This window comes from Pseudoliparis swirei, chromosome 2 (assembly GCF_029220125.1).
Source record: "Pseudoliparis swirei isolate HS2019 ecotype Mariana Trench chromosome 2, NWPU_hadal_v1, whole genome shotgun sequence".
Taxonomy (NCBI): domain Eukaryota; kingdom Metazoa; phylum Chordata; class Actinopteri; order Perciformes; family Liparidae; genus Pseudoliparis; species Pseudoliparis swirei.
In genome coordinates, this window is record NC_079389.1 from 22618645 (window position 1) to 22676144 (window position 57500).

General features: G+C 43.4%; 2 protein-coding genes across 2 annotated transcripts in view; both read right to left on the reverse strand.

The window, feature by feature from the left end:
• kalrna (kalirin RhoGEF kinase a) overlaps nucleotides 1-6428 on the reverse strand; it is a 151787-nt gene extending 145359 nt beyond the window's left edge. The window contains exon 1 of the mRNA XM_056439154.1: nucleotides 6176-6428. Within this exon, the coding sequence (XP_056295129.1) occupies nucleotides 6176-6242 (67 nt within the window). The 5' untranslated portion in view covers nucleotides 6243-6428. The remainder of the gene's footprint in view (nucleotides 1-6175) is intronic.
• Nucleotides 6429-16559: 10131 nt separating this feature from the next.
• Nucleotides 16560-49189, reverse strand: LOC130201170 (aryl hydrocarbon receptor-like). Its single transcript, XM_056425915.1, has 11 exons — nucleotides 48735-49189; nucleotides 38819-39009; nucleotides 28425-28528; nucleotides 27900-27989; nucleotides 26964-27078; nucleotides 26737-26864; nucleotides 24119-24315; nucleotides 23909-24018; nucleotides 22077-22218; nucleotides 20399-21989; nucleotides 16560-19256 (listed from the first exon to the last, which is right to left on the reverse strand). Exons 1-11 carry the CDS (start codon nucleotides 48791-48793, stop codon nucleotides 19188-19190), a joined length of 2796 nt encoding a protein of 931 aa, XP_056281890.1. The 5' UTR covers nucleotides 48794-49189; the 3' UTR covers nucleotides 16560-19187.
• Between the last annotated feature and the right edge of the window lie 8311 nt (nucleotides 49190-57500).

Genomic DNA, 57500 nt, shown 5'->3' on the forward strand with positions numbered 1-57500 from the left:
ATCTCCCGCGTGTCCAGCTCCATGTTCATGACCGGCTCCTCTGAGGCTGCAGCAGCTGCTCTAACCGCCGGCTGACGGATGGAGTGAGGGCCGCTGAGCTCCCAAAGCTGCTTTAAGAAACGACATTTTAATGACGCGATGCGTTCCCAGATGGCGCGGCGTTGGTCCCCGCCGGGCGCACGACACACGGCGCGCTTCCCTTTGACGCCGCGGCGAATGAAAAGCTTCGCCGATGAGCCGGAGAGGAACTTTTTTTTCCTTCCTTTTTCCCGTAACAAGTGTTTCCTGGAAATGTTTCAACGCTCCGAAAATAACTGAGATAAGGGGCTCGTCTTTTATGGAGAACCCCATTCTTAATAGATGGGAGTTGATGCTGAAGAATGACATCAGATGTGCACCGTTAACCCGACGCTTAAAGGCCCGAGTTCAGATGTTAGGGAGGACGACTGCGTGGAGAGAGGAAAGATGCATTAAAAGCTTTTTGTGGCTCCAGAGGGAGCCGCGGTAAGTCTGACAGATGGAGCGTCGGTCAAGGCTGTGTGTGTGTGTGTGTGAAAGATGTTAGCTTCCCAGACCTCTGCAGCTCGCTCTAATCGCCGCTCGAGGCTACGATGGGGCGCCCGGCTACGTTGGGGCGCTCGAGGCTACGTGAGGGCGCTCGAGGCTACGTTGGGGCGCTCGAGGCTACGTGAGGGCTCTCGAGGCTACGTTGGGGCGCTCGAGGCTACGTTGGGGCGCTCGAGGCTACGTGAGGGCTCTCGAGGCTACGTGAGGGCTCTCGAGGCTACGTGAGGTCTCTCGAGGCTACGTTGGGGCGCTCGAGGCTACGTTGGGGCACTCGAGGCTACGTTGGGGCGCTCGAGGCTACGTGAGGGCGCTCGAGGCTACGTGAGGGCGCTCGAGGCTACGTTGGGGCGCTCGAGGCTACGTTGGGGCGCTCGAGGCTACGTGAGGGCTCTCGAGGCTACGTGAGGGCTCTCGAGGCTACGTTGGGGCGCTCGAGGCTACGTTGGGGCGCTCGAGGCTACGTTGGGGCTCTCGAGGCTACGTTGGGGCGCTCGAGGCTACGTGAGGGCTCTCGAGGCTACGTTGGGGCGCTCGAGGTTACGTGAGGGCTCTCGAGGCTACGTTGGGGCGCTCGAGGCTACGTGAGGGCTCTCGAGGCTACGTGAGGGCTCTCGAGGCTACGTTGGGGCGCTCGAGGCTACGTGAGGGCTCTCGAGGCTACGTGAGGGCGCTCGAGGCTACGTGGGGGCTCTCGAGGCTACGTGAGGGCTCTCGAGGCTACGTGAGGGCTCTCGAGGCTACGTGAGGGCTCTCGAGGCTACGTTGGGGCGCCCGGCGCTACGTTGGGGCGCTCGAGGCTAAGTCGGCCGCTCGACGCATTACACAACCCAGTCTCTGGTTGAGCTGTCAACTTTGCATTGTGGGTAATGTAGCTGTGTTGAGATTATGACCAGGCACTTTCTACAAAGCGCCTTGGACTCGCATTCTCCCTCCTGGCCAGCAGGGGGCGGTGGCGGCGAGACTCAGGTGCTAGAAGAAGTCTGATGTCTAAAAATGTCCTTTTTTTCAAAATGACCCGACTTCTCACCTGATTTATTGTGGCGTTAATTCACCTGCTGCTCACCTCCACGCACAGCGAGAGTCAGGACGAAGCAGTGTGTGTGTGTGTGTGTGTGTGTGTGTGTGTGTGTGTGTGTGTGTGTGTGTGTGTGTGTGTGTGTGTGTGTGTGTGTGTGTGTGTGTGTGTGTGTGTGTGTGTGTGTGTGTGTGTGTGTGTGAACCAGAGTTACATCAATGGATTACTGTTCATTCATCCATGTAAAGTCTCAAACACACACACACACGCACACACTGCTTCGTCCTTAAAGCTGCATTCTCTCTCCTGACCACCAGGAGGACGGCGACGACCAGGAGCTGCAACACGCGTCACGATGCAGCAATAATATCAATAACAATATGATTTATGCTCCTGGTTGCAGTAAAGTGATCACGCTGTTCTCTACACACTTTATACACAATATACACACATTGCTGATGTGTTATTAGCCAAAGAAATCAATAAGTGAATATTTTTGGAAAAGCACAAATAGTCACGCGTACAATATAAAAAATGTTTATTGGTAAAAAGAAAATTGGGGGATATTTGCCTCAATTCATGGTTAAAAAAAAAATTCTGGAAAGCATTGTATGAGAAACACGCCGTATGCATTAAATATGAGTAAAGTGACCTTCGCTGTGTGCACTTATGCTACTTCCTGTCTCGCTTGGAGAGGACGAAGCCTCAAAGTCACGGCGTGTAAACTATTCATACTAAATATTTACTGTATCACAAAGAAAGGCTCAAAGTGTCTCAGCTCCACCAGCTGTGTGACTTTATGTATTTTAATAATCGTGCAATGCAACGCGGATCTCGAAAAAAGCTCAAATCAAACGTATTTAACTCGTGTTGATGTCATTTATTACAGTTTGATTCAGGGTTTGTTTTCAATGATCTTTGCCGAGGAAGTCGGATGTCTTTTTATTTTATTTTTGTATGCATCGGAAATGATGAAGACAAAAATATGGAATGGAAATCACACATAATTCACACGTAAGGAAAAGAAGCGGGAGGCCACTCGGCGGGACGCTCATCAGCAGTTTATAAATAGGATCCTTGATTCATCAGACGGAAACAGGAAGTGGCGAACGCACGCTCGAGCAATCAGAGCGCAGAGCCAGCCGAGGGTCGGCGATGTCATTCGAGTCTTTGCGGCGTTAGAAGCAGGTGAAGCCTCATCACAGATGCATGCTGGGAGATCGGATCCGTGCCGATTCGTTTTATTTAAAAATACATATATATTTTTGCCGTTGTTTTTGTTGTTTTTGTTGTATATTCTAATATATGTATTTTTTTATATTCTTATATGCATATAAATATTCCAATATACACATATATATATAAATATTCCAATATAGATATATATACAATATATATATATTTAAAATATTCTAATATATATATAAAATATTCTAATATACATATATATATTTTAAATATTCTAATATAAATATATAAAATATTATAATATATATAAAAATATTGTACTATATATATACATATATGATATATATATATAATATTTATATAAAATAATATTTATATAAAATAATAAGTATGGAAGGCTCATATACACTACCGTTCAAAAGTTTGGGATCACCCAGACAATTTCGTGTTTTCCATGAAAACTCACACTTTTATTTATCAAATGAGTTGCAAAATGTATAGAAAATATAGTCAAGACATTGACAAGGTTAGAAATAATGATTTGAATTTGAAGTATTAATTTTTTTCTTCAAACTTTGCTTTCGTCAAAGAATGCTCCTTTTGCAGCAATTACAGCATTGCAGACCTTTGGCATTCTAGCTGTTCATTTGTTGAGGTAATCTGTTGAAATGTCACCCCACGCTTCCTGAAGCACCTCCACCAGTTGGATTGGCTTGATGGGCACTTCTTGCGGACCATACGGTCAAGCTGCTCCCACAACAGCTCAATGGGGTTGAGATCTGGTGACTGTGCTGGCCACTCCATTACAGACAGCAAGCTGCCTGCTTCTTCCCTCAATAGTTCTTACACAATGTGGAGGTGTGCTTTGGGTCATTGTCCTGTTGGAGGAGGAAATTGGCTCCAATCAAGCGCTGCCCACAGGGTATGGCATGGCGTTGCCAAATGGAGTGATAGCCTTCCTTATTTAAAATCCCTTTGACCTGGTACAAATCTCCCACTTTCCCAGCACCAAAGCAGCCCCAGACCATCACATGACCTCCACCATGCTTGACAGATGGTGTCAGGCACTCTTCCAGCATCTTTTCACCTGTTCTGCCTCACAAATGTTCTTCTGTGTGATCCAAACACCTCAAACTTGGATTCATCTGTCCAGAACACCTTTTTCCAATCTTCCTCTGTCCAATGCCTGTGTTCTTTTGCCCATACCAATCTTTTCTTTTGATTGGCCAGTCTCAGATATGGCTTTTCTTTGCCACTCTGCCTAGAAGGCCAGCATCCCGGAGTCGCCTTCACTGTCGACGTTGACACTGGCGCTTTTGGGTACCATTTAAAGAAGCTGCCAGTTGAGGACCTGTGAGGCGTCTATTTCTCAAACTAGAGACTCTAATGTACTTGTCTTCTTGCTGAGTTGTGCACCGGGCCTCCCACTTCTCTTTCTGCTCTGGTTAGAGCCCGTTTGTGCTGTTCTCTGAAGGGAGTAGTACACACCGCTGGAGGAAATTTTCAGTTTCTTTGCAATTTCTCGCATGGAATAGCCTTCATTTCTAAGAACAAGAATAGACTGGCGAGTTTCACATGAAAGTTCTTTTTTTCTGGCCATTTTGAGAGTCTTATCGAACCCACAAATGTGATGCTCCAGATAATCAAATAGCTCAAAGGAAGGCCAGTTTTATAGCTTATATCTCCAGCATAACTGTTTTCAGCTGTGCTAACATAATTGCACAAGGGTTTTCTAATCATCCATTAGTCTTCTAATCATCCATTAGTCTTCTAAGGCGATTAGCAAACACAATGTACCATTAGAACACTGGAGTGATGATGGAAATGGGCCTCTATACACCTCTGGAGATACTTCATTAGAAACCAGACGTTTCCACCTAGAATAGTCATTTACCACATTAACAATGTATAGAGTGTATTTCTGATTGATTTAATGTTATCTTCATTGAAAAAAACAATGCTTTTCTTTGAAAAATAAGGACATTTCTAAGTGATCCCAAACTTTTGAACGGTAGTGTATATATTATATATATTATATATGTCGATAATTTGTATGTAATATATATAGTGTATATATATAATATATATATATATATACATGTTATTCCAGAATAGGAGAGAGAATGCAGCTTGAACACATGAAGCATAGACTTCTATACAACCAAAGGAGTCGCCCCCTGGTGGTCAGGAGAGAGAATGCAGCTTGAACACATGAAGCATAGACTTCTATACAACCAGAGGAGTCGCCCCCTGGTGGTCAGGAGAGAGAATGCAGCTTGAACACATGAAGCATAGACTTCTATACAACCAGGAGCATCGTACCGTTTATCAACTCATTCACGCGACTCGGGGACACGTCGTAACTCTTCCCACAATGCAACGGGGCACACCTCTGACCAACTGTCAAAAACAAACGACCTACTGAATGAATAATTCACGGCGCTGAGTCGGCGCTGACGGACGATAAGAGACTTTAAAACTATCAAATCATTTAAACGCTCCGCTGACCGGACGATAATCGTTGCGGAAATTATCCTAAAAATAAATATTTAAAAATGAAACATATTTATTTATGAGTGAAGAGTGTGTGAGGTGATCCGATGAAACCATCAGTTTGAGGACCTGATCAATCAATGAGGCCAGCTGCAGCTGTGTGTGATGCCCAATGTACTCCGGACACACACACACACACACACACACACACACACACACACACACACAGAAGCATTATGTCATGCAAACACACACACATACACAGAAGCATTATGTCATGCACACACACACACACACACACACTTTATATCACCTACTTACCATTTTAAGATCAGTTAAATCAGAACTGTCATTAGCTGCTCTTTATCTAAATGCATCTGTGACACACACACACACACACTGTGACACACACACACACACACTGTGACACACACACTGTGACACACACACACACTGTGACACACACACACAGCTTATTAAAGCTCTCCGTACAGTGATCTGAAGCCTCCATGATTTCCTCTTTCTTTTGTAGAGCATCAGACACACGAGCTCACACAGTATTACACGCGCGCGCGCACACACGCACGCGCACATACGACCACACAGTGAATGCATCTTGAACATCAAACAGCGTCACACATGAGAGCGTTTACCGTGATGTTCATGTTTTGGGGGTTTGCTTCCCATACAGCAGCAGGGCACACACGCACACGCACGCGCACACACACGCACACACACACACACACACCAGAGTCCCGGTAGGTTTTCTGCACACATTTCTGCTGCTTACGCGTCTCCTCTCTCCCGGTGACTTCAGCCGGACTCTAGTGTTTCATTGTGTGCGTGTGTGTGCGCGTGCATGTGTGTGTGTTGTGTGTGTGCGTGTGTTTCCGCGCCGCGCGTGCGTCCTACCTGTTTTGTAGAAGGCGTCGGTGTCCGGGTCGCTGGGCGCCTCCTCGGCCGCTTCCGCGGGGTTCATGTCGGATCCGGTTCGATACAATCCACCGACACGAAGCCCGGAACGCAGCCCCTCCGGTCCGGGGGGAGGGTACAATCCTCTCGTCTGTATTTATGTAGTGTTATTCCTCACATGCTGTCTCTCTCTCTCTCCCTCCATCCCCCCCTCGCGCGCTGCTTTCTCCCTGGCTTGGTGTTCCAGGGCTGGCGTCGGCTCCCTCTATTGTTCCCCGTCCAGCCTCTCTCTCTCTCTCTCTGCTGGCTGACAGGGTCTCTCTACCGCCCTCCCTCTCTCTCTCTCCCCCCCCCCGTACCTCCCCTCCCTCTGGCGCTCTCTCTCTCTCTGTCTCTCGCTCGCTCTCTCTTCCAATTCAATTTATTGACAAAATATAATTCGTTGTTGATATTAAAGGGTTTATAAATTATTGTCAAACACAACAACAATGTCAAAATATGATATTATATTATATATACATTTAAAATGAAATATATATTTATTTTTAAATATTATAATATATATATATATTTAAAATATTATAATAAGTATATATATACATATTATATATATACAATATTATAATATGTATATATACACATATATAAAATATTATATTACATATATATTGAAAATATTATAATATATACATATTATTTAAATGTTATAATATGTATATATGTATCTCAAATATTATAATTAGTATTATTTTTAAATATTATAACATATATATATATATTTAAAATGTTATAATAAGTATATATATATACATATAATATATATAATATGTATATATATACAATATTATATTACATATATATTTAAAATATTATAATATATACATATTCTTTTAATATTATAATATGTATATATGTATATAAAATATTATAATAAGTATGTATAATATAATATATATAGACAGTATATATATATATAAAATATAATATGTATATATATATATATACATATTATAATATATTGTATTATTGTTCAAATAAATCTAAATAAATATACAGCATGTTTTATGGATATTTAATACATTAATATTCTATATTGGAGAACCACATATATTTTTGAATGCAAATTAAATACGCATCAAATATAATTTTTTGTATTTTCTCATTTAATGAAGAACTTGAGTGAAAGATATACCGTTTTTATAGTACATGTGAGCATGTGCTGCATTATATACCAAATTGTGATATTGAGTTATGTAGGAATCATCGCCCGGCCGACACACAGCTGCAGCACTAGATGAGCTGGCTATTCCCATGAGTACCTGAAGGCACCACGCCGTCATTCCAGAACTACCACAGGACACGCCTTCTGTTGCTCCTCCTCTAAAAGTTATTCAACAACAACATTTCCATGCACTTCTACACCTCCATCACGGAGTCATCCTCTGCTCCTCCATCAGCGTCTGGTACTCTAGCGTATTGTATTGTCCCCTTCAACCCTCCTCTTCCTCCTCCTCCTCTGGTGTACCTGCAGGTGTGAGCCTCTCCCTCCTCTCCTCCTCTCCCTGAACACATCACCTCCTGGATCCTCTGGCTGTGCGCTGCTGCCCCCTGGCGGCCAGCTCTGCACACGGCTCACTCCTCAACCTTGACAGCTCCCGTTGAAGCCCCGCCCACTTCTAGTGGCTGGGCGGGGCTTCGCTGAGGCAATAAAGATCCTCGCGCTCTTTCCTCTGAGGGGCTGAAGCTGTGCACGAGTCGTTGTTTATGGTTTTTAATCTTCTCCCATGTTGGATGTTGGAGGACTCCAGGAGGTCATGACCCCTCATGTGGAACATGTGATCCCTCTCTCTCACCTCTCTCTTTTCTCTCTCTTCTTTCTCTCTTCCCACTCTTCCCTCTCTCTTCCCACTCTCTCCCTTCTCTCTTCTCTCTCTCTTCCCTCTCTCTTTTCTCTCTCTTCTTTCTCTCTTCCCACTCTCACCTCTCTCTTCCCACTCTCCCTTCTCTCTTCTCTCTCTCCTCTCTCTCTCTCTCTCTTCTCTCTTCCCACTCTCACCTCTCTCTTCCCACTCTCTTCCCACTCTCTTTTCTCTCTCTTCCCCTCTCCTCCTCCCTCTCTCTCTTCCCCTCTCCCTCTCTCTTCTCTCTCTCTCATCCTCCCTTCTCTCTTCTCTCTGATCTCTCTCTTTTCTCTCTTCTCTCTCTTCCCACTCTCACCTCTCTCTTCCCACTCTCTTCCCACTCTCTTTTCTCTCTCTTCTTTCTCTCTTCCCTCTCTCTTCCCTCTCTCTTCTTTCTCTCTTCCCTCTCTCTTCCCACTCTCACCTCTCTCTCACCTCTCTCTCCCTTCTCTCTCTCTTCCCATTCTCACCTCTCTCTTCCCACTCTCACCTCTCTCTTCCCTCTCTCTCCCTTCTCTCTTCTCTCTCTCTTCCCACTCTTCTCTCTCTCTTCCCACTCTCACCTCTCTCTTCCCACTCTCACCTCTCTCTTCCATCTCTCTCCCTTCTCTCTTCTCTCTCTCTTCCCTCTCTCTTATCTTAAGTGGTAGTGTTGGTTCTGGCGCCCCCTGTGGACTAAAGTGGTAGTGTCCATGTGAGACTGGGGGACCATCTTCTCTCTGGTGGTCTGTTTACTGATGGAGGACCACAAAGGACCAGGTCTACACTGAGGACCACAAAGGACCAGGTCTACACTGAGGACCACAAAGGACCAGGTCTACACTGAGGACCAGGTCTACACTGAGGACCAGGTCTACACTGAGGACCACAAAGGACCAGGACTACACTGAGGACCAGGTCTACACTGAGGACCACAAAGGACCAGGACTACACTGAGGACCAGGTCTACACTGAGGACCACAAAGGACCAGGTCTACACTGAGGACCACAAAGGACCAGGACTACAGAGGACCAGGTCTACACTGAGGACCACAAAGGACCAGGACTACAGAGGACCAGGTCTACACTGAGGACCACGAAGGACCAGGACTACACGGAGGTCTATAGAGGACCAGGTCTACAGAGGACCAGGACTACAGAGGACCAGGACTACACTGAGGTCTCTAGTGGACCAGGACTACACGGAGGTCTATAGAGGACCAGGTCTATAGAGGACCAGGTCTACAGAGGACCAGGTCTACACTGAGGACCACGAAGGACCAGGACTACACGGAGGTCTATAGAGGACCAGGTCTACAGAGGACCAGGTCTACACTGAGGACTACAGAGGACCGGGTCTACAGAGGACCAGGTCTACACTGAGGACTACAGAGGACCAGGTCTACAGAGGACCAGGACTACACTGAGGTCTACAGAGGACCAGGACTACACTGAGGTCTCTAGTGGACCAGGACTACACTGAGGTCTACAGAGGACCAGGTCTACAGAGGACCAGGACTACACTGAGGTCTCTAGTGGACCAGGACTACACTGAGGTCTCTAGTGGACCAGGACTACACTGAGGACTACAGAGGACCAGGTCTACAGAGGACCAGGACTACACTGAGGTCTACAGAGGACCAGGTCTACACTGAGGACTACAGAGGACCAGGACTACACTGAGGACTACAGAGGACCAGGTCTACACTGAGGACTACAGAGGACCAGGTCTACACTGAGGTCTACAGAGGACCAGGACTACACTGAGGACTACAGAGGACCAGGTCTACACTGAGGACTACAGAGGACCAGGTCTACACTGAGGACTACAGAGGACCAGGACTACACTGAGGACTACAGAGGACCAGGTCTACACTGAGGACTACAGAGGACCAGGTCTACACTGAGGTCTACAGAGGACCAGGTCTACAGAGGACCAGGACTACACTGAGGTCTCTAGTGGACCAGGACTACACTGAGGTCTACAGAGGACCAGGTCTACACTGAGGACTACAGAGGACCAGGTCTACAGAGGACCAGGTCTACACTGAGGACTACAGAGGACCATTAAGTCGTTATAATTAAATCACATTTATATAAAATGAGAGAAGTCGTGTTCTCACGACCGGCTTTGAGGTCGTAAACATTCCTGGTGTTTGGAACACACACACACACACACACACACACACACACACACACACACACACACACAGGTGTTTTTACTTACTTACCTCTTCAACCTTCAGTTAGTTTCGTTGCACCTGTTTTTCGTGAGCTCATGTGGTTCCCTTCCCGACAGAGCCCCGCCCCTTCCCGGCAAAGCCCCGCCCCTTTCCTGCGACCGCAGCAGAGGTCTGGTGGAGGTCTCAGTGAACCACCTGAGGGTCTGCAGGGTCCTCAACCCTCCCATCACAGGACCGGACTATGAACAAGGCGAGGGTATTCAAGTGCTTCCATGAGAAACATCAGAAGAAAACAAATTATAAAAGAACATTTTTAATTTTAATTTGTTTTTGATTTCTTTTATATTCTTCTGTTAAAATGTTTTTGTTTTTTTGTATTACATTTTATTTTACATTTGTTTATTTCTTTAGTTTTTTAGGAATAAAACATTTGTAATTTTTTTTAATACAAAAAGAAAAAGAACAAAATGGTATTGCTTTTTTTATTCATTTTTTAGTATTTATTAGAATTAGAATAAAATGTATTTACATTTTATAATTTTTAGATAATTAGATGTTTAAAAAATTTAATTTGAATTTTTGTATCTTTCTTTTGTATGTAAAAGATGTCTCCACTAAGTCTCTCCAGATGTCTCCACTAAGTCTCTCCAGATGTTTCCATTAAGTCTCTCCAGATGTTTCCACTAAGTCTCTCCAGATGTCTCCACTAAGTCTCTCCAGATGTTTCCACTAAGTCTCTCCAGATGTCACCACTACATCCAGATGTTTCCACTACGTCTCTCCAGATGTTTCCACTACGTCTCCCCAGATGTTTCCAGAGTGGGTCCTGGTTCCTCCAGATCCAGGGTCCTGCTGTCACGTGTCCTGCCTGTGATGGAGAGTCCTGGTCGGCCGCCTGGCTCTCCCGGTGATCTCTGGCTCCCCCCGGTGGAACCGAGCGGAATGACAGTCTGATGAACCGGAGTAAAGCGGTTCCTCGCCTCACAACAGCAAAACTATAAGTATAAAATTCTTCAACAAGTCTTATTCACTCGTATCCTCACTAGGCTTCCGAAAAATTATGATATAAAATGCGCCGGCGTAAAAAAAAGGACGATATTTAGAAGTTTAAATCACGCAGTTTTAATGTGGTAATGATTTATTGATGTTCAAAATGCTTCACATAGCACCTTTACAGGTCAGGACCCCCCCCCCCCCTCACACACACACACACACACACACAACCCCCTCGCCCCACCCGCAGAGGCAGACGCACGATTGTTCGTATCGTAAACTCTTGCCAGATGTTTTATGTGTGTTTTTTCCACTTCACTTCTGTGATCGAAAAAACTCCTTTTAGTCAAAAATAATAATAAGAATGCATTTAAAACAAGCGGTCAAAGGTCAAAGCCCCCCCCCCCCCCTTCGCCCCGTTAGCTCGTTGAAGCTAACGGTGGCTAACCCAGAGACAGGAAGCAAACCTCTCAGCATGTATGGCACCACTCTTCCGGCCATCATGGAGTCCAGTGTTTCGTGATGAGAGTAATATTTCCAATTTTAAAAAATTAAACAAAAATAAAAACAAATCAGGAGATTGATAAGCATGTGTTTAAAAAAAAAGTGCTCGAAACGGTGCGACGTAAAACTATGTTCAGACCTGTGTTCACCAAGAGCCCGGTCGCTCTGAACAGTTACACATCTTTTCTTTTTCCTTCTTCTTTCACATAAGTCACATCAATCATTTTAAATACAGCAAACGTTTCTCTGCCCGGTAGCAAAAGAGAGAGAGAGAGAGGGGCGTGCGTCACATCTGGACATAAAACATGGAACAGTAATATTAATACCGACAGTTATGACATTATTTGAACAATTAAAATGGAAAATCTCTTTTCAGCCTTTGAAATATTTTTTCCTTTCCAGTCGATTCGTTATTTACAAGAAACATTCAGATCTGTGTCCGTCAGCCTGGGAACTCACATCGGGTTATTTTATTTATTATATACATAAGAATATATATATGTATATAAACATACATATGTATATATATGTATGTATATACAGTGCATCTGGAAAGTATTCACAGCGCTTCACTTTTTCCACATTTTGTTATGTTACAGCCTTATTCCAAAATGGATTAAATTCATTATTTTCCTCAACATTCTACACACAAAAACCCATAATGACAAAGTGAAAACTGTTTTTTGCAAATCTGTTAAAAATAAAGAACGAAAACATAACATGTACATAAGTATTCACAGCCTTTGCCATGACACTCAGGTGCATCCTGTTTCCACTGATCATCCTTGAGATGTTTGATTGGAGTCCACCTGTGATAAATTCAGTTGATTGGACACGATTGAGAAAGACACACACCTGTCTATATACGGTATCACAGTTGACAGTGCATATCAGAGCATAAACCAAGCCATGAAGGTCAAGGAATTATCTATAGACCTCCGAGACAGAATTGTATCGAGGCACAGATCTGGCGAAGGGTACAGAAAGATTTCTGCAGCATTGAAAGTCCCAATGAGCACAGTGGCCTCCATCATCCGGAAATGGAAGAAGTTTGGAACCAGCAGGACTCTTCCTAGAGCCGCCCAGCCAGACTGAGCGATCGGGGGAGAAGGGCCTTAGTCAGGGAGGTGACCAGGAACCCGATGGTCACTGACAGAGCTCCACGTTGTTCTATGAAGAGAGGAGAACCTTCCAGAAGGACAACCATCTCTGCAGCACTCCACAAATCAGGCCTGTTGGGTAGAGTGGCCAGACGGAAGCCACTCCTCAGTAAAAAGCACATGAAAGCCCGCCTAGAGTTTGCAATGAAGCACCTGAAGGACTCTCAGACCATGAGAAACCAAATGCTCTTGTCTGATGAAACAAAGATTGAACTCTTTGGCCTGAATGCCAAGCGTCATGTCTGGAGGAAACCAGGCACTGCTCCTCACCTGGCCAACACCATCCCTACAGTGAAGCACGGTGGGGGCAGCATCATGCTGTGGGGATGTGTTTCAGCGGGAGGAACTGGGAGACTAGTCAGGATTGAGGGAAAGATGAATGCAGCAATGTACAGAGACATCCTGGAGGAAAACATGCTCCAAAGCGCTCTGGACCTCAGACTGGGGCGACGGTTCATCTTCCAACAGGACAACGACCCGAAGCACACAGCCCAGTAACAAAGGAGTGGCTTCGGGACGACTCTGTGAAGGTCCTGGAGTGGCCCAGCCAGAGCCCTGACTTGAACCCCATTGAACATCTCTGGAGAGATCTGAACATGGCTGTGCACCGACGCTCCCCATCCAACCTTTAGAGGTTCTGCAAAGAAGAATGGGAGAAACTGCCCAGAAACAGGTGTGCCACGCTTGTGGAATCAGACCCAAGAAGACTTGAGGCTGTAATTGCTGCCAAAGGTGCTTCAACAAAGTATTGAGCAAAGGCTGTGAATACTTATGTACATGTTATGTTTTCCTTCTTTATTTTTAATAAATGTGCAAAAATTTGCAAAAAAAGTTTTCACTTTGTCATTATGGGTTGTTGTGTGTAGAATGTTGAGGAAAATAATGAATTTAATCAATTTTGGAATAAGGCTGTAACATAACAAAATGTGGAAAAAATGAAGCGCTGTGAATACTTTCCGGATGCACTGTATATATAAATATATTTATATGAACAGTTTCCAGAACAAATGAAAAATAATACCCCCCCCCCCCCCCCCTCTGGGTGAACCAAGACCCCAACGGAACAAGCAGAGAGAGAACTAGGCCAACTCGCCGGTTGCATTGTGGTGTAGTTCATGAATCCTCTCTGGTGAGGCAGCAGACCCCTCCTGCTTCCTAAGGGGGACCAGACCCCTCCTGCTTCCTGAGGGGGACCAGACCCCTCCTGCTTCCTAAGGGGGACCAGACCCCTCCTGCTTCCTGAGGGGGACCAGACCCCTCCTGCTTCCTAAGGGGGACCAGACCCCTCCTGCTTCCTAAGGGGGACCAGACCCCTCCTGGAATAAATATATAAATGCTTAAATAAATGTATGAATAACTAAATAAATCCAAGAATAAATAAATAAAAGCTTAAATAAATAAATGCTTAAATAAATGTATAAATAAATAAATACAGGAATAAATCAATATAAGTTATACCTAAACAAGACATCATTAAATAAATATATTTCTACATTTCTTCATTTATTTATATCTCTATTTATGTCCACACGTATTTCTTCATTTATTTATGTGACATTTAGGTGTCCTTGTATGCAAATATTTAAGCATTTATTTATTTATACATTCATTTAAGAATGTATTTATTTATTCCTGTATTTATTTATTAATATTTATTTAAGCATTTATTTATTCTTGTATTTATTCCTGTATTTATTTATTTATACTTAAGACATTTTAAGTCCTCCATACGACTGCCAGTCAAGGTCGTCCCCGTGCACTCAGCCTGTGGGCAGAGGTGAGGGCACAGCGTTCCCTCTATCTTGTACCTGCTCCACCTGGGACTTGAACCCCCAACTCCACAGCTGGATCCTCTTCAGGCGCTGCTTCATGGTCTGACGAGAGACTAAAGTCATGCTGGATTCCACCTGCTGTTGTTTTCATCTGATTTACCAGCCTTTAAATACACCGAATATGTTGATGTTTCCCAAATTTAATCAAATTCCGCAAAATTGTTATAAATGCAGATTTAATAACAATATTTAATATATCGGCTGCTTATAACTTTATTCCTCTTGTAATATAGACTCACAGAACTCAGGGATGGCCACCCAGTCTAGAAAGGGTTACATGTTGGTGCTGCTTCCACGAGACTTGACGGGGACGAGAGGGCGCCCCCTGGTGGACAAAACCAACTTTTTTGGTTTACTGTATCTTGTTGTATTTAACTTATTTGCGGTGTTATACTTTTACATTATAATCTTTGGGAATTTGCCTAATGTCATGTTTGTATACACACGTACGCACATACAAATAAATAATACAAGAAAAATAGTATTATTTAGTATTTTGTGTAAAGAAATGAGCCCAGCTTTAGTTTTCTCAGTGAGAAAATAGAGAATAAAGGGGGACTGTTTAATAATGTTTGAATTAGTGGGGGTATTAGAGGAGGTGGGGGGTATGGATGTGAGTTCTGGAGACCCAGTTTTTTAGCTGGAGGGGGGTTGCCAGGGTTTGTGTCTTAAAGGAACGTACACACCAAAAGCCACGCGACCGAATCCCATGAAAAGTCAACGTTTTTTTATTCCTGTATTTATTTATACATTTATTTAAGCATTTATTCCTGTATTTATTCATACATTTATTTATTTATTCCTGTATTTATTTATTTACTTATACATTTATTTATTTATTCTTGTATTTATTTCATGGGATTCGGTCATGTCGCTTTTGGTGTGTACGTAGCATTACAGGTGCCGGGGGTAGGGGGGGGCGGGGCATCATCGCAACCGTGACTCGGCCGACGTGCTTAAGATGGACCCTGGTGTCCGAGAGCCGGGTCGTGACTCTTGAACGTGGAATATCTCGCAGCGTCTGCCGCGAGCCAACCAGTGAGCTCTGTAACAAACACAGAAGTACAAACAAATCCCCGAAGCCTTCAACGTGTTCGGGGAGAACGAAGCGGGACAGCTTCACCGTTTCATCGATGAAACTTTAGCTCTTTGTCCTTGAACATGAAGAATGTGCCTTCGCAGTGGAAAAACTAAATAAACTCAAATGTTGGAGGTTTGTGGCTGGAAGTCGTCAGTTGAGACGTGGCTCGGGGCCCCGAGGGGAAGAAGAGGGCTCATTGTGCTGCCTTCAAGAGAATACTGCTGCAGAACGTCAGCGAGTGTGTTTTGGGCAGTAAATAAAGAGTATTATTACATCTCAGTCTACGAGTAGAAAGTTCACAGGCCGCAAATATTCCTCTTTCTGTTCTTCGGAACGGCCGATATGTAATTAAAGCCATAAAGTATTTTAGATTTTTTTGTTCAGTTCTTCAAGGAATTAAAAGCCAATGAGGAATCCTTAACATAAAAAAAATGTGGATGTGTCCTTGGGCAAGGCACTTAACCCCAACATTGCTCCTAGCTGTGTCGCTGTGTGAATTACTTGATTTCCTGTGTGTTAGTTTAATATATTCATATGTTAATATAGATGCATGTGTGACCCCTCAGACTGAAGGGAAAGAGAAGGGCTCCCCCTGGTGGACAGAAACATCTTTTATTTATTATTTTGTGTTGCTGTATTCTGTTTTATTTATTTATTATTTGCTGTTATACTTTCACATTATAATCTTTGGGAATTTGCCTAATGTCATGTCATGTTTGTATACGCACATACAAATAAATAATAAGAAAAATACTGTTTAAAGAAATGAGCCCAAACGCAGTTTTAATCATTGCACACATATTTTATAAAAAGAAAAAGAGCATTTAACAGTAGACAAAAAGCTGGTTATTTGTTCAACATATATTCTGATATAGATTCTATAACTAATTGGCTAAATATAAGTGGATTACAATGATTCTTTTCTTTTTTTACGGGAAAGAAACCCAGAAATATGGCGAGGCACATATTAGCATCAAAACATAAAACATTTGGCTCCTGGGTTTTTTTGGTGGTTTTTTTCATCGACAATATGAAAGTACTAATATCAAAAGGCTTCGTGTTCTTTTCTTTACAGGCGGCCTCAAGGCCACGTTAAGACATTGAGGATCATCCTCGCTCAGATTTCACAATTTTTAAAAGCATTTATTTACTGAAAGCGATCTCTTCCTTTTCTTTTTTACTTAAAAAAAAAGAAGCAAAAAAACAAAAACAAAAAATACAGAGTTATTTCCCACAGTGCAGCAGAAATACGATACAGCTGCCATGTTTCTTTACTCAGGTTAATAATCCAAACCGTTTTTGTTTTTTTGTTTTTTTTGGGCTGTAGTGTGGAAATAACAAAACGCCTGAAGCCACGAACAAAAAGCAGGAACGGGAAACAAAGTAAAATATAATCAGAAAGCATTACCGTCTCTTACCGTCTCCAACGAGACAGGTCAAGTTAAGCATTTTCCCTTGTTTCCATAGTTACGGACTTTTTTTTCCTTTTCTTCGTGAGATGGGAACAAATTTTGACTTTTTCCGAGATTTTCCTCCCGAGTCTTTGAAATGCACTCGAGGATAATAATTTTAAAAAACCTCTTTTAACTTTACAGTAAACATTCTGCATCTCCTGCGGACACGGCTTCCCTTATATTAGTGCAGCTGTCCAGGATTTGCCTTTTCAAAAAAAAAAATATTTTAATACACAAGAAGGCACGGGTACATTTTTACGAAGACACGTTTTTTGGGTGATATTTTGTTTTTTTAAAGCTGCCCGCGAGGAATGAAAGGCACGAGAAACGGTGTACGCTCACGACGCTATCGTATAAATTTATATTTGGGTTTATATTTATATCTATATATTTATATACGTTTTAGGGTGCTCCTGTGGGGGAGCACAGCAGATGGGAGAATGGACCTCAGGTCCGTCTCCTACTCCTCTAAGTGCTCTCATCTAAAGGGTGTAAATAAATGGGATATAAGAAAGTTATAATAATGTATTATTATCTTTAATTTCATTTAGCATACTGTGTTTTTTCTCTCTCCATTTAGATACTTTTAAATTTCAATTCTTTGAACTGAAGAGCACCTGAGGCACCACGGGCTCACCTGAACTTTGAGAGCTCCAAACGAGGGACGACGTGGAGGGATTTATTTTTGGCTCATTTTGCACCAGACTTCCAGTTTGCTGAACGAAGTGAGATTCACCCGAAAGCGACGAGGTCGGCGTTGAAAAAAAGCCTCAACTGCAGATGCTCATTTGCATTTTTTTTTTAAAGAAGAAAAAAAATACGTTATGAACGTCATCGAAAGCGATTAATGCAACAGATCCAAAATATATATATAAATATATAGATCAATATATTTATAAATATATTGATCTATATATCAATATATTTGTAATTATATTGATATATATAATCAATATATCAATATATATATATATAAATAAATATATTGATATATATATAGATCAATATATTAATAAATATATATATATATATATTCATATATATAAATATATTTATATATATATAAATATTTATATATACATATATTCATATATATATAAATATATATATATATAAATAAGTTTGCAGGCAGCAAAGCGAATGCTAGCTACAGTTACGTGTCACGAAACAAGCGTTGTTTCCTGCGGGCGCTTATTCCGTGACACGGTAACTGTTGCCGTTGCATTTTCTATGTAGTTTATACTTTGAGAAATCTCTGCACGGCGTTCTCCACAAAAAGCACATTCATGCTCACGGATAATAAACAGGCGCTCTTTACATTTCAGAGTTTAGAAACAAATACTAACTTTACAAATTAAAATATACAAATTTAATTTTCATCTGTAAATAACGTCACGTTGACGTTTTCACTTTTACAGGATTTATTAACAATTTTGTTTACATTTTTGACGATGACGACATCTTTTAGAAAGGTCCTCATCGAAATTTATATTTATATATTTATATATATATTTAATAAAAACATCACATTCTTAGTTTTTTTCCGTTCTCGTAGTATTTTCGGTGTTTATAAAATCGGGAGATGAATGTGAATTGTCCCCGGACGTGACGACACCTGGCTTCCCTTATAAAAACCTATTTCTTTGGCTATTTGGATTCACTTGACCCTCCTAGCTGGCTCAAGCTCCATCCTGTGGCTTCATATACTTCATTATTAATATCTTGCATCTTCACTCAAAACTGACGAGGCGCAGCTTCTTTGTTTTTTTTAAACAATACAAGACTGGACAGAGAATATAAATGGTACAGAGTGATATATACATATAAAAATAAGTAAAATGAGGGAGGCGTGAGAGTCTGTGGATGAGCGCTGATACAGGCCAACTATTCGGAGTCTAGTCCTCCTCCAGGAAGTAGCCCTGTAGTCAGGTACATGGCCACGTCCCGGGGGGGGGGGCGAACATCCCATTGAGGTCGTCGGGGACTCGTTCGTCCTGCAGAGGAGGAATTGCATCATTAAAAATGTAGAAAATGTTTTTCTTCCTCATAATTAATGATAACTATGACGTACAATGTCATGATTATGAGATACAAAGTAATAAATATGAGATACAAAGTCATAAATAAGAGATACAAAGTCATTAATAAGAGATACAAAGTCATAAATAAGAGATACAAAGTCATAAATATGAGATACAAAGTCATAAATAAGAGATACAAAGTCATTAATAAGAGATACAAAGTCATAAATAAGAGATACAAAGTCATAAATAAGAGATACAAAGTCATAAATATGAGATACAAAGTCATTATTAAGAGATACAAAGTCATTAATAAGAGATACAAAGTTATAAATAAGAGATAGTCATTAATAAGAGATACAAAGTCATAAATATGAGATACAAAGTCATTAATAAGACATACAAAGTCATAAATATGAGATACAAAGTCATTAATAAGACATACAAAGTCATTAATAAGAGATACAAAGTCATAAATATGAGATACAAAGTCATAAATAAGTGATACAAAGTCATAAATATGAGATACAAAGTCATTATTAAGAGATACAAAGTCATTAATAAGAGATACAAAGTTATAAATAAGAGATAGTCATTAATAAGAGATACAAAGTCATAAATATGAGATACAAAGTCATTAATAAGACATACAAAGTCATAAATATGAGATACAAAGTCATTAATAAGACATACAAAGTCATTAATAAGAGATACAAAGTCATAAATATGAGATACAAAGTCATAAATAAGTGATACAAAGTCATAAATATGAGATACAAAGTCATTATTAAGAGATACAAAGTCATTAATAAGAGATACAAAGTTATAAATAAGAGATAGTCATTAATAAGAGATACAAAGTCATAAATATGAGATACAAAGTCATTAATAAGACATACAAAGTCATAAATATGAGATACAAAGTCATTAATAAGACATACAAAGTCATTAATAAGAGATACAAAGTCATAAATATGAGATACAAAGTCATAAATAAGTGATACAAAGTCATAAATATGAGATACAAAGTCATTATTAAGAGATACAAAGTCATAATAAAAAACAAACTTTCCCTTCATTGTGATAATAATAATTTCCCGTGGTGTAATGCTGACCTGAGCCTGTAGGTGGCGCTCCAGGTACTGCTGCATGCTGGGCGGACTGACGCTGGTCTTCTCCTGGTCGATGGCGGCCGAGCTCACCACGGAGGCCCCGTGGCCCCACTTGAAGTAGCAGGAGCCCTGAGGGGGGCTCTGGTCCAGGGAGGCGTCGGCCCCCCTCAGGCCCGAGGAGCCGGAGAGCGCCAGCACGTCGCCCCCTGCTGGGCTGGAGGAGAAGTGCTGGTCGAACATGCAGCTGCTGTGAGCGGCCGCCTGGCCGCACGACAGCCCCCCCTGCTGCTGCGCGTGGTGGTTCGGTCCGGCGCCCCCGCCTGGCCAGATGCCGGCGGGCGGGGGCGCGTGGCCTCCGGGAGTTTGGCCGCCGCACGCCGCCGCCACCTCGTGTCCGCTGTGCGCGGCGGCGTGCGGCGGCCTCTGCTGCCACTGCTGCGCCTGTTGGCCGTGCGTCTGGAACGCGGCGCCGCCTTGAAGGCACGGCGCGGCGAAGGGGGCGGGGATATTGGGCGCGCCGAGAGCGCCGAAGGCCTCGCACGGAATCAGCGGCGGCAGGACGTCCATCGCCACGTTGTCCGGCGCGACCGCGGGAGGCGGGAAACTGTTCTGCGGGAGCCGTCCGGGCCGCGTCTGGGCGTGGCCGCTCGGCGCCCGCCCGCAGGACGGGTAGGGGGCCGGGGCGCCGGGCACGGTGAGCTCCGGGAGCTCAATCGACGGGCTGAAGATGTCGCGCAGCTGCAGCTGGTGGACGGCGGCGGCGGCGGGCGGGTCGGCGTCCGCCGGCGGCGGCGCCATCAGGGGGCCGAGGTGGGTCAGCTTCTGGGTGAACATCGCAGGCGGCGCCGCGGGGGGGGCGGCCATCGCTTCCCGCTGGCGAGCGTAGAGGCCGTTCATCGGAGCAGAGTAGGCGCTCTCGGGGCTCGCCGTCTCGCCGAGCTCCGGCGGGCCGAAGGGCTCCGGCCGGTGGCCGGCGGCGGCGAGGCAGCCGGGCGCCGCGAGGCCCTCGTCGCCCTTCTCCTTGAACAAGACGCTGTCGATGAAGTCGAAGATGTCGTTGGTGAGCACGCTCTCCAGGTCCGACGTGATGGCGCCCGCCGGCTCGCCGTCCTGGCCGAGCCTCTTCAGCGTGTTCTCCCACTCCATCAGCTCGGCGTCGCTCACGTCCAGGTTCTGCAGCGCCGCGCAGAAGTCTCCGTCGCGCGCCATCTTCTCCAGGTCGTTGATCACGGCCATCACCGACTGCTTGGCCTCCTCCTTCACGATGACGGCGTCGCCCGCCGCGCCGCCGCCCTGCCACGAGTCGCCGGACACTCTGATCAGCGCCTGGCTGTCCATGAACACCTGGTCCACGGGCAGCGGGGTGTCCGGCGTCGGCAGGTAGGCCGACTGGTCCTGGGACAGGAAGCAGTCCAGCAGCGAGTGCGGCGTCGCGTTCTTCTTCACATGCTCCACGCTGCTGAACATCTGGTTGAACTGGAACTGGGCCACGTCCACCACGGGCCCGGTGTTGTACAGGACGCCCTCCCCCGTGGTGAAGCTGAAGGGGAGCTGCAGACGCCGCTGGCGCTGGTGCTCCTCGCCCTCGGCATTGCTGGAAGAAGAAGAAGAAGAAAAAAAAGCGTCACGACCCGCTCCCCCGGGGGTCCGATCGGAGCGCCCCGCCGCACCGGCCACTCACACGAGAGCTCTCTGGTAGGCGATGATGAACTCGGGCCGCCCCCCCTTGTAGATCAGCTTGGCGTTGGACTTCACCCACACCCAGCCGCCCGACTTCGTCAGCAGCCGGAACACCGTCAGGCCGGTCTCGCCCGTCTTAATCACTGACGGAGGGACGAGCAAAAACTCATTTATATGGAACACAAACACGTTTGATGCATGTTGTTCAGAACCGAACCCTTAGTAGAACAACAACAAACAACTTACACACATTCAGAACGGGTAAAATACCTGTGGATTATTTTGTGAAATAATTATGCATTTCACTTTTAGTTTGATTGTTGACTTTTAGCGTTTTTGTGTAAATTATTATTATTATTATCTTCTGTATTACATTTTTTCCATTTTTTGTTTATTATTCTTCAATGAATTATTAATTCCGTGGACTTAAAATAATTTGATTTAATGCAACAATAATCTTTTTAATTATTTTCTTTCATCTCTTATTCCAAATAGCATCAGTTTAAATGATTGTTGATTGGCTCCATAAATACATTATTTTAATAATTATATTAGCCTGCAATTCAAACGGGATCATATCAAATGATGATTTACATCGGGTTTACTTAAAGATATAAAAATTTAATAAAATATAATGAAATCTATGCGTGAAAGACTTGAGCTGGATAACTGCGACTAATGTGTTAATAAACCCAAGAGAATATTCAAACTTCTCCTCCATCACCGGTAAAAGAACAACTCTGTTCCTACGCTGTGGTTCTGGCATGAGACCTTTTCTCTTTATCTAGTTTTATTCTCGGCCATAAAGAATAAAAAAGGATGAAAACGTAGCAGATAATACAAAATATCCTCCGTCACAAGTCATAATGACGAGAGGCAAAGGGAAAAGACTCGACGTTTAGAGACGAGACAGCAGCAGGTTAATACCTCTCTCTATTAAAATATATTTATATATATATAAATATATATAAATAAATATAAAGATATACATAAAAAGATATAAATATATATATATATAAATACATATATACATAAATAAATATATAAAGATATATATAAAAATATATATATATAATTATAAATATATATCTAAATAAATATAAAGATATATAAAAAGATATAAATATATATATACAAATATATATAATAAAAAAAATATAAAAATATATTATTAAAAAAAATGTAAATATATATATATATATAAATATATAATAAAAAATATATATAAATATATATATTATTTTTAAGCATAAAAATATATAAATATACAGGACTGTCTCAGAAAATTAGAATATTGTGATGAAGTTCTTTATTTTCTGTAATGCAATTAAAAAAACAAAAATGTCATGCATTCTGGATTCATTACAAATCAACTGAAATATTGCAAGCCTTTTATTCTTTTAATATTGCTGATTATGGTTACAGCTTAAGAAAACTCAAATATCCTATCTCTAAATATTAGAATATCATGAAAAAGTATACTAGTAGGGTATTAAACAAATCACTTGAATTGTCTAATTAACTCGAAACACCTGCAAGGGTTTCCTGAGCCTTGACAAACACTCAGCTGTTATAAATCTTTTTTTTAACTTGGTCTGAGGAAATATTAAAATTTTATGAGATAGGATTTTAGAGTTTTCTTAAGCTGTAAGCCATAATCAGCAATATTTAAAAAAATAAAAGGCTTGCAATATTTCAGTTGATTTGTAATGAATCCAGAATGCATGACATTTTTGTTTTTTAAATTGCATTACAGAAAATAAAGAACTTTATCACAATATTCTAATTTTCTGAGACAGTCCTGTATATAGAGACGGAGGTGAAGCGACGTACTGCGGATGTGGTTGTCGGCGCAATGCATCATGTCGGCGGCGTGGATGAACTGGTAGCCGGAGCCCTTCATGCACAGCTCCATCTCCGAGTAGCCCAGAATGATCTTCCCCCTGGTGGACGGAGAGAGGAACCACCAGGTGGAGTTAGGTGAGCCGTTGAAGTCGAGAGTCTTTACGTTATTTGAAGTCTTTGAACCCTCGCCCCCCCCACCTGCTGTCGACGCCCATCGGCGTGAAGTCCAGCTTGTGCTTGGTCTGGAAGAGCAGCAGCTTGGCTCGGATCTCCACGATGGTGGCCGGCTGCACCGGCACGGCGATGCTGAAGAGCGCCAGCTGAGGCTTGCTGCCGCCGCCGTTGGAGACCTTCTGGCCGTGGAGGTACTTCAGTCGGCCCTGGAACTTCAGAGCCTGGGGGGGGGGGGGGGGGGGGGCGTTACACCAAAGGTATTACAGCACTCTCTATTCATGAAGCCTCTTTGCCACAACAGCAACGTTTAGAACAGCACCGCGGCATCTCCGTCTCACCCAACACACATGCTACAGATGCTACACATGCTACAGATGCTACACAAGCTACACATGCTACAGATCCCACACATGCTAGAGATGCTACACAAGCTACAGATGCTACACATGCTACAGATCCCGCACATGCTACAGATGCTACACATGATACCGATGCTACACATGCTACATATGCTTCACAAGCTACACAAGCTACAGATCCCACACATGCCACAGTTGCTACAGATGCTACACATTCTACACATGCTACCTATGCTACACATACTACATATGCTACAGATGCTAGAGATGATACAGATGCTACACATGCTACATATGCTACACATGCTAGAGATGCTACATATGCTACACATACTACATATGCTACACTTTCTAGATATGCTACACATGCTAGAGATGCTACTCTTGCTAGAGATGCTATACATGCTACATATGCTACACTTTCTACATATACTACACATGCTACAGATGCTACACATGCTACATATGCTACACATGCTAGAGATGCTACATATGCTACACATACTACATATGCTACACTTTCTAGATATGCTACACATGCTAGAGATGCTACTCTTGCTAGAGATGCTATACATGCTACATATGCTACACTTTCTACATATACTACACATGCTAGAGATGCTCCACTCTCAACACATACTACAGATGCTACACATGCTAGAGATGCTAGAGATGCTACTCTTGCTAGAGATGCTATACATGCTACATATGCTACACTTTCTACATATACTACACATGCTAGAGATGCTCCACTCTCAACATATACTACACATGCTAGAGATGCTACACATGCTAGAGATGCTAGAGCTGCGACACATACTACATATGCTACACTTCAAGTTTCAAGTTTCAAGTTTTAATTGTCACATCCCCTTTTATACAAGTATAATCGGTTCGTGAAATTCTTATGTGCAAAACTCCCGACAACAGTAGCAGACTAAAAAAAGAATAAGAATGAGAATAAACTATACAATATCCACACACAAAAAAAGAAGAAAGTATTAACAATATATATATAAAACAATGTAATTGAATATACATCATGGCAATATATATATATAAAACAATGTAATAAAATATACACTTTTTTTGAGACTATATATATATATATGTATATACATACAATATATATATACAATATATATATATATAAACAATGTAATAAAATATACACCATGGCCATAGATATTCACAGAATATGTTCTGGTGTGTAGTGTTAATGAGGGTCTCAGTCCTTGTTCAGCAGCCTGATGGCCTGACTGAAGAAGCTGTCCCTCAGTCTGTTTGTGCGGCACTTGATACTGCGGTATGTATGCGGTATGTATGCGGTATGTATCCTTCCTACATATACTACACATGCTAGAGATGCTAAATATGCTACACTTTCTAGATATGCTACAGATTCTACACAAACTACACATGCTACATATTATATACATGTTTGTCATGCTACATAAGCTACACATGCTACATATTATATACATGTTTGTCATGCTACATAAGCTACACATGATACACATGCTACATATTCTACACATGCTAGAAATGCTACATAAGCTACACATGCTACATATGCTACATATTCTACACATGCATTACACGCAGGTCTTCTGGAATATCGAGAGGCTGTTTTACGAAATTCGATGCAGTGTAAATCTAAAAATATAAATGCAGTTTGATGCATTTTTAACAAAACCCCATCCCACGAGTCATTTAAATCACGCATTATTGTGTGTAATGATGTGTGAAGCTTTTAACTACACACAAAGAACACAGATGAGGGGTCATGTCTGTGGCGGCCATCTTTTGCTACTTGATCCATGTTCCACATGCTGTGATCGCTGCAGGCAGCCGGTTGTACTTCAACACAATGTGGAGCATGTGTAGCATATGTAGCATATGTAGTTACCTTCGCATTGAAAATGCGGAAGGTTATGTTTTGATCGCCGTGTATTTATTTATTTATTTGTATGCGTGTTACTCGCATAACTCAAAAAGTATTAAACCGAATCGCATGAAATTTGGTGGGATCATTGGTTATTATCCGGGGACCATTTGATTAGATTTTGGGATTGATCGGGTCAAAGGTCAAGGTCATGAAAAGGTCAAAATCTTATTTTTACCATGGTCAATTTATATCCAATTGGCATGCAACTAATGCCAAAATGTTCATAATTCAATGCCCAATCTTGTGATATGCGAAGGTATGCGCTCTACCGAGTGCCCGTTCTAGTTGTTTATGAGATGAGTTTTCCCCCCAATTTGCGAGCCGAAGGCACTCACCAGGAAGCCGGAGGAGTTGTCCAGCAGGCAGCGGAAGCGGCACACGAAGCTCCTCTCCAGGAAGGACGAGTTCTCCGGGGGCAGCTGCTCGGGGCTGTACATCACCACGCTGCTGCAGCTCTGCAGGCCTGAGGGCGAACGGGCGGAGGTCAGAACATCGCCGTCTCAACACAGCCCAAACGGCAAAAAACACGGAGGCCGGGCTTCTCTTCATTGCTCCTGCTCACTGTCTCCGGCGGCGGCGTTAGACGACGGGTTGAGGGCGAAGTGAAGCTGCTGGCGGAACAAGGCGCGGTCGTCCGTGTGGATGAGCTCGAACACGCTCTGGTGGACCACGTCGGACTGTCGGAGAGGAGAGAGCAACAGGTTAATACCTCTCTCTATTAAAATATATATATATAAATAAATATTTACAAAATATAAATGTATATATAAAAAGATATAAATATATATATATATATAAATATATAAAAAAGAAATATACAAATTTATAAATATATATAAAAGATATATATATATATATAAATAAAAATATAAAAATATATATACAAATATAGAAATATATATAAAAAGAAATATATATATAAAAAGATATAAATATATATAAAAATATATATATTTTAAAAAAGTTTATATATATATATATACACAAACACACTGCCGTTTAAAAGTTTGGGGCTACTTATGTCCTTATTTTTCAAAGCAATTTATTTTCATTGAAGATAACATTAAATGAATCAGTTAATGTGTAGATGACTAATCTCTGATGTTTAATGAAGTTTCTACAGAGGTGTGTAGAGGCCCATCTCCAGTGTTCTAATGGTACATTGTGTTATCGCCTTAGAAGACTAGCGGAGGGGTAGGAAACCCTTGAAAACCCTTTTTATGTGAGCGCAGCTGAAAACAGTTACGATGTGAGAGAAGCTATAAAACTGGCCTTCCTTTGAACCACAAGAAGAACAACATTAATATTTACAATACAAATCATAATTTATAACATTGTCAATGTCTTGAATATATTTTATATACATTTTGAAATTCATTTGATAAATAAAGGTTTTCATGGAAAACACAAAATTCTCTGGGTGACTCAACATTTTTGATCGGTAGTGTCAATATAAATACATATATATGTATATATATCTTGTATAACTTGGTCTCACCTGATGGAAGCCCAGGTAGTCTTTGACTGTGGCGGAGACGTAAAACACCGACCCGTCCGACGTGACCACGATCACGAACCCGTTCAGTGCCTGCACAGAACAGAGGTTTCCTTAAAGTGTGTATTGACACACACACACACACACACACACACACACGCTCACACTCAAACGACGACTCTAACGGGTGCAAAATCGCTCACTTTAAAAATGTTTTTTTGTTGTTGACACTTTAAATGCTTTTTTTTAAATATCAACTTTTGAATCGGTTAAAAATGAGCACAGACTAACTCTCATTGTCAAAAGACAAAAACAACAACTCTTGAATCTAAATCTGAAGCCCCGGCCACAATCCCCAAAAACAACAACAGCTGCAACAGCTCAAAGGCCTCTTTGTATTGCGCAATCACGGCCCCATCGACTGACAGGTGAGCGTCTGTAAACAAGGCGCGGGGTGTGTGTGTGTGTGTGTGCCTTTGTCTCGTGACAGTTGAGGGTAAATGGACGTCATGTGTCATGTGACCCCACCTGGAGCAGGAGGTCCCCTTCGGAGAAGCCAGAGGCGTCCGCGCTGTTCCCGTTCAGCCCGTTGAGGTCGGGGAACATCCGACTGCTGCTGGAGTTCATCGTGGCTGCAGAGAAGAGAAACATGGGGTTTTTAACTTCTTAATAAATAAATATATATATATATATATACACACACACACATATCTATATATATTTATTATATATATATACATTTTAATAAATAAATCTATAAAAAAGAATATATATATATATATATATATAAAAAACTATAAATGAAAAATATATATAAATATATATATACATATATAAATATATATAATAAATACAGATATATTAAATAAATAAATATAGTTAAATATAAATACATATATAAATGCATATATACATATATATACACATATATAAATGCATATATATACACACACACATATATACACATATATAAATGCATATATATATATACACACATATTTAAATGCATATATATATATATAGACACAAATTACACTAAGTTACTGTAAACTGGTCTGAATAATTTTCTTTCGTACGTAAAATGCTGGTTTAAAATAAATCAATTTAACAAAGTACAGAGCTATAAATCACATTCGAACAGCGTGAACATCTGAAATGAGGATTCATAGCAACTCCACTCAGATGAATTATATGTTTGGTCTTTATCTAAGTTAGGGATGTTTTGTTTGACAGCTACAAAGCTCAGCAGCAAGTTTGGCTCGTCATAAATGTCCTAAATGTCATGAATGTCACCGCTCTGGGTTCAACATGTCACCGCGGTGCGAGGCTCAGTGACCCGGGAACAGATCACATGAGAAAATATCACAAGGAAGCCATGTCATATATATATATATATATATATATATAAATAAATGTGTATAAATATCTTATCTTTATTTGTATATATAAATATCTATATTTTAAATATCTCTATTTATATTTATATATATACATATATATATAAATATGTATATATGTATGAATGTATCTATATATCTATGTATATTTATATCTTTATAAACATAGATGTCTAAATATAGATATTTATATTTATATAAATATCTATATTTATATATATTGTTATATACATATATATGTATTTATATATATATAATTATGTATCTATATATATATAAACATGTATATATATTTATATATATATATAAACATGTATATATATTTATATATATATATATATATGTATAACATACATATATATATATATATTTACAGATATACACACAACCTGTAGCGTGATTGGCTCCTCCAGGACTCACTATTTACATTTGGTGTGTTTCCACGTTGTTGTTGTTTGTTTTACTTCTGGATCTATTTGTTCTTTTACGACACACAAGGAATCAGACGAGGTGAAAGTTGCGTAACAACACACACGCACACACACACACTGGGGTGTTGTGTGTAAGCGATAGCCAACTCGAGCGCTGCTCTTATCTGGACCGCCACCGCAGGAGAATCCCAGGATGTGGCCTCTCCCAGACCGCCGGGCCAGTCACGCAACTTCTCCGAGAGGAGGAGGAGGATGAGAGAGGGTCCCTGAACGCCTCGCCACCTTTCAGCACTTGCACAAACACACCCAGAACCGCACAGTGCATTACACACAGTGTCTGAAACACACACACACACAAGTCCAATCCGCTTCCCTTCCCTCTCTCCATGTTTGACTTCCTTCGGGTCCTCCCCCCGGTGGCTGACCACGGTACTTCACGTTTACGCAACATGGTGTGAATGTGCTCACTAAATGTAGAAAAGAGTCTCTGGACGCTTTTACTGACTTTAAGAGAAATATTCAGATGCAAATAGGCACAGTATTAAAATACTCATTATATTTATATTATTTTGTATGTTTTCGTTGCACTTCATGGAAGTAAAATAGCCCAATATCGTTGTTGGTCTCATCGTAATGAAACTCGTTTTTTGGGGGGGACATTGAAGAAATTCCCACAAACATGAAACACACGCGTGTTCGTTTGACTGAGAGGTGAGAATTAAAAGAAAAGAAGAAGTTCTCTATAAATAAAAAAACTCCTGGTTTTCTAGAAGAAGAAACAAACACAGTGGAGGATTTAAACATCGACTCGTCTTTAGATATCTGATCACTCGCTTTGTGAAATACCCCAACGTACGACCACGGGCTGAGAGAGAGAGGGAGGGGGAGAGAGAGAGGGGGGGAGAGAGAGAAGGGGGGAGAGAGAGAGGGGAAGAGAGAGAGGGGAGGAGAGAGGGAGGGGGGAGAGAGGGGGATGAGAGAGGGGAGGGAGAGAGAGGGAGAGAGGAGGGGGAGAGAGAGAGGGGGGGGGGGTCACTCCTCCAGCTTCCTGGTTGAGGTTAAGTGTGCTGCGGTTCCTTTGATGCAGATTCACTCTGGGCCAAACATGCCTGTCACTCAGGGGGGGGGGGGCTTAAACAGAGGGATCGGACGTCCTTTCATCACGGGGGTAATTAAGTGAAATCTCCAAAAAAAGACGGGGAACAAGTTGCAGCGGAGGGGAAACAAGTCAAAGCCCCGCAGCGCCGAGAAAAGGGAGAGCAACACACACAAAAAAGAGTGATGCAACCGGCTTAAATATCACAATTAAAAATAAAACTGAGACAGAAAAGAGGACAACGGTCTCTACTTGAAAGGGTTCACATGTGTTGTAGAGAGACAGAGAGAGAGAGAGAGAAGAGGGAGAGAAGTGACATCATAGGTTGGAAGCGGGCCAGATTTAAAGCATATGGGGGGGGGGGGGGGGGCCTTATCTTGATTTGAAAACATTTAGTTCCAGCAGATCCTGGACAGAGATCTCCGTTCTCACGCGGCGGGATGTGCAGGAAGAGGGCGGCGCTCCCTCGGCCAATGGGGGAGGGGGGTCGGGAGGGGGGTCGCGGGGTCCGACCTCCCCCATTAGCTCTTTTGATTAATGTCCCTGTTTACGGCCACGACAGGAGGGGAAGGAAACGAGGGAAACGAGGGAGAGAGAGAGAGAAGCTTAGGATGGAAAACAGAGACTTATGGATATATTTTATTATATAATTATTCTTCTTTAAAAAAAAGAGAGAAGGAGGTCAGGTGCTCTCACGATGAGCCGTCGTTAGGATCGGAAGCTGGAGACCCTACAGCAGGGGCGCTCAATACGTCGATCGCGGCGACCTGCCAGTCTTTCTCGGCGTAGTATGGTAGATCGCATGACAGTAAAAAAAATTGGCCCGCCCCCCTGTCACTTTCACTATAGCGCCAAATTACAGCAGCAGCATGTCATTTCTGTCTCTACGTGTCGCGTTAACAGTCCTCTGCCCGCCGTCTCGTGCGCCGCAGAGCTCCGGGACCGGTTTGCGCCCATCGGGACGGAGCAAAGAAAAAGTCACTAGCCCCCCCCCCCCCCCCCCGTCGGTCGATCGCCTTGACTTGGTCACATAATAAGTAGCTCGCATGCTGAAAAAGTGTGAGCACCCCTGCCCTACAGCGTCGGTGCATTGATATCGATATCTCGCGGTAGAAACACAAACTTTTGCCTCCAAGACGTCCAGAAGTTGGAGAAATAAATGCAAATTGCAAAAAAACACAAATTTACAAACCGTGGTTTTAAAATATTCTAATTCTTTCTCGAACCCTGATCATAATCAAGGGCTTTAAATAAATGAGATAATGAGTCTTCTGCCTCTCTATCCCCCCCCCCCCCCTACATCCCCTAACCCAAACTTCTGAGTGGGGAAAGACAGACGATTTAGTTTTGGGCCTCGTAAACAAACACCGGCGTTTCTGGAAGACTCTAAATGTCACAGAAAGCCTCGGTGGGCGAACCAGGGGAAGAAAGAAAAGAAGGAGGTGAAGAAGGAGGAGGAAAAGGAGGAGAAGAAGAAGTAAAAGAAGACGGAGCAGAAGAAGAACAAGGAGAAGAAAAAGAAGGATAAGGAGAAGAAGAAGGAGAAGGAGAAGAAAAAGAAGGATAAGGAGAAGACAAAGGAGAAGTAATAGAAGTAGAAGTAGAGGAAGAAGAAGAAGAAGAAGAAGAAAACAAATATATAACCCCCAAAAAAGTATTTTAGTCCCGAGAGAGAAAAGCGAGCGCTTGTGGTTTAAAAAAAAGAAAAGAAAAGCTGGAGAGACGGAGAACAAACCTTCCAGGGAACGGAAAATTGCGAGGGGAAAAGAGGGAAAAGGGGGAGAGCGGGGGGAAGAGGGGGAGGGGAAAATGAAAACATGATTAAATCTGTCTCCCGGCGGTCGCTTGCATTCTCACGATATCCTGAAAGGAGAGTCGGGGAGCCGAGCGCCGGCGGCCCTTAAGAAGTGAAAGAGCCCGACTCGACGGAGTCAGCGCCGAGGAGACGCCCCCCCCACCCCCCTGCCCCCCCCGTCCTGTTCCCCCCGTTCTGTTCCCTGTCACGAAGCGGACCGTGAGGTTTGTGTGCGTTCAGATATCCCAGATACCAAAATAACAGCACATGAAACGAGGGCCGACCGCATCCACCGGGGCGCGGGGCGCTTTTCGATGCTTTTGCAGCGAGAAGACTTTGGGGAATCTCTCCCGTAGAGCGGCGAGGCCGAGCCACCGGGGCGCTGCAAGAGAAGAAGAACAGAAGAACAGAAGAAAAGGAGTCTGCCGTTTAAGACACGAAGAGCTCTCGTTATTATCGGGTCTTTAGATCTTACTCCCTTGAAATCGCCGACGTTTGTTCTTTTCACATCATGATTTACGAGATCATTATCTCGACTCCCAGGCGAGTCCCCGCCTGAGCGCCCGTCCCCCGGCCGGCTCCTCTGGGCCGGGATGACCTCCGGGATGACCTGCGCTAAGGGGGAGCGTGAAGGGAGCGTTGCATTGTGGGTCTCCTACTTCGACGGGCTTCCACGCTGGAATGAGAGTCGTCGCTATATCCGATACGTCCTTTAGCTTTTGCATCGATCCGATAACACGGGATCTGTTGACGCTGCGCAGGAACAACAACAACAACAACGACGTGTCCGTACGCCCCGGCCTGGTCGCCACTGAGCATGTGCAAGCTGCTGCTGCACACGCCTAAACACGCTCCGGCTCCTATTATTAAGTTTGGATGTCTGGATTTTAAATTTTATGCAACACACAATCTCGCAGGAACAACAACAACAACAACAACACGTTTGTGCATCCTATTTTTAAATTTTTATGTGTTGATTTTAAGTGTATGCATCGATTCTGATAACACACGCTATGCAGAACCAACAACAACAATAACAACATGCTAAACACGCTCGTGAACCCTATTTTTCTCCCCCGGCGATGTTACAAAATGAGAGCTAGTTAAGGCTAGCGCTAAGCATCCAAACAACGCGGCTAACGGCAGATGATGACTGGTTCAGGCTGAAAACTAGTCAATAATAACGCTATCGTGTATTAATGGTGTCTTTGGGGGGCCATTATAATATATCTTCTGGAAAAAGGTTTCACGAAGAAGAAAAAAGCAACGACAGATCTGTGCATGTGTCTTATGAATATATAAATATATATATAAAGATATATATATATATATAAATAGTCTTCAGTCTGACTTCTGGGTCTAGTTTCAGCAGAAGAAGCACTGATAGACGTGCAGTGAGCTGCACCATAATGCGCATGTGTGTTAGATAACCATCATAATGCACTCTGTTATGCAACAAATCCATATCATCAGGCCGTCTGGCCTCTGCTGCCATTCACCACCTCACTTCCTGCCCTGGTTGCCCTCTCTGGACTCATCTAACCGGGTTTCAATGAAGTACCAAGAAGCCTAATATGATTTTAGGGCGACCGCTAATAACTCATGCGGCAGACTTCATTATGTCTTCGCCAACACAGAGACGCCTGTTGTCTGAAAACAACACGAGGATTCTTCTACGAAAAAACTGCTTATTTACACAAGATGAATATCACCAAACGACCTAAGAGTTCATATGATGACTGAGAAATAACAAAGTCACTAGAGTCTAGAAACAGTCACTAGAGTCTAGTAACAGTCACTAGAGTCCAGTAACAGTCACTAGAGTCTAGAAACAGTCACTAGAGTCCAGTAACAGTCACTAGAGTCTAGAAACAGTCACTAGAGTCTAGTAACAGTCACTAGAGTCTAGTAACAGTCACTAGAGTCTAGTAACACAGTCACTAGAGTCTAGTAACAGTCACTAGAGTCTAGAAACAGTCACTAGAGTCTAGTAACAGTCACTAGAGTCTAGTAGCAGTCACTAGAGTCTAGAAACAGTCACTAGAGTCCAGTAACAGTCACTAGAGTCCAGTAACAGTCACTAGAGTCTAGAAACAGTCACCAGAGTCTAGAAACAGTCACTAGAGTCCAGTAACAGTCATTAGAGTCTAGTAACAGTCACTAGAGTCTAGTAACAGTCACTAGAGTCTAGTAGCAGTCACTAGAGTCTAGAAACAGTCACTAGAGTCTAGTAACAGTCACTAGAGTCTAGAAACAGTCACTAGAGTCTAGAAACAGTCACTAGAGTCTAGTAAGTCACTAGAGTCTAGTAGCAGTCACCAGAGTCTAGAAACAGTCACTAGAGTCCAGTAACAGTCACTAGAGTCCAGTAACAGTCACTAGAGTCTAGAAACAGTCACCAGAGTCTAGAAACAGTCACTAGAGTCCAGTAACAGTCACTAGAGTCTAGTAACAGTCACTAGAGTCTAGTAGCAGTCACTAGAGTCTAGAAACAGTCACTAGAGTCCAGTAACAGTCACTAGAGTCTAGTAACAGTCATTAGAGTCTAGTAACAGTCACTAGAGTCTAGTAACACAGTCACTAGAGTCTAGTAACAGTCACTAGAGTCTAGAAACAGTCACTAGAGTCTAGTAACAGTCACTAGAGTCTAGTAAAAGTCACTAGAGTCTAGTAGCAGTCACTAGAGTCTAGAAACAGTCACTAGAGTCCAGTAACAGTCACTAGAGTCCAGTAACAGTCACTAGAGTCTAGAAACAGTCACCAGAGTCCAGTAACAGTCACTAGAGTCTAGTAACAGTCACTAGAGTCTAGAAACAGTCACTAGAGTCCAGTAACAGTCACTAGAGTCCAGTAACAGTCACTAGAGTCTAGTAACAGTCACTAGAGTCTAGTAGCAGTCACTAGAGTCTAGTAACAGTCACTAGAGTCTAGTAACAGTCACTAGAGTCTAGAAACAGTCACTAGAGTCTAGTTGCAGTCACTAGACCCTAGTAACACAGTCACTAGAGTCTAGAAACAGTCACTAGAGTCTAGAAACAGTCACTAGAGTCTAGTAACAGTCACGAGAATCTAGTAACTGTCACTAGAGTCTAGAAACAGTCACTAGAGTCTAGAAACAGTCACTCAAGTCTAGTAACAGTCACAAGAGTCTAGTAACAGTCACTAGAGTCTAGAAATAGTCAATCGAGTCTAGTAACAGTCACTAGAGTCTAGTAACAGTCACTAGAGTCTAGAAACAGTCACTAGAGTCTAGAAAGTCACTAGAGTCTAGTAACAGTCACTAGAGTTCAGTAACAGTCACTAGAGTCTAGAAACAGTCACTAGACTCTAGAAACAGTCACTAAAGTCTAGAAACAGTCACTAGAGTCTAGAAACAGTCACTAAAGTCTAGTAACAGTCACTAGAGTCTAGTAACAGTCACTAGAGTCTAGAAACAGTCACTAAAGTCTAGTAAGTCACTAGAGTCTAGTAACAGTCACTAGAGTCCAGTAACAGTCACTAGAGTCTAGTAACAGTCACTAGAGTCTAGTAGCAGTCACTAGAGTCTAGTAACAGATCGAGTGTCTGACAAATGGACGCCGGTAACCCGATTCCCCTGAAGACGACATCAGAGCCGTTTGAGGACCTGTGACTTCCACCATGCTGCGAGCCCGATAATGAACAACGCCTTTTCATATTTGTGTTTGACTCCGACTGGGCGCTGCTGACTGTCTGTCTCACACACTCCACACACACAGACACACACACACACTCACACACACAGACACACACAGACACACACACACACACACACAGACAGACAGACACACAACAGTCTGTTTGACGCAATTTACTGAGAAGACATAGAATTATGCACAATTATGAGGTAGTTTTCTCTCTTCTCGTTCTTTTTTCCCCCGAAGCCCCTCCCCCTTTGCAGTGTCCCCACGGGACACACCGTGAAAGGGGCGGGGCTTGGGCCTCTCAATTAAATCCCACGTTTGGCTAATTCTATGTTTCACTGCGTACATTACGTACTGCAATGATACTCCCATTGAAGCGCGGACCGTTTCATTGCTGCATAAAAAAATATAAAAAAGGGTTAGAGGTGAATTTTGAGGAGGTTATTATGTTATAGCACCGAATTTATTAAGTCAGACACTTCACATCTGGCCACTTAATTGTTGACATTTTCTTTTACAAAGAGAGGAAAATAATTCATTGATTTCCTTCAAGTCACATGAGGACAGAACGGTAATAAAAATAAAAAAAGCAGACGTTCTGTTAATGACGCTTCACACTCGCCCCCCCCCCCCACCCCCCCCCCCTGTCGTTTTTTTCCACTTCCTGTTCCACCAGCCGACAGCTATTTACCCGTGTCTCCTGGAGAACAATGAAAGTCTGAAAGTCGCCGACCGATCCTGTAAAGCGACTTCAGATCAGCTCCCGACCGACGACAAACACGCGTTTGATGTGACATGTGACTCTGACCCGCCCCCCCCCCCCCCCGCCCCTCCCAAAACCAGCGCTACAGGGCACAGACCGTCTTCCCCGCCCGTCTGATGTCGACTGAAGTGAAGGAGAACCAACGCACTGCAGGAAGATGCAGAAAGCTGCACCACCTTTTCACACTTGCATCATCTGAAGAGATCGTGTGTGTGTGTGTTTGTGTGTGTGTGCGTGTGTGTGTGCGATTAGTAACATCAAAAATCTCTCTTTAACAGCGCGGCAAATGAGAGAATGATAAATGTGTTTGCATCCAAAACATTCGTAGTTGCAAAAACTAATATAAAATAGGCAATAAAAGGTTTAAATAGATATCAGGGGTTCAAGTTCTAGTTTGATTGGTCGGCGGCTTTAATCGGGACGAGAAAGCTCAGAAAAATTCCCCTTTTTACGAGAAAATATTATTTTATAGTAGATATTTGCGTCCCGTGATAAAGTAAACGTAGGAATTGCAAGGAAACAGAAAAAAACCTGTGCCGAACATCCCACACTTGTCTAAAAATATATAATAGTTACACATTTTAAAAGAATACAAAAATACCAGCCAGAGAAAAGTGAACTTCTTCGCAAACTTTGCCGATTCAAGAACAAATCTGACTTGAGTGTGAGAGACGTGGCTTGAGACAGCTGCACGACCCGCCGGGAGAACAGATGTGCCAGAATGAGTCGGAGCAGGTGATCACAGCTGTGTGTGTGTGTGGGGGGGGGGGGGGGGGGGGTCAGAGGTCAGAGAGGCCAAGTTTGTGAATCCGCATAGCAGAGGAAAGGCATGCAAGAGGGTTGTGAGAACGAGCAGCGCGAGGAATGTCCCGACTCCTCCCGCCGCGCGGCGCTCACGCTGGATGTTCACGCGCGACTAATTGCGGCGTGCGGCGCCCGACGCTATATTTTAAAATGGTGCTTTGGTCGTTTAAGGCTTTAAAACTTTCACTGCGTTCGACGTTTTCACTGGTTTCACAAAAATGCACCGCGATGCCTTCGAGGTGTCGCTTGAATACGACCCAGTGGAAGTCGGGCTGCCTTGGTTGCGGCCAATCACTGCGCGCGTTCTTCACGTGTAATAGTATATATTACTTACTTTTAATAGTATATATTACTTACTTTTAATAGAATATATTACTTATTTTTAATAGTATATATTACCTACTTTTAAGAGTATATATTACTTACTTTTAATAGTATATACTACTTACTTTTAATAGTATATATTACTTATTTGTTATCGTATATATTACTTACTTTTAAGAGTAAATATTACTTAATTTTAATAGAAAATATTACTTATTTTTAATCGTATATATTACTTACTTTGAATAGAATTTATTACTAATATATTATTATTAAAAAGAAGAAGAAGAAAAGAAGCCACCAGACTGTAGAGATGTTCTAGCGACATGGAGAGGCCGCCGGGCACCGCCGGGCGCCTCGCTCTGCCAACACGTCTGCTGTGAGCGAGCTGCTGCTGTGACTCACCGAGCAGAACTGACTCATCACCAAGAGGATTTTAATGAGTGTAACGCCGCGGACAAAGGAGACGTATTTAGTTGTAAGCGTCGCTCGCGGTCGCGGAGAGAGAGAGAGAGAGAGAGGGTGGAGCGAGGTTATTGGTATCGAGGATGTGTCGCTTCCTAAAAAAACCAGATTGCTGCATGCCTCGCATTCCTGTGACGGGGCGTTCGAGGCTCCGTAGAAAGCGGCGCTCTCTCTCTGCCGCTCACCTTTGAAGTAGCTCTTGACCCTCAGGTAGCCCACGCTGAGGCGCAGCACCGACAGCTTGTCCAGGCGCGAGCGCACCTCCCCGAAGAAGGGCAGCAGGTCGGTGAGCCGCTCCAGCTCGCCGTTCAGCCGATCCCGGTGGCGCTTCGACGGGTTGGACTTGACGACCTCATTGGCCTCCGACACCTTCTTCCTGTGAGGAGAGAAGAAGAACACCAGAGGTCAGGGGTCACGGGTTGGCCAATGGGCTTCCAGGACTTTACACCACGTCAGGAGATCTCTGGGAGACGAGAGAGAATCTAAACTAACTGTGAGAGTTAAAAAACATAGAGGAGGGAGAGAGAGGGGGGGGGAGGAAGAGAGACAGGGAGAGAGGAAGGGAGAGCAAGAGGGGGAGAAGGGAGAGCGAGAAAGACAGAGGGAGAGAGAGGGAGGGATAGAGAGAGGGAGGGAGAGAGGGGGAGGGGGGAGAAAGAGAGGGAGGGAGAGAGAGGGGGGGATAGACAGAGGGAGAGAGAGAGGGGGAGAGAGAGAGGGATAGAGAGGGGGAGAGAGGGATAGAGAGAGGGAGGGAGAGAGAGAGAGGGGGATAGACAGAGGGATAGAGAGGGGGAGAGAGGGATAGAGAGAGGGAGAGGGAGCGGGATAGAGAGAGGGAGAGAGAGGGGGAGAGGGATAGAGAGAGGGAGAGGGATAGAGAGAGAGAGAGACCAGTGGATTTCCAGGACTTTAAACCAACTCTTTTGTGAAATCTTGGTGTCTAAACATGAAAGTGATTAAATGTATTTAAACTAACAAAGAGAATCCAAATCAAACAGTTTATGACCTTAAAGACTCAAATGAAGGAGAGACGACAGTTTGACTAAAAGGATAAACATGTATGTTGTTTCAGTTACGGTGCGTTCGCTTGCAGGTGTAAAAATCTGCAAAAATCTTTCCACGACTTTTGGTGATTTAATTTTTCCTCCAGGATTTTTCCTCGTCCAGCAGGGGAACAAACAACGGCGTCGTGTTTCAAAGGGAGGGGTCCCTGAACGCACCGCCGAGCGGGAAGCACGGGGCAGAGGATCAAAAACGTCTGAGATCTGTCGACCAATCAAATGCCAGGATGATAAATACTGTTAAATACGACTAATTTAAAAAGGCAATTAAAGGTTTAAATAGATGTCGGGGTTTCTCCGCTCGGGTTTGATTGAGAGCTCAGAAAAAAAGAAATTTTTTAAAGAAAATATTATATTATACAAAATATTTGCATTCCGTGATAAAGAACTCGTGAGAAAAGCTGTTTTAAACTAAATGTATGAATTGCTAGGAAACAGAAGAAATGTGCTGAGCTGGTCTAAATAATATGTTACACATTAAAATAAAAAATTTAAATATTTGAACTTTTTCGCAAACTTTGCCTATTTAAGAACAAATCTGAGTTAAACTTAAATCATGGCGAACATCCATGTGACCAGCGACACAGGAGACACGGTGTGGGTTTGGTTCCAAGGACACAATCTTCCTCCCATTGATGACATCATCATTCTTCTTCTTCTTCTTCTTCTTCACCCTGACAAGCAGCTTTATTTGCTTCAGGACCACCCAACGCTCGGGAGGAGATACACGCCATTACTCCCAAATCAGACACACATGCTGCACATGAGGGGGGGGGGGGGGGGAGTGCAACGGGGGACACCGGTCCTCCTCCACCCCCCCAAACCCCCACCCCCACGTATGGATGTGGAAGCTCAAGAAGAGGTCTTTAGGTCTTCTTCATCAAAACTCATCTCATCGTAAAAAAAAAACGTCTTTGATGCTTTTATTTTGGTGACTTCGTGGCGTTTATAGAGCGCGGACGGGCTAACGAGGCAATTAACCAAACGAGCCAATCCGTTAACCGCGTTTCACGAACCAATCCCGACGAGTGACACGAGCCGTGCCTTTAATGCGCGACGGCGTCTCCGCGTGCGCCGCTAACGCGAGGACTCGTCCAGGTTAGTTCACTTTAATCGGCCGCCGCTTGTCGGCACTTTACGACGAGACTAAACGCCGTTTTAAAATCACATTTAAATGGATGGCCAATCACGGCCAGTGGCGGTTCGTCCATAGAGGGCGCCGCCCCTCTTAAAATTTTGAGATGAAAAAAAAAAAGAAGAAGAAAAAGAAAAGAAAAAAAATCCTGTCAAAAAACATTATATGCCAAATCATTTAAATAGTAAATATACCGTGTTGACGCGCTAAATGTGTGTGGGAGACCGTCAGCCTGTCAACAACCACTTAAGTTAATGTGAAAAAATATAATATATCGCCATTATCACGGAGAGAAGCCCCTCCCCTTCTTCAGGACACCGGCCCAATGTGTGTGTATGGCAACGAGAAAACATTTCAGTCGTTTCGGCAAAGACGGCTTCTCATTGGCGGATGAAACGTGAATCTTGGGTCACAAAAATGTGCGCCATGGCCACTGGTCACGTGATTGGACTATTCGGCAGATCAGAGACCCGTATGTTCCCTCAGCCCATAGAGCAGTGTTGCCAGGTCCGCGGTTTTCCTGCGGAATCGGGCTACTTTTGAAGTGTTGCCGCGGGTTGAATTGTTTGTCCGTTGGTTCGGGTAGACCTATTATGCATGCAAATTACATGAATATCTTTAAATAAAATTAATTAATTTATTCATACCCAAATCCTACCAAACTGACTCCAGATCAGCACGTACACACATTTTATTTATGATAATATACTGTATCTAATTACACAAGGCCATTTTAGGACCTAGGTGAAATAACTGTTTAGGGAAAACTGCTTTTAATGCTGGCATACTAAACATATGTTGTTACTTTGTAGATATTACAATACATTTGGCAATGATAGCAATGCTGTTGGACTTTAAAAGCAGTGTATATGGTTTGGCACGGGCATATTTTGAGTTCTGATATTGGGCTGGTTTTATTGGCCATTGGGCTGGTTGTGTCACACAGACCTGGCAACCACGGAGCTCCACGGAGGTACGCGAGCAACATAGCTAGCAGAAGCTTTATGTTGGTATGGCGTCGGCGACTGAAAACTCTGGTATCTCTACACCAAACACCTTTCAATCGACGGTCAGATATTGACAAGAAGAGGCTGAAAGAGTTGGGACCCGAACATCCGGATTTAAAAATTGTGCAGCAAAGCGCTGACCGCGGGAGGACGTACACCCGGAGATTCTCCTCAAGCCGATATGCTAACCGGAGCTGGTTAGCTGGATGCTCCATGAGTAATTCGTTTTTTTGTTTCCCCTGTCTGTTATTCCAAAGTCCTGGGACTGAAACTCTCTGGACTACAACGGGGTGAGGGATCTACAGAGCTTCAGACAAGTGTAAAGCACGAATCTTGCCGCAGTTATCTAGCTAAGAGCATGGAGCTAACTCGCTAACAGCATGAAGCTAACCCTGTTTGCAGAGCAGCAGAAGGAGACCGAACTGGCATCGAAACACAACGAAGAAGTTCTGAAAAACAGACACATTCCCTCAAGAATAATGAAACAGGCTGGTTACAGACATGATTGACTTTAACCAGAGAGTAAAGTGACCACTTTAAAGAGAGGAGGCTACTTGTCTTTACACATAGTAAAAGTGTATATTCTATAGTGGGTCTACTCTGTCACCCAATGTAACATGTGATCTCTCTCTGACTCTATTCTGCTCTGAACCTCTTTCATGTGAGGGTGAAACTCTTTTATTTTGCAAACCTCTGAAACCCAACCCCATGTTCCTTAAAGCTGCTCTGAACCGCTCATGCCCAAAGTTACAGTGTGTTGATAGTTGTTATTGGACCGTGTTGAGCACGCTGTGTTCTTAAAATAAAGCTTTGTTTTTTACAATATTCTACTCAAAACCTCTTTTCTTCTCATTGAGTGCTATTTAAACTGCGCCCCAAAAAAAAATCACCAGCCGCCACTGATCACGGCACACGCCTCTCGGAGAGATGAAATAATGACGTGAATAAAGACGATCGAGTGAATGTGCCGAGTTGTCTGGTGATAAATGTTCTGCAAGTGCACGTTTCGCTGTTTGTTGTCCTTATTTACGCTTATTTATTTATCCTTGCAACCACATTACCACCATTATTTCCCATCAACGGGAACCAATCGGTGATCCGTATCCAGCCGATCGGATTAGAACCGGTTGGTTCCCGGCTCCACAACCTTCTCCGGCTCTGTTTTCCCAAAGAGGATGTTCTCTCTCTCTTCCGGAGCGTCGGTTGGAGGCGGGACACGAGGACGCCGGCCTCCGGTCGCCGGGTAGAAAAGTCTGCGGCCTGAACTCGGCTCCGAGCGCTCGACCTTTTTCCTCAGGGAAAAAATAACTAGCGAAGCGGAGCTGATCTCAGTCTGGAGAGATTTCTCTGGGCCGAGACAAAAGGCAGCATTCAGAGACCATTTGTATTCCCCCCCCCCTCCTCCCTCCACCTTGATTCACTGTGGATCACGGGGGTCGGCCGTCAGACATCCAGGCGTCCGGTGTGCGCCGCTCTGCCTCGCCGCTCTGGACCCGGCCGCCTCGAGGCCGAGCGCTCGCCGCCGACACACATTTGCCTGTCTGCAGCGAGCGGCCTCGGTCCAGAGCGATGACTCAGCGGCTCCTCTGCTGCTCTGTGCACGGGGTTGGGTTTCTTCTTCTTCTTTTTCTTTTTTGTTGGGGCTCTTGCTGGTAGGATAGTTTACACTAAGCGGGTCTTGGCCTGCAGAAGAGCTTTTCCAGATCAGAGGAGTGTGTGTGTGTGTGTGTGTGTTTAAGGGGGGGAGGGGGGTGGGTAAGAAAGTAAAAAGACTCAACCGGGGGAACTCGCACGCTGTAATAAAAGAAGTTATCTTCCAAAAATGTCCTGCAATCAATCCAAACTTCAGCTTTTCTGTTCATACTAAATAAATCTAAATATTCGCTCCGACAGAAGAGCAACCCTCCGGTTCAAGCAGCATCCCAAAGATATATATTATAAATAACTGACGACCACAAAGGGTTCAGACACACGAGGACCAGTGCATTTACAGGACTTTAAGCCACATTTCCATGATCAACCATTTTGTGAAATCTCCGTGTCGACACGAGTATGAACCCTAAATAACATGAATGAGACAATCGTTTGATTAAAATAATAAACATAAATATTCTTTTAATCAAACTGTGTCAATGAATATAACACATCTCCATGACTTACAAAACTTTTGGAACGAAATAAATAATTACATTTTATTATTATTTTTTTTCTTTCCAGAACTTTCCCAGGCCTTAAATAAACTATTTTAACCTCCCGGACTTCTCCAGGTTGTCCGTAATCCCGTAAGAACCCCGGACCCCTTCGGCCGCCACGCCGCTAGCTTCCCGTCGTCCGTCGTGCCAACTCAATAAAGTTGTTTTGTTTGTTGTTTGTGTTGTTTGTGTCGTTTGTGTTGTGTCGTTTGTGTTGTTTGTTGTTTGTGTTGTTTTTGTTTGTGTTGTTTGTGTTTGTGTCATTTGTGTTGTTTGTGTCATTTGTGTTGTTTGTGTTGTTTGTTGTTTGTGTTGCGGTGTGGACGCGCGGCGGAGAGCTTGGGACGCAGAAGCTTCTCTAGATGTTTCACAACCGCCTCAGACTGGAGAGAAACTTTGAAAACACCAAAACGGGGTTTATGTCTTTCTTTTTTTCCGAAGAGGGGGTGGGGGGAGGTGTGTGTGGGGGGGGGGGTCGGGCGGAGCGTTCTGCCCCCGTAAAGCACTCTGGGAAGGAGCCGTTTCTTTTTCTTCTTTGCGGTCGTCCAATGAGGGATGGAGGGAGGCGTGCTGCTCGTTGTCACGCATGCAAAGTCTTAAAAAATAAAAAAAGAGGGGGGGGTGCATGCTGGGAAAGAAAATAAGAACCCGTTCCCGACATGAGCCGTTGTTTAGATTACATTTGGCAAGCCGCTCTTGAACGTTCCTATCCCCCCCACACACACACACACACACCGGAGTTGCCATGGCGGGGTTGCAACCTGTGGGGAATCGAGCCCCCGCCCTCCTGTTAAAGGACAACCAGCTTCACCACCTGAGCAACGGCGGCTCCGTCACATCGATAGCGACACCGCGGTGGTGGTAGAGCATTTTGGTTTGGCAACACACACACACACCAGGGTTTTTCCTGCATAGAGAAAATGTGGGCGCGCGCCTAAGCCGTTTTCTCGAGCGCCTGCTACACTCAGTCGGTAGAGCAAGAGACTCTTAATCTCAGGGTCGTGGGTTCGAGCCCCACGTTGGGCTCCAGTGTAGCAGGCCTGCTGCCGCTACCCGTGGGTTTCCCCCTCCAGCACCAAGGATCAGCCCCGAACCACGAGGTTTGCTTGAAAGACATATTTATTGTCAGCACACAACACACAGCAGACCGTTCAGCAACGCGTCTGCTCACCTCCCCCTCCCTCCAGCTCTGCTGCCCTTTTATACAAGCAGCATCGGCTGCTGACTGATTGCCACTCAGTCAGAGCAGCTGACTGATTGTCAACCAGCCAGCAGCCGAGGCCAGATTGGGGACAGCTGCCACAGACATTTTTCAAAGTAAAAGTCCTAAATGTTTAAAGAAATCTGTAATTTCTTTAATGTTTGAGGTGCTTTATATATGTATTTCCTCATAGTCCTCATAGCAATAATGCTCCACAATAAATAGAATGCTTCAATCGACACCGTGATCGGTGATCGGTATTATCGGATCGGCAGATACTGATTTCAGTGATCGGTGATCGGCACCAAAAAACCTGATCGGTGCATCTCTAATTGTCAATCTATTAGCCGATCTATTTTAGCAAAATGATTTCCTCAAGCATTGCCTCCATTATTTATGGAAAGAAAAGAAAAAAACCTAGATGTCTGCTAATTACGGTAATATGGTAATATAGACCGCGCGTGCGCAGCGCGCCAATTTTTTTTTTGGGAGCACCGAAGACCCATTTTGACCCAGGAAAAACCCTGCACACACACACAGACACACACACACACACAGACACACACACACACACACACACACAGACACACACACACACACACACACACACACACACACAGACACACACACACAGACACACACACAGACACACACACACACACACACACACAGACACACACAGACACACAGACACACACACACAGACACACAGACACACAGACACACACACACACACACACACACACACACACAGACACACAGACACACACACACACACACACACACACACACACACAGACACACACACACACAGACACACACACAGACACAGACACACACACACAGACACACACACACAGACACACACACACACACACACAGACACACAGACACACACACACACACACACACACAGACACACACACAGACACACACACACACACACACACACACACAGACACACACACATACACACACACACACACACACACACACACAGTATGATCCTATTGCACACAGGTTTGATGATGGGAAAAAAACAACAGAAGAAGAAAAACACCCAGGAGAGTCTCGCCGGTGTTTGTGAAGACGAAACAAAGAGGAAAGAACAAAGGACACGTCTGTGGCTGATCACCGGAGCGTTCTGGTGTCGCGCCAAAACACTTATCAGCATGTCTGCCAGTGTGTGTGTGTGTGTGTGTCATAGATTATCGGGTTTTATTAAGGTTACCATTGTTTGCTCAAATAAATGCTTCGTCACGACGGAGCATTTCGTTTATAATCCACTCGCTCTGCGCTAAGTACACATTACCACTGTGTGTGTGTGTGTGTATGTGTGTGTATGTGGGGGGGGGCTTTAATGAGCACTATACACTATAATTAGCTCATATTCCCACAACAACCTGTCGGAGCGCTGCCGTTGTAATAAAACTGAAAGCTGCTCAGCGCTGAGAGGAAGACGAGCCGACCGGACGAGAGAAGAAAAAAAGGGACATTTCGCAAAAAATTCCGTGAGGCGGAACTTTCCGGAATCATTTACGCCGACCGTGAAAAACACACACAAAAACGCATCGGATCTCAACTGAGCAACAAAAAGGACAAAACGGACGATGCTGCAGCAGCAATGCAACGCGTCACTTTCTAGGAGAGTTCACGACGCGACGGTCACCGGTTTGGAACTTGCAAGTTCGCATTTTTTACATTTGGAAGACGGTCACATGACCCCCCCCCCCCTCTGTGTTAACTGACTTTAAATGGCCGCCATTTTTTTTTTGCAGGAGTGGAAGATTTATTAAAGTTTTTCCCTCCTCTGGTCACCGGGTAGAAAACAGTTTTTTTATAATGCAACGGGATGCTTGGAGAGAAAAAAGGAGACGGGACGTAGAAGGGGTGATTAAAAAAAAGAGGGTTTTTTGGGACGGGCAGATCTGCCATGGAATGCCCCGGTGGAGTGACCACAGCTTTTTATACCGGCGGGCTCAATGGGGCCTTTGTGCAGCCGGGCCCAGCTGGCCGCCGAGGAGCCCTCAGCCCTCACTGCAGACGTCTGCACACGGCACCAACGCGCTTTTATTTTGGGGATCGTAACACTGGGAGCAGATCACACACACACAAAAACTCAACGAAAAAAACGCAATATAATTGAAAAATAACTTTTAGGAAGTATTGTTATTCCATTTTTAAAACATACCGCTGGATTTAGTTTCCTGTTTATCGTTAATCCCTTTATTAATTATAATTGCCACGGAGAGCCTTTGGTTTACATTTAGCCCTCTGAAAACGTACCTTTAATTAACTTTTACGTTTAATTTCGAGTTTAAAACTCCGATATTCACTCTCCTTTTAACTCCATTTTGGTCTCCACCAAGAAAAATAATCAACTTTTTGTTCTGTAGATCTTAATCAGATGACATGTTTTCCTCTTTTATGGCACTTTTTATACACACAAAAAAGTCTTAATCAATAAAAAATGGTTTTCTATGTTTAAACTATCCACATAACGCATTAAAAAGAAACTTTAGAAGAAGTTTTAAAACAGTTATAGCTTGTATGTTGCATCAATAATGCATCAATAATGATAAATAATCAAACGCTTAACGGCGCTTTATCTTTATATTTTAGTAAATTTGATTTTGCTGTACGAATTAAAAACACTTTTATTTGTAATGCAATACTATAGCTTTATTTATACTTGTTAAAGTAGTAAACTAAGTGTACTGTGACGATTTGCTGTGAAATAAACTTTTTTTTTTTTAAAGAACCGAGATGGTTAAAAACATTTTTTTAAAGGAGAAAAACAGGCAACACACACACACACACACACACAAGAGGCCGTATCAGATTACAATAACACCACCCCCCCTCGCCCCAGCCCCCGCCCTCCTCGGAGCATCGCGTGAGAGCAGCGGCCGAGTCTCCAACTTGATTGTGATTAATGCGCGAGGGCAAGATATCCACGCCAGATCCGGAGCTAGACGCATTCTTAAGGTGGACCGAGAGAGTCGAGAAGCAGCCCCCCCCCCCCCCCACAAAAAGATCATAATCATCAACAAAACACACAAGGCCACACTAACGACTGTTAGTTGTTATTAGTATGTACTTTTGCTGTACATTTGTGGATATATAATCGATATAATGATAAAAGTTTACACGAAGATACGGTCTACCTTAATTAGGTTTATCCCTCATTTTCGCAAAGATGTCGCACTTCATACCTTCCCGAATATCTCATATATACGTTACTTTAGTCCACATTTAAAGAAAGCGTTATAATCTCATACATTATATGGTTATAGCGGGGGGAAACAGTGTGTGGTTATAACTAGCAGCACTTTATTCACTTAAACTTTTTTTTTAAAAGTCAGTTAAGACGCTCTGCGTGGTGCGTTCACGAACCAACTTTTTTTTAAACAGTTTGAATAAACCCAACGCAGGAAGCGAGGAGAAAAAAGCAAAAATAGCAGCTAGCTAAAACAAAAGTGTATTTAAAAAAAAGTCTTACTGTTTGAGAACGGGCTTCTTCCTCTTCTTGTTGGCGTAAGACCCCGCGTTACCCAACATGGTTGTCACTTCGCAAGCGTGTGTTATAGTCCGTCGTTTAATTCAGCCCGGGAGTCAAACTCCCATGTTCGTGTGTGTGGATGAAGAAGCCGCCCGGTGTGTGTGGGGGCGGGATGGGGTACGTGGAGGTCTGGGTGCCCCGTTACTAGCTCTCGTGGGGCGGACGCCGTGGCTGACCTTGGTCGGTGGTGGTGGTGGTGGTGGTGGTGGTGGTGGTGGTGGTTGCGTTCAGGGTACGCTTGAGACGGTCGTGCGAATATAAACTGGTGAAGTTTTTTGGCGTGAGGCGGAATTTCAGAAAAAGTTCGGCGCAGAATTCACCAAAAAGTCCAACCCATCCCCCCCTTCTTCTTTTGAGAAACAACGAAACCTTATTATTATGATTCAGTCACTTTTTCTCTTTTTTGTTCTCTCTCCTCCTCTCTCTCTCGCTTCTTGCACGGGGCGTTTTCAGGAAACGTGTCCGAGCAGTGAGCCTGCGCTGTGTTTTTAAGGTGGACCGGAGTCTTTGTGACTTCTTGCTTCTGCTTTTTGGAATAATCCAGAGTTCATGCTTTTTTAAATTTATTTTTATTTAGTTGGGATAATATATTCTTTGGCTGCGTTTTTCTGACCGCAGCAGGAAATGTTATAGAAATGTTTTTCTAATAACGTCCATGACATCTGATGCACACATTGCATGTTGTTTTTTGTAACGCATTATAAAAACTTGGCTTTAGTGATATTTTTCCCCACTATTACATCATTATGTTTAATCCCTTACATGTATACTCTACTCTGTAGAGAATAAATGAATGCAAGCATATTTATATATAAAAAAAGAAGTATAAAAAGGCTTTTAACTTGTTACTTATAACCTTATTTTACTCTTTCAAAACTTTATTACATCTCTATGTAAACATCGCCTCCCACGAGAAGTTGCTGCCAATTAAGCTTCATAATCAATTCTCATGCTGCAATAAAACTGCCATGCCAAACTGAAAGAAAGGAGAAAAGTGTTCTTTGTGCACCAGGTCATTGTCATGTTGAAACAGGAAGGGCCCTTCCCCAAAATGCTGCTGCCACAACATTGGAAACGTCACTGTATGCCGAGGCATTAAGTCTTCCCTTCTACAAGTCTTGACACTCAGGAACCCAGAACCACCGCGGAGGACGGCCCCCCAAAAAACCAAAGATTATTCACAGATGTGTCCACAAACATTTGGGAATTTTTATGCATTTCAAAGCACGTTTTGAGGACAGTGTGTCAGATGTAGTGTGTGTGTGTGTGTGTGTGTGTGTGCATAGAAAACATGTGCTGCTGAGGGATCAATACTTTATTTTAAGTCCTATTTCATGTGAGATCTGCAATAAAACATTTTGATTTGAATCCGCTATTTTTTACATGTTTAATTCATTTGCAGTATTCTAACTGTTTCTTATGGGAGGATGTATTTTGCACGACAGTTATTTTTTTAACTTTATTGTCATTTATGATTTCTTTATACAGCAGCCTCCACTTAGGGGTGTTCACAGGAGTTATAGTTGTTAACAAATACATTAATAATCCAACACAGCTGCTTACAATTGATCCTGCTCATGCATGTTAAGTGGGGGGACTTAAAGTCAAATATTTAGCCACAGCTGTAAAAGATGTCGTACACTCAGGGGCCAGTTTATTAGATGCATATCTAAAATGACTGCAGTCTGATACAAGAGTCCTGCAACGAATATTAGCACCATTAAAATGTGATTTTAATATGATTAGACGTGTTGATTTAACTTTTTTGCGTCATACTGAGAGGTGTTTCTATTATTTTGTCCACCACAGCGGAGGCAGACTAAATACAGATGTACGCCTCCCCGTGTCAGTGTTTGAAGTTTGCGTTTGAAAATAAGCGACTTTCTTCTTCTTCACCTCGCCACACATCGGTGACGGCTCGAGACACGTTGACGGTTGCCACGGAGACCGTTCGCACCCGAATGCCTGATTTGCGGCTTCTGCGGGGAAAAAAGGTCGCAGACAACCGGAAGCTCAAAGAGAGATTGCAGAGATAAGCACCGCCTCACCTCCTGAAAAATGTGACTGAAGGGGCCTTCAGGGCTCAGGCCCAGGGGCCCAAAGTGTCAGGGGCCCCCCTGCCCCCCCCATGAATGACCTCAGAGAAACATAAAACCACTACAAAGAGACACAAAGAGATAACGAAGAGACTCAAACCACGACAAAAACATGCAAAACAGCTGCAAAGAGACACAAAACACGACACAATGTAAACGACTATGAGGAGGAGCGAAACAACCACAGACACACAATGAACACAAAGAAACATAAAACGACTACAAAGAGCCTCAGAGTTGCTCCAGGGGGAAACAAAATGACTACAAAGAGATGCTAAACAACTACAAACAGACAACAACCACAAAGAGACGAACAACAACCACAGAGCGATATTAAACAACAACAAAGAGACACTAAAGAACTACAATGAGACACAAAACAACTAGAAGAGACATTTAACAACTACACAGTGAAATTAAACAACTCCAAAGACACATTAAACAACTACAAAGAGACACCAAACAACTACAAAGAGACACCAAACAACTACAAAGACACATTAAACAACTACAAAGAGACACCAAACAACTACAAAGAGACATTAAACAACTACAAAGACACATTAAACAACTACAAAGAGACACCAAACAACTACAAAGAGACACCAAACAACTACAAAGACACATTAAACAACTACAAAGAGACACCAAAAACTACAAAGAGACATTAAACAACTACAAAGACACATTAAACAAGTACAAAGAGACACCAAACAACCACAAAGACACATTAAACAACTACAAAGACACATTAAACAAGTACAAAGAGACACTAAACAACCACAAATACAAATTAAACAACTACAAAGACACATTAAACAAGTACAAAGAGACACCAAACAACCACAAAGACACATTAAAAAACTACAAAGACACATTAAACAAGTACAAAGAGACACCAAACAACCACAAAGACAAATTAAACAACTACAAAGACACATTAAATAACCACACATTGTCTCACAACCTGTCCAGAGGTTTGATTGCACATCAGGACAACAACAACATTATTGATTCTTGGCTCATCGTACAACTCTTCCATAATTCTACTCGTGTTGAGCCAGGCATAAGTGGGACTACCCGATCCAACGGGACCTGGGGTCCAACCGCCACACCCCACCACAGAACCAGACCCGCCCGGTGTTCTGCGTGAGGTTCCCTACAGAACGCCGGGTTACACAGGTCCGGCGTCTCCCCGACGGTCCCCTGGACAGATGTGTATCTTGATCAGACGTGAGTTCCTCAAAGCACCGTCTGTCAGGTGAGACGCGGAGGACTCTCACTCCCCTCACATCACATCACAGGTTGTGTGGTTTTGAATCACCAGAAGGTTTTCATTTATATTTTGTATGTATTGTGCATTTTTCTTATTTTAATACTTACCTGTAAGTATAAATCTACCTACCTATCTATCTTTCTACCCATCTACCTACCTACCTACATAGCCATCTACCCATCTACCTATCTTCCTACCTACCTACCTACCTACCTACCTACCTACCTACATAGCTATCTATCTATCTATTTATCTACCTATCCATCCATCTACCCACCTACATAGCTATCTATCTATCTACCTACCTACATAGCTATCTATCTATATATCTACCTACCTACATAGCTATCTATCTATCTATCTATCTATATATCTACCTACCTACATAGCTATCTATCTATCTATCTATATATCTACCTACCTACATAGCTATCTACCTACCTACCTACCTACATAGCTATCTATCTATCTATCTATTTATCTACCTATCCATCCATCTACCCACCTACATAGCTATCTATCTACCTACCTACCTACATAGCTATCTATCTATCTATCTATCTATATATCTACCTACCTACATAGCTATCTATCTATATATCTACCTACCTACATAGCTATCTATCTACCTACCTACCTACATAGCTATCTATCTATCTATCTATATATCTACCTACCTACATAGCTATCTATCTATATAGCTACCTACCTACATAGCTATCTATCTATCTATCTATATATCTACCTACCTACATAGCTATCTACCTACCTACCTACCTACCTACCTACATAGCTATCTATCTATCTATTTATCTACCTATCCATCCATCTACCCACCTACATAGCTATCTATCTACCTACCTACATAGCTATCTATCTATATATCTACCTACCTACATAGCTATCTACCTACCTACCTACCTACCTACATAGCTATCTATCTATCTATCTATTTATCTACCTATCCATCCATCTACCCACCTACATAGCTATCTATCTATATATCTACCTACCTACATAGCTATCTATCTATCTATCTATCTACCTACCTACCTACATAGCTATCTATCTATATTTCTACCTACCTACATAGCTATCTATCTATCTATCTACCCATCTACCTACCTACCTACCTACATAGCTTTCTATCTATCTATCCATCTACCCACCCATCTATCTATCCATTTATATATCTATCGATCTATCTATCTAATGATAAGGTAAAAGGTGAGTTTATGAATGCATATTACAGCCTCGGCAGATACTTCCCATACTTTCCTTTTAATTCCCATGTACAGTTTCCATCTTGAATATTTGTTATATATAATATATATATAATGGTTTTTTTGCGTCCCGACTAAATGACCTCAGCCCTATACCCTCGACTCTCATTGGAGGGTTGATTCATGTTTCTTGTGGTCTCTTCACTGTTAAGTGTTTTTATTTATTTATTTTTTACAGTTGGCGTTTTATTGGTCGTGTCACCATCGTCGAAAAATATAGAAGTTTTTTAAAAAAAGAAGAAAAAAAGCTGCAACACGAACACAGAGCAAGAAACTTCAAAGTTCTTCTTCTTCTTCGAAGAAGAAGAAGAAGAAGAAGGAGCGACGCCCCGAGCTGAAGGCTCCGCCGTGGAGGTGCTGTCATGAGGAAAGACGACTCTCTACCCGGCAACAGGGATCCAGGAGGACCCGAGTCCTCCGTGAACCAGAGCCACGTCCTGAGTTCAGACCTCACCGCTGTTTTAGAAACATCATGCATGCGGCAAACATGGAAAACTCTTTTGTTCGGCTTTAATGCATTTAACTTTTTTTAATATACATATTTTTCATGGTGGATTTGATGCATATCTCATAATGTAACACACACCTCGTGATTTTTGTGTGAAACGCATGATCTCACCACAGACTCTAAAGAGATTAGAAAACACGTCAATATTAGAATCCAGGACACCAGACATGGAATGCAGATGTTAAAATATAGGAATAAAATGCATTCCTTTGTTTTTTCTCTCGTTTGACTTAATATGCAACTGGTCTAAACTTTTTTTTTATTATTAAAAGAAAGAAAGAAAGGCATACAAAGAGATATAACTGAATACTGTGTGACGACTTGTGTGATGAGAATACTGTTTGTGAAAAGAAGAGTATTAATTTACCCATAATTCTTAGCAAATAAATCCCACTTAAGATCTTTAAGTTAATTTAACTGTTCAATTAAAAAGAAGCTGAGATTAAATCGAGTTAAACAGAGAGCTAACAGCCGAGCTAGTAGAGAGCTAGCAGCAGAGCTATCAGAGAGCTAGCAGCCGAGCTAGCAGAGAGCTATCAGAGAGCTAGCAGCCGAGCTAGCAGAGAGCTATCAGAGAGCTAGCAGAGAGCTATCAAAGAGCTAGCAGCCGAGCTAGCAGCAGAGCTATCAGAGAGCTAGCAGCCAAGCTAGCAGAGAGCTATCAGAGAGCTGGCAGCCAAGCTAGCAGAGAGCTATCAGAGAGCTAGCAGCCAAGCTAGCAGCCAAGCTAGCAGAGAGCTATCAGAGAGCTAGCAGCCGAGCTAGCAGAGAGCTATCAGAGAGCTAGCAGCCGAGCTAGCAGAGAGCTATCAGAGAGCTAGCAGCCGAGCTAGCAGCCAAGCTAGCAGAGAGCTAGCAGCCGAGCTAGCAGAGAGCCTTTAACTCTACTTTCTCATGATAATCTTGTTGTCATCATAATGGCGGCAGCGTGTGACTCGAGGACATCGACCCTGATGTCAAGAGGTCGAGTTGGGATCGTGACCTCCTCAGAAGTCTTCATGAATACCACCTCAAACCTTTTAAATGTCAGAACTAGTGTTGAAGGACTTTGTGAAAGTGAAGGGTGAACAACAATTAAAAGTCCGTCTCATAAAGTTCAAGTCATTATGTTTTACTTCAAAGTAAAAGGCAATCCGTCACGTAGTTCTGATTCCCCCCCCCCCCGGTTGTTTTGCTCCCGGTGGCGGTGGGAACGTGTTTTCCATGAGCTCCGAGGCTGCGGGTGGAAACCCCGACCAGCGGGTCCTCGGAGCCGAGTCCTTTTCAAACAGGCGGCGGCTTGACAAGAAGCAGCGCCGCTCGGCCCGCTGGGAAGGGAAGCATCGCGTGTGAAGGACTTGGAGGGCAGCGCTTCAACACGCCAACCGGGATGCATCACACCGACCGCAGCGCCGCGGAGCACCCGGTGGGCGTCACGACCCCCGGGGGGGGGGGGGACTGCTCTCTATACAAGATGCATACAACACCGGAGTGATGGGTTCATACGTGACGCTCAGACGGTGCTAGAGAAGCCCTTTAAGGACCTCAAAGAATTCCCTAATTCTCTTGGAGACGCCTGGAATAGCCTCCGCCGTGCGTCAGCGGCCGGCATTGACCACATTACGTTTGTCATATTTAAAGCAAAGTAAAGTAAATAAGTGACCTGAACTGTTTGACCTCTCTGTGTTCTTGGCTGGTTGAATTCTTGTGTGGCCAGCCAAGAACACAGAGAAGTCAAACAGTACAGGTCACTTATTTACTTTATTTAAGTGGCATAAATCACAGACATATTAAGGCCAAAGTAAATATGACAAACGTAATGTGGTCAATGCCCATGGTCTATGGACAGATGGTAAACAATCACATATGGGTGTAATGTTTGGATATTCAAGTTTCAAGTTTCAAGTTTTTATTGTTTATACAAGTATAAAAAGAATAAGAATGAGAATAAACTATACAATATCCACACACAAAAAAGAAGAAAGTATTAACAATATATCTATAAAACAATGTAATAGAATATACATCATGGCAATATATATATATAAAACAATGTAATAAAATATACACTTTTTGAGACTATATATATATATATGTATATACATACAATATATATATACAATATATATATATATAAACAATGTAATAAAATATACAAGATATTCACAGAATATGTTCTGGTGTGTAGTGTTAATGAGGGTCTCAGTCCTTGTTCAGCAGCCTGATGGCCTGACTGAAGAAGCTGTCCCTCAGTCTGTTTGTTTGTCTTTCATCATCCGCCTGTAGGCTGTCTCGTCGTCAGCGGTGATCAGCCCCAACACTGGCAAACTTGATGATGAGGTGGTACCGCCATCTCACCACCTGGCGGCGGCCAGACACAGTATCCAGCTGCACATGGTCCTCTGAGCTTGGTGTCGGGCTTGGGGTGCCATGGCAATTCGTCGTCGGTGGATCTGTTTTGGGTCCAGCGTGGCAGGCAACATGGAACAAATGAAGCATTTACTGACAATCAGTCATTCAGGCAGGTTACCTTGGGGTGTTTGGGGACAGGCACAATGGTGGACATCTTGAAGCTCTCAGGAACAACAGCCTGGGACAGGGAGAGGTTGAAGATGTCTGCGAAGACACCAACTGGTCTGCACATGCTCTGAGGCGCGCCGGGATGTGGTCCGCCCGGATGTCCACCGGCAGAGGGCGCCCGTCAGCCTCTGAGATGATCAGCAGGCTGGTCTCTCTGAAGTCCGTGATTGTCTGTAGCTCCACCTTGTTCCTGAACTCCCGCTTGGCAGAGCCGATGGTCTTACGGAGGTCGAGCGGCTCTTTTGTATCCGCCATATTTCCGAGTCAGGGCGGGTTACGCGCACAGCGTGCATCGCCATTTATCCACGGTTTCTGGTTCATCTATGCATTTCTTGATGAACCCGGTGACTGAGGACGTCACTCCTCTGGTTGTTTGTCCGACGCGACCCTGAACATATCCCAGTCAGCACGTTCAAAACAGTCCTGTAGCATAGACTCCTTCACAGCGATTGGTTGCTGCTTAAGCCTCTGCCTGTGGGCGGGAGTATAGTGGATGGAGCGGTGGTCCGATTTGCGAACGGTGGGCGGAGGAGGGGGCTGTATCCATAGTGGTCGAAATCCGCCCCTCGTGTTGCTTTTATGTGTTGGTAGAACTTGGAGAACTTTCTTCAGGTTCGCTTCCCGCCACAATGAAAGCAGCCTCGGGGTGCCGACTCCTGCTCGCTGATCGCCTGCAGAGTTCCTTCAGCGCTATGTCCGTGTTAACTTGAGGCGATGTACACAGCACTCAGGTCCGGGAACATTGTTCTGTCCGCCCGGTGGACGGAAAAATCCCTGCTCGGATGTGGCTGGAGTCGGTCCTCCGACATCCATGTCTCCGTAAGGCAGATGATGCAGTTGTCCTTAGTTTAGACTGTACATTTGCCAGTAAAATGGTGGGTAGTGGGGTTGATTGGGCTCGACGTCCAGCCTGACCAGCACGCCAGCTCGCTTCCCCCTCCGCGACGGTTGCGTGAAATGCCTAAAATGGACGGAGATAGTTCC

Bases quoted from the DNA above. Each gene is read 5' to 3' on its own strand.
- LOC130201170 (XM_056425915.1), bottom strand. From the start codon at position 48,793: ATGTTGGGTAACGCGGGGTCTTACGCCAACAAGAAGAGGAAGAAGCCC. The intron at 27,990-28,424 runs GTGGGGTCACAT...TGTTCTGTGCAG, and splicing joins AAGGGGACCTCCTGCTCCAG to GCACTGAACGGGTTCGTGAT. The intron at 22,219-23,908 runs GTACGTCGCTTC...TCCCTCCGTCAG, and splicing joins CGCCGACAACCACATCCGCA to TGATTAAGACGGGCGAGACC.